The sequence below is a fragment of the Erpetoichthys calabaricus genome, chromosome 4, assembly GCF_900747795.2.
Source record: "Erpetoichthys calabaricus chromosome 4, fErpCal1.3, whole genome shotgun sequence".
NCBI classification, from domain to species: Eukaryota; Metazoa; Chordata; class Cladistia; order Polypteriformes; family Polypteridae; genus Erpetoichthys; species Erpetoichthys calabaricus.
The window spans coordinates 121,733,223-121,805,311 of NC_041397.2; the positions used below are offsets into that span (position 1 = coordinate 121,733,223).

The 72,089-nt window shown below is 39.8% G+C and overlaps 2 protein-coding genes across 4 annotated transcripts in view; one reads left to right on the plus strand and one right to left on the minus strand.

Moving 5' to 3' along the window:
* Positions 1 to 28,083: 28,083 nt before the first annotated feature.
* On the minus strand, positions 28,084 to 49,295 carry mpc2b (mitochondrial pyruvate carrier 2b). The gene is made up of 5 exons (XM_028799733.2): positions 48,958 to 49,295; positions 45,634 to 45,674; positions 36,012 to 36,096; positions 31,935 to 32,046; positions 28,084 to 28,616 (listed from the first exon to the last, which is right to left on the minus strand). The coding sequence occupies exons 1-5, from the start codon at positions 49,055 to 49,057 to the stop codon at positions 28,556 to 28,558; spliced, it is 399 nt and encodes a 132-aa protein (XP_028655566.1). The 5' UTR covers positions 49,058 to 49,295; the 3' UTR covers positions 28,084 to 28,555.
* Positions 49,296 to 70,495: 21,200 nt separating this feature from the next.
* Positions 70,496 to 72,089, plus strand: part of dcaf6 (ddb1 and cul4 associated factor 6) — a 235,989-nt gene continuing 234,395 nt past the window's right edge. For all 3 annotated transcript variants that reach the window (XM_028799737.2, XM_051926116.1, XM_051926115.1), the window contains exon 1: positions 70,496 to 70,839. In XM_028799737.2, coding sequence (XP_028655570.1) covers positions 70,752 to 70,839 — 88 coding nt within the window. In that variant the 5' untranslated portion in view covers positions 70,496 to 70,751. The remainder of the gene's footprint in view (positions 70,840 to 72,089) is intronic.

The following is a 72,089-nucleotide window of genomic DNA, read 5'->3' on the forward strand; positions in this document are numbered from 1 at the left end:
ATCCCTGCCAAGCATTGGAAGCCCTGCCCCCTACATGAGCAGAAAGATATAAATGGGGTGATTACAGATCATGGTTGTCAATTGGACTTAAGAAAGAGAGAGACGGAGCTCTTCTTGTAGAAACTAATTATACTGTACAAAGAGCAGTGTCATTTATGTTCTGTTGTGCCACAAAGTCCTTTCTTGATCTGTTTATAATTAAACAGGGAACTGCAAGGTTGGCACCCCAACAATTCTTATGTCTCAGCCATTGTTTGGATCATAATAAATTTATGATGGTAGGTGATATATTCACGTTTATTTTATAAATATCTAAATACAGTATTCAGCTTCATTTCGACCTGGTATTTACTGCATTAATAAGTTTATTAAGCACATTCATAGTAGTTTTAGTAGTTTTTTATAACAGTAGTAATAGAGGTTGTAGTAATACAGTATTTATTATTATTATAAATATTATAATTTGTAGTAGGGCGGCATGGTGGCACAGTGCTAGCGCTGCTGCCTCGCAGTAAAGAGACCTGGGTTCACTTCCTGGGTCCTCCCTGCGTGGAGTTTGCATGTTCTCCGTGTCTATGTGGGGTTCCTCTGGGTGCTCTGGTTTCCTCCCACAGTCCAGAGACATGCAGGTTAGGTGCATTGGTGATCCTAAATTGTGCCTAGTGTGTGCTTGGTGCGTGGGTGTGTGTTTGTGTGTGTGTGCCCTGCGGTGGGCTGGCTATCTGCCCGAGGTTTGTTTCCTGCCTTACACCCTATGTTGGCTGGGATTGGCTCCAGCAGACCCCCGTGACCCTGTAGTTAGGATATAGTGGGTTGGATAATGGATGGATGGATGGATAATTTGTTGTAGTAGTAGCAGTAATATTTTTGATTATTATTAGTAGTAGTAATAGTAGTAGTAGTGGTAAAATTGTTTTATTGTTGTTTGTTGTATCATGTCACAAGTTATACTGTTGGCTATATCAAGTAACAGCAGCACATTCATACCCTGGGACATTATTATTATTATTATTATTGCTAAAAATTGATGCCTTTATTTATAAAGGAAACAAATCAAAAAGTTATAATTAAGTTTGTGATGTGTGCGTCTTTCTTTCTTTCTTTCTTTCTTTCTTTCTTTCTTTCTTTCTTTCTTTCTTTCTTTCTTTCTTTCTTTACTGTTTAAATTAAAGCTGTTATAAGAAGTTGTAGGTGTTGGGAGCCTAAGAAGAAGGTTCCGCTTAGGGCCCCAGTTTATCTGGGGGGAGCACCATGTGCATCTCACTGAGGCCATGAATCAACAACAGAGTCTCTGCTCCACTTGTTGGAATGCTGGAAACATTATAGGCAAGCAGTCTTTTCTCTCATCTCTTAGACAAGACCAACAGATGACTCTGCCTTATGCTGATCAAAGACTAATTATGACTAGCATTTCACCAATTCACCAATTTGTTGGTACAGTATATGCAATATGTTAGTAATTTACTAATGAGATTACTATGTTGAGAAAATCATGAAATCTTTTCTGCTCATGGCTGGTGCCCATTTGAGGTTTGTTCCTGCCCCCACTGCCCCTGAGATAGACTCTATTTCTTTGCAAATCTGAATATGTGTGTGTGAGAATGTTAAGCAATCATTTTATTGACTGCTTTTGGGTACCACTCACTTGTTCTGAAGTATTAAGTAACCTAATACTTTGAAAACCAATCACTGGCCACTGTGTTTAGGTTCCTTAGCATAATCTTGGGGTGGCATTGTGAAAATAGCCCATTGCCCCAATAAATGTGCCTTGCATTTCCACTTGATTTCTTTCAAGGAAATGAATGCCATCTTATTGTGTTACACACTTCACAAATTATAACACTTAATTTAAATGTACTTACACTCTAAAATTAGTTTGTGAACCAGTTTCAACAGTATTTTTATTCATCCATTCATCAAAATGCAGGGTTTCAGGTAGTCAGTGGCTATCTGGTCCCACTTAGAACAAAACAGAAAGAAAACAATCACAGATCATGCACTAATAATAATAGTAATTACTTACATTTATATAGCACGTTTCTCACTACTCAAAGTGCTTTGCACAGTGAGTGGGGAGCAACATCAACAACCATTAAGGTACAGCATCCACCTGCATGATGCGACGGAAGCCATTTTGCACCAGCATGCTCACCACACATTAGCTGTTAGGTGGTGAAGGGGTGAGAGATAGTTAGCCAATTAGAGACAGAGGGTGATTAGGAGGACAGAATGACAGGGCCATGGTGGGCAATTTAACCAGGACATCAGGATACACTCTACTCTTTATGAAGGATGTCCAGGGATCTTTTATCCTCACATAGAGTCAGGACCTTGATTTTACATCTCATTCAAAAGTAGGTGCCATTTTACAGCACAGTGTCCTTGTCACTGCAATGGGGCACTGGGTTCCACATTCAGACCACAGGGTAATTGTCTCCTGCTTAGCCTCGCCAGAACCTCTTCCAGCAGCAACCCAAGCTTTTCCTGGTTGCTCTCCCATCCAAGTACTCACTGGGCCTGAACATACTTAGCTTCAGGTGGAGGTGTTATGGCTGCTGGCATAGTCACATTTGAATCTTTATGTTTTATAAAATACTATTTGCTTAACTTTCTGGTGATATGAATCGCAACAGTGATATACTGAGGATTACTGAGGATTACAATTTATTTTCTTAGCTGTGTTATTGGTAACATAGATTAAAGAACAGTTTATGACTTTGCTAAATCTGAATGCATGAAAGTTTTAAGCCATATGAGCTCCCATCCATGCATTACTGAACCTGCTTATTCCAGTTCAGGGCATGGACCTGGATCCTATCTCAACAATATTGGTACAAGGAGGGAACCAACCCTGGACAGGGTGCTAACCGATCACTGGGAACACTCCATACCTGCCCAGTTTAGAGTGCCGATTGAAATAACTTACACATTATTTGGGTAAGGGAAGAACCTGGAATATTGGGAGAATATGTAAAGTCAGCACCGAGAGCAGAAGGGGAAAGAATTGAACCCAGGATGCTGAGAAAGTGAACTACTCTTACCTTGTCACTGTAAAACATCCATAAACAAAGTAATTATTTGTTCAATTTCAGCTCTCTCATTTCAGCACTTGAGGGTTGTGCTTCATTAGACTGTGATGAATTGTGCACTATGTGCTAAAGATGTTATTTATTACAGCCATTTCCTTATGCTGCTACCTGTTGTTAATTCACATTAGTGGTATTTTGTCAAGATGAATTCTCAAGAATCTCAAGGCTTTGTTTCTTCTGTTACAAGTACGAATAGGGGAAAATGTGCTTGGTATAAGAGACATTCACATCACTCCTTCATTTTCAAAGCTCCAAAACTCAAAGGGACATTGGTTTGTTGGAAAATAAATACAAGAATAAGATGAGTCAGTAAGTGCTCAAATCTAGTTTGTGCTTGTGTACTGTTCTGGCCATTTTCAGTCATTTCCTACTCTTCTGGGGCCTTCGAACAATAAATCTGTCCAAAAAGGGTAATAGTTATATTTTGCCATAAGATGGATTTGGCAGGGTGGCACGGTGGCGCAGGGGGTAGCGCTGCTGCCTCGCAGTTAGGAGACCCGGGTTCACTTCCCGGGTCCTCCCTGCATGGAGTTTGCATGTTCTCCCCATGTCTGTGTGGGTTTCGTCCGGGCGCTCCAGTTTCCTCCCACAGTCCAAAGACATGCAGGTTAGGTGCATTAGTGATCCTAAATTGGCGCTTGGTGTGTGTGTGTGTGTGCGTGTGTGTGTGTGTGTGCCCTGCGGTGGGCTGGTGCCCTGCCTGGGATTTGTTCCCTGCCTTGCACCCTGGGATTGGAAACCCCGTGACCCTGTAGTTAGGATATAGCGGGTTGGATAATGGGTGGATGGATTTAGCAGGCCATGAAGGCAGTTGGAATTATATCAGGAGATTAAACAAGGTCAGAGAATGTAGCGAAAACCAAAAAATATCAGACAAGTCTTGAATCAAGCCAAAACAAAATCAAACTCAAAGTGAGAAGTAGTTAGGCAATCAAATCTAATACTGAGAATTCAAAAGACAGAGCATATGCAATAGACTTTTTAGGATTTATCCACAATCTTAGATGTTCATTACAGTGCAACGCTAGATTTTATATTGTTGTGATGACACCACCTGTTGTAACTGTCTTCCTAGCAATGGATGGTTGCGTCCTGGTAGCTACAAAATGGTGGGACATATGCAAACACAAAACATAATGTTAAATAAAAATAAAAATAAACCTTCCAAACTAACTGAAAATCATCAAATAAGGTAACAGCAATAATCTACAGGTTTTTGAGGAAATAAGAAAAAATATGAGAAGGGAATTTTTTTAAAATTTATTCTGTTTGATTAGCAAAGCAAACTGAAAATCATAACAACTGTGACCCAAAAGTTGTCAAAAGAATTTACTTCAAATGCTTATCTGTTTAAAAATGAGCTTAAATATATATGAATGAAATTTATGCAAGATATTTCTTTCGTGTCTTGTTGGATTTCCTTGTGTATAAAAGGTATAACATAGTTACAGCGTTAAAGTGAAAATGTTAGTGCATTAGGATTTGTAGAGATATTCTTTACATTTACTAGAAAAAACATGGACTGTCAGTCCTCCCAAGGTCAAGGTTCCAGCCCCAGTAGTTTGTGAGTACCAGCAGGTTGCACACAGCAGATGCCGGAGAAGTCATTCTTCCCCTTATGACATAATTTGCACTTTTCTTCACGCTCAGCATATGTCGCTTCTCTTCTTTTTCTCTCTGCCACGTCACCTTCACTTTGCCTATGCAGTTTACTGTAAGAAAGACATGAAGCCCAATAACTTTGCAGGGGTTGCCACTAGCCACATCTTTAGCGTCACCAGCATGTATCACATCATAAACTTTCAATTAAGAAAAAGATCAACTGCATGACAGACAGACACAACTCTTAGCATTTTATGCATATACTGTATACTGTATATAGATGGTCGGTCACGCTTACACTGATCTAACTCTCAGATGTTGGGGAGATAAAATAGGGTAAGAAAATGGATGGTTGAGTAAAGGTAATTCAATGTTAGATACTCTTGAGTGTATGTGGCTACATAAACAGGAACATAATTATATGATGCATTCCACCAAAACCTGGAACCACTAAAAGTGAAAACCAAGTTGACAAGGTAATTTTTCTGTTCTAAGTGATTTCCTTTAAAGGCAAGAAAGAGAAAGGTGTTACTTGTAGACTGAAAACAGTGGCTTTAATAATACAAGATCTGGAAGAAATTGCTGTGTTGTTAATTGCTGCTTCTACTGTGAAGTTATTTATTTATTTAATACTGGTTTTTTTGGTACTGTGTTTTGCTTTTGCAAAACATTTCCAACTTTTTTGATATTTGTCTGCTGATATGTTTGTATTGGAATAGAAGTGAAGGCCAATCAGACAGAATTTTACTTAAAGCAAGAATTCAGCTGTTTTCTTAAGAATATATTTTCATAAGAATTGTCTGGGAAAAACAAGAGTTCAGTACTTGAATTGTTGTAAGGTTTTTAATCCAAACTAAAATACTAATCAGAACTGAAAGTCAAAAAGGTGCAGAATTTTTCAAAGCCAAAACGTTTTCTCTAGAACAGGGATACTCAGTTACTGTCCACAGTGGCTGCACGGTTTTCTCTTTAACCATTTCCTTAATTTGGACATGTTTATTTACTAATAAATCAATATTATCAGGGGGTTTAGTTTTAGTTAACTCAGTTATCCTCTGCCTTTCATGCTACATTCCCAAGCTACCTTAGTGTGTTTCTTCTTAGCACGACACCTACTGACTTCACAACAGGTCTATTTCATAACTTGGTATTCATCTTCCACTAACTGTGCGACACTCCTGACATCCACCTGATCATTCTCATCTCAGTTCTATCCAGTTTTGCTTCATGTTCCACTTTCACTCACTCCCATAGAGCATACTGCACCTCACACAGCTATCATGAACATGGGAGGCTCTTTTAGAAGTAAGACTCTCGCTATTACTGCAACACATGCATGTCTGTCTGCACTCCATGTGTCATCTAAGTTAAGTAGGAGAATGCTCCTACTTTCTCCAAAACAACTTATTTACCAATATCTAAATCTGCAATTAATATATTAGCATTTTTCATCCCTCTCATACACTTAAAATTCTCACTTGCTACCTGCGGACTGCCCTTCACATCCCTGCATCTTTTATGCACCCATTTCAAACAAACCATATATTGGATTGAGTTTCTTCTAACACCTCTACTATACAAGCCACACAACCATACAACCACCTCATCCATGTCTCCTGCCCCTACACCTCCACTTTGGTCACATACATTGAGGCCTGACACTTCTAAACTTGTCTTCCATTTCAGGATTTTCTTCTTCAATTCTACTCAATGTTTTTGCATTAAAACAAGATTATTGGAATACAACAGCTCCCAAGGCAATCCTTCACACACTTCTGTGGTTACTGAATGCGTCACTACCAGGAAAAGTAACAGATCCAGTGCTCGGATCCCTGGTGCATTCACCTCAAAACTTTTGCTATACCCAACTGCTGTCCAGACCACCATTTGTGCTCCCTTATATTTTGGGTTCAATTCAGGCACTAACCATTTCTTATTAGCTAACTTTCTGTATGTCCACCTCACCACCAGTCTGTAAAAAATACCTTCTTTACATTTATAAATACAAATGTATTTATAAATACTCGCTTCGCTCGCCCACCCCCGGGTTTGGTTTACCGGATATACAATTTAAAGAGATTGTTATTTCATGGGAATTGTTACATATGCATTTTCTTCACTTTTACTTTAAAACCTTTGTAAAAACAATATTTGGAATTAATTTTTCTTCAAGGTCACATTGAATTTTGATTCCATGTTTGGACTTACATCGTGACAACGCAACGTATATATATGCCTGTGAGTGAATATCATTTCTTTCTCTCTAATATATAAAATGACTTTCTCGAATATTTGTCCATGCTCTTTTTTCTTCGCTTTGTCATTGACGTGTCATCTACAACGTATAAAATTATTGTCCTGATAAAATTTATAAGAGCTGAGTGCTCAGGAAGTGTGTCTGACAAACAATGTATTTGGCATCTTTTAATTCTCCCTGGCAACACGAATTAGACGATCTACAAGTCTCTGACTTAAAGTTTAAATCCGAACAATATATTCGATCTCTTTTCACTGTTCCATTATTTCACTGAGTAATAATTTCCATATGTTTGCCTCTAATGCGATCTTTCCTATCCTTTTTTTGAGACTTTGGAATTTTCGTACTTCCATTATCTCTAACCTGCTGTGCATATGTACCAACATTTTTGAATTCTTTACGACGTTCTACTTTGTCATCTACTGTTTGTCTTTTATTTACGGCCCCAGACATGGTTAAATCTCTTTTTTGCGGGACGTGTAACGCTGTGGATTAGCATTGTGAAGGGGGTGGGGGGCTGCTAAGGAGATGTGGTCAGATCAGCTGCTGTCTTGCTGTTGCTGCTGACGAGCTGCTTGTTCTGCTTGTTGCAATGTGCGACGATCATTTAAAAGCCTGTACAGCAGCTGTCCTTTTGCCACTTCATGTCTCTGCCGCTAGCGTTGTGAAAGGTTGGGGGGGGGGGGGGCGGTAGCTGCGTGTTCTACTTGTCGCGCTACGCGTTGATCATTTAAAGGCCTGTAAATCAGCTGTCCTTTTGTCTCACTGCCTTGTCTCGCGTGACATCAAAGTATCTTCCGAGAAGATCACGTCTCGTCTCCCTCCCAAGATTTTTTTTTATAATAGAGAGACATAATAAATGCTTAATCTAGGGGATGGAATGCCAGAATGAACTTGTCAGGAAAGGCTGCACCATCGTAGGATGAACTCTGCACACACTTGTAGAAAACAGGGTGGTGTCAAAATTGGATGCCATCATGAAAAATACCCTCCATCCCCTCCAGAAGGTGCTCTCTTGGAACACTTTTGGCTACAGGCTCATTCCACCATGGTGTGCTATGAAGCACTTCTGGGGGTCTTTTCTGCCCACTGCTATCAGGCATTTCAATGGTTTTTTCTGGGGTATTCATTAATTTATTTTGAAATACTGTTTTGAAATATCTGAACAAAATGTATTTTTGTATTGTTTGTTTGTTTGTTTGTTTACATATTGATTGATTGACAGCATTATTTGTCCTCTGAGTCTGTATCCTTGTTTTTGCTTGTGCAGCTGTATGCATGTGAATTTCCCTTTGGGATTAAAAAAGTTTATCTAATTTAATCTCATAATCTAATAATACATCTTCCGTCCGTTTGCCTGATGTTTTTCTACATTTCAATGACAATGAAGATCACATCCATTGTTCTTTTCCTATGCACCAAACCGAACTGCATTTTGTTAATGTTCACCTGATCTCTGACTTTTTTTTCTGGCATTCTTTCAACTACCTGTATTACCTGCACCAGAACCCGACTTGCTTGTTATGAATGACACTTTAATGGATCATAATTTTCTTTGTATGCTGGAAAAAACACACTTCTTTTCCAGTTTTCTGGAAAATCATGATGTACTAGTCTGTAAAAAAATCCAACTCCAAGACCTGTTTCTACCTGTCCCTCATTTTTATTTATTTATTTATTTTTTAATTTTATTGTTTTACAAAATATAATAATAAAAAATGTTTCTAAACAAATCAACCCCCACCCCATGTCACTCATTTTTAAAGTGTAGCGGCTTCCTTGCTATGTAAATCTGCTAGCAACCTCCACGCTTGCTAGAAATCGGGGGTGCACTACACAATTACAATATAAAAGTCCAGGTTTCATGTATGGAGAACTATTACAGTATAATATACAAAATATTTTTTTTGCAAGCATCCATCCAATGATACATTACTAAACCCACGTAATCCACTTTAGGGCCACAGGGAGAGAATCATGGCAGCACAATACTGGAAATCATTCTTGAAAATGCACAGAAAGTTCAGACTCTCCAATTAACCTAATATATACGCCTTTAGAATATGGTAAGAAAACTGGAAAAAAACACTTAACAATTAACACAAAATGAGAGATGTTATAAATACAGAGCAACAAAGTAAAACAGCAGCAGAGGAACATTAGGAAAGAAAGTTCCAGAATATAAATGCATACATCTTTCATATAGGTAACCTATTTTATAGAGCATTTTTCAAAAATTAAATAGTATTAAAGTCAGAGCATTTAAACAGTGCATATATGGACCCATCCATTCAATCAAAAAACAAGACAGATGAACATATGCATAGGCATGAGCTGTATGGTTCCCTCTGAGTTCTTATATACGTTCTTAGTCAACTCCTCACCTCCTGTATTTGACCAATGAGCCATCATCAAACAAAAAAATAATTTACAGGAATTACAGGAATGTCAGAAGAATAAAAAGTAATGACAGACATAGCTCTGGACAGCTTGGATTACAATTCTAAGTGGAATGAGTTTTCATAAATCAAAAGCACCAGGCATTTGTTTTGCTCCCAGAAGATCAGATATTGTTCAGCATATTTTGAAATGCAGAATGACAGATGGAAACTTTTAAACAACATAAAAGTAACTGGAACATTGGTGGTCCTCACATTTTTCATACTTTTAACACCAAGCAGATAACAAAGTCACTGGGATACCATTGCCCCCACAGTTTCTTTCCATTCTTTAAACTGAATGAAACAGGGAAAAGCCAGTCTGCATGATCAATAATGAAGGAGGTTTATCTAATTCAGACATTGAAACATGGTTTAGCTAAACTTTCAGACTAAGAAATGAGTGATCACAAGAGGCTGATAAGTTCCTTTGGCAGATGCCTGAAAGATTAATAGTGCCTCCACTAAAAATCGTACTTTGGGGATTCAATTAGTTCCTGTAAACACTCCTTCTTGGTAGATTTGACAAAGGCTGTCTGCCAAATTGCTGCATAATGACTGTAACAATCTGTACAGTAAATAGATATTTCGGTGGGGCAATACATAAATCAAGGCAGAGTGAGTGAGCAAGCTTCTCCAAGAAAAATGTACTCCTATATAGATTCTACACACTGACTACAGATAGTGTTTTTAGTCCCATAAAAGAGGGAAGAGTCAGTTCCCAAGTAACGAATTAGATTTCTTTATAAAGTGTCCTTCTGTGAGAGGAGCCTTTAGTATGTAATATGCAGTACCTGTTGTCTACAGCTGAAATCACAGAAATGAGCTGACAAGAGTTAAAGATGCGGTGGCTGCACAGGGGGTTAGTGCTTTGCCTTATAGATTTAGTGACCAAAGTTCAAATTATGTCTGTGTGGAGTCTGCATGTTCTTCCCATGTCTTCCTGGGTTTTTCTTTCAGGTACTCTAATTTTCCACTAGTATGTGTTAGTTTAATCAGTAATCCTAAATTAGCTCTGTAGGTTATTGTGAGTTGGCCCTGTCCCAAGGTGGTTCCAACCATGTATCCAGTGATACCATGATAGGTGACCCTGCATTAAGCAGGTTTGAGAATATAATGTTATGATATGTCAAATGAGTAGACCCTGAGCTCAAATAAAGCCAAAGAGAGCAAAGATATACTGAAAAAAAATTGTAAAAGGTATTGGAGACATGAGCACAAAAGCAAAAGAAAACATAATAAACCTACACCCAGAATTGGTGAGGCCTATGCTATGGGAAATGGTGGAGGCCATATTTTTTAACTTTTGAAAGAGAATAAGGCTGTGTATACAACTGAGCTTGGCAAGAATGGCACCAAGATGAATACTAAACCCATGCAAAGTTGGAGAAAGGCACACTCCAGTAGCACTTTGCCAAAAAAGAATTCTGAATTTTTGACATGTCTCATGAGGCAGTGCATCCCTAAGACCTTAGACCTAAATCTGGGTCTATTTACACCCCTGAGGCACAACTAAAGAGAAGTTAACCCCTATCTCACTCCAGTAGGGTGGCCAGCCCAACTGCCCACCTTATTGTACCTCTTTTTGTCTCTTCTGCTACTTACTCCTTCCACCTTTGTCCCTTCTGCCCCAGGGTCACTTTTGATCTCATTGTAATGACTTCCTTCTAACAGAAAGGAGTCTAAAATGCACTTCTGGCCACAAGGCTGGTGAACTTCAAGGTTGGAGAGTTAGGTTTGTCAACAGTTCACCAGGCTGAAGGGAGGAAGAAAGAAAGTCAGAATTAAATGGAGGAAGTCAGAGGTCTTAGATGACTAAGGTAAATATTGACCTCTTTTATCTTCCTTCTCTTCTGCCACTACCAAAACTAAAATACATTTCTTTTTTGGTCTTAAAGAAGATAACATCTGACACATCATCAATGGATGCATTTGTAACAATACACTGCAATGAGAAATTGTCCCTGGTGTGACCTGTAGGGGGCACACCTGCGCCCCAAACAACCAAATACAACCAAACCACACATTCACAAATTCAAGGAAAGAAACATTTATTAAAACAAACTACTTTTTACAGGTTTTTATCACATGATAAATCAGACATAATTCCATTTTGTTTCTAGACTGCTGGATGAGGTGGAAAGGTTGCTTTTCAATATGAACTCTGGACTACTTCCTTTGCAAAAGTATTGCCACCTGGATCTGGTGGAACCTCACTGTACTAGGAGAGCTTGCTCCCAATAGCTCCCTCTAGCAGCACCCGAGAATCCCAACAGGGCTGCTCAGGAAAACTACAACTCACATGCAGCCCTGTGGGTGTCCAAATGGGAGCCATACTAATGGGCATACTGGGGGAGTATAAAGCCTTGGGAGGTAGTCGCCCTCTGTTCGAGAAAGGTTCAGCTGTGGACCTCTGCATCTCTGTGATTCAGCAACTCTGCTGGGCAGCCAAGCAGATTGCATCTTTATGTCACATGATTTGAAGCAGAGCTCCACTGGAAAACCAATCAGATTGCATCATTATGTCACATGGTTAGGACCATGGAGCGCCACTTGACAGCAAATCAGATTGCGGCTTTATGTCACATGGTTGGACAGCAGAGGAAAAAGGCTTTTTCTACAAACTTATCTTTGTTGTGTTAAACTTTCTATACTTAAAGGTTGAGTTATTTCTCAATGGCAAACGTACATAGGCTTCGCTTAGTACATTCTGTACATACGGTTTGAAATGGCTAGCCCTCCATGCTTTACTAACTGATAGGCAGATCATAAATGAACTAGTCTGTAGTCAGAATGGCAAGTAATAATTAGAATATTCCATTCTCAATTTAGCTTGTGGGGGTTATAATAGAACCTCCCATAGACTATGCACTAATATATAGGCAAACATTTTAGCATAACTAAGAAAATACTTTTATCAAATTAACATAACTTAACTTACAATCCTTGTAAAATGAAGGAAAACATTGAAACTGATTTTATTTTTGTGCATTTTAACCACGATTGTCTCCACATTTATTTTAGAAATATACCTTTAAAAATAATAATAATTATTATTATTATTATTATTATTACTATAATTATAATTATTATTAATATTACTAGGGGGCTCCACCCCCTGCTCGCTTTGCTCGCCCACCCCTGGGTTTGGTTAACCGGATATACAATTTAAAGAGATTGTTATTTTCATGGGAATTGTTGCATACTCTTTCGATTCTATGTGGCATTGCTTCTCCGTGATCATAAAAATATACATGACTGAATTGTGGTTTCTTCGAAATTCAACTTGTCGTAGCTTTAATTGTTATGGGACCACAGATTCTCGTAGTGTATGGTCCATTACTGTGTAAATCTACGTTTTGAGCACTGAATGATGCGAACGCGAAAAGATTATTGTAGACTCAGATATTTTGCCTGTAGTGTTTGTGGATTTCACTTTCACCAAACAAGAAATCTTTTAATTCTCATGGATACGCCTCTTCATTGGAAGGCAACACTACTTTTCCCTGGTGGCAACATGAATTAGCCGATCTACAAGTCTCCAGCTTAAACTTTAATGCTGAACAATATCTACATACTTCTGACATATCACCTATGTCCATAAATTCAATCTCTTTTTGCTGTTCCATTATTTCACTGAGTAATAATTTCCGTCCGTTTGTGCTAATGCGACCTTTATTATCTTTTTTTTGATACTTTCAAATTTTCCAACTTTCATATTCTTTAACTTGCTCTGCATCTGTATCGCTTTTTTTTTGAGCCTTTCGAATTCCACTGCTTTCATAATCTCTAACCTGTTCTCCATGTGTATAACGCCGTTTTTGAACATCTTTATGAAGTCTTTTATTTCTGACCCCGTTTGGACCTGCGAGGTTTTCAATACCACTTGGTCTGGGCTGATTATTACTTACTAGACATTAAGCCCGTTACAATAACGGGCGCCAGAACAGTAGTGCATAAACATTAGTAGGAACAGTCTGTATTAAATGGCAAAGGACCTTGACCTCATTCTGTTTCTTGTCTTAATTTTTTTTGTCAAAAATATTTTTGCAAGAAGCCTTAAGTAAAATAATAATAAAAATAAAATAGAAACAGATATGACAACACAGAAAGTATAATTAATATTACATTTATCCTCTCCTCTGTGGCTGTTGATTGATAAGTTGTTTCCGTTTGAAGATCTCCTATCCTGCCTCTCTTTATTTTAGTTTGCTGTGGCGTCTCTCCAGCAAGGACTGTGCAGTTCCCCAGCAAGTATTTTAATCTGTGCTGGCGTGCAGCTGATTATTTTATGTGTGGCATCTCCTCAGCAACGGATTTTATGTGCACGAAAATAAATCTACTTTTAAAAGTCATCCTATTGTAATATCATGAAAATTCGTATATTTATTTTTATTTTTATATTTTTATTTTATTAATTTTCATTGTAGTCATTCCATACAAACAGATCAATTTATAACCCAACAAATTTGAAGACAAATCAAACCCCACCCCTGAGAAGGAGAGCTTAGCTAAAGGAAAATTGCTTAAGGCTTTTTAATAAGGCAACATTAAACAAAAGAAAGGGAGAAGTAAATATCTATATAAATAAGAGATGGAGAAGGGAGTTAAATGCAATAATAGTTAATTCTCTTATTCTAAAATAATATTGATTAAATCCTGCCAAGTTTTAAAAAAATTTTGTACAGATCCTCTAACTGAAAATTTGATTTTTTCCAATTTCAAATAATATAAAACATCAGTTTCCCACTGACTTATAAGAGGAGAATTAGGATTCTTCCAATTTAACAAAATAAGTCTGCGTGCCAAGAGTGTAGTGAATGCAATCACCGTTTGTTTGTCCTTCTCCAATTCAAGTCCATCTGGAAGGACACCAAACACAGCTGTTAGTGGGTTAGGAGGGATTGTGATACTAAGGCTGTCTGAGAGGCACTTAAAAATTTTTGTCCAAAATGATGTTAGTTTGGTGCAGGCCCAGAACATGTGGCCCAGTGAGGCAGGAGCTTGGTTGCAGCGCTCGCAGGTTGGATCCTGGCCTGGAAACATTTTGGACAGTTTTTAAGCGAGACAGATGAGCTCGATATATAATTTTTAGTTGAATAATTCTATGCTTTGCGCATATAGAACTCGAGTGAATTCTCTGCTTTGCTACCTTCCACTCCTTTTCTGATATATTGATTAAGAGATCTTCTTCCCAATGTCCTCTTGGATCTTTGAAAGGTAGGGACTCTAATAAGATTTTATATATTGCGGAAATAGTGTTTGTTTCCTCGGAATTGAGCAGTATTTTTTCCAGCATTGTGGAGGGTGCAAGGTGGGGGAAATCGGGCAATTTCTGTTTAACAAAATTTCTAATTTGAAGATAGTAAAAGAAATGTGTAGCTGGGAGGTTAAATTTTGAACGTAATTGTTCAAAAGATGTAAATATGTTGTCTATATAAAGATTTCTGAGCATTTTAATCCCAAAACTTTTCCAGGTATTAAAAACTGGATATACTTGCGAAGGTTGAAAGAGGTGGTTCTCTTGCAGAGGTGCCACTGATAAAAGATTTTCCATCTTAAAATGCTTTCTAATTTTTAGGAAAACCCCTTCAACAACTGACACTTTACACTTTACTGGGCCAAGCTTCTTAATCGCAAATCTGACAACCTCAGAGTGAACACTTGCACAACAACACACACTAATCCCACCTCTTTGGGGAAGCTGGTCTCCGCGTCTCAGTACCCGATTGGATTTTTCGTGCCTTATGTTTTAGGTGTTGCCTCATTTACCGAAATCCGATTGGATCGGCCACGCGATATTTTATAGGTCCCGCCCACTCTGTCTTGTGTGACGCATCAGGCGGCCTGAAGCATCTGCTTTGAAGCGATGCACCGCGCCCCACGCATGCGCACTTCACCAGAAGACACACACACACGGACACATGGACGCACACAGGGATTTTATTAAAGAGGATTACAACTGAGAGGTTAGATGTCCATGATCTTGTTTTAAATTGTTTGTAAGTAGGGCATGAAATGCAAAAGTCACCGTCTCATGGGTCTTGCTTCTAAAGGTTGTAAAGTCTAGTCTCGCGGGACGTCAAGGTTTCTTTCCGAGAAGGTCACATCTCAACCCAAGATTTTTTAATCATAATAGAGAGATTATTTATATAGTGCATTTCCCATTCCCAATGTGCTTTATACATTCAGTTTTATTAGGGGTTTTATCTTAAATGATTTTCTCTGTTCTTTTAAGATGTAGTGCTTAAAGAAATCTGCTCGTTTGACTTGCAAAATATCACAGTCCCAAATGTAAATAACAATAGAACTATTTATTTATTAAACAGGTCAAGCTATAAATCTGTTAAAATCATGAAACCTGTTTAATCAGATGTTATTTGCTTTGTTGTATTTATTTTAATTTGCTTTCTTTGTTTTACTTTGAGTTTTTGATCATAGTATTAATTAAAAATTTTTTTAAAAAATGGCCCAGTGGAACATATTTTTTCTGGATATTAGCCTAGCAACTTAGTTTGAGAGAAGGTCTTTTTATTTTGATATCTACTTCTTATTTCTTGAAGGAGCGTTAATTACAAGTGAAATAGAGATCAGAGAAGCAGAGCTGAGGAGATCCACAGCTACACTCTCTTGCTCTGTCCTTCCCTCATAATGGCTTCCCATCTGGGAAAGGTACCACAAACTAACCTGGTTGGGATGCCAGTCCATCCATATCCTTCCTTTATCACAGCTTCCTCGCCTGGTGAGGAACCATCCACCCCGGTCAGAGGTGCCAGTTAACCTGTGTCTTCTATGACACTTGATACAACGTGCAATATTAAAGATAAAATGGTGTCATCAGCGTAACAACAAAAAATTAAAATAAATAAAATAAACAAAATGTGGAACAATTTTTTAAGAACTAACATTAATGTTCCTACTTAAGATGCTGACAAGCTCCTTTCTTCCAGTGAGTATCAAAACTATAACTCCTAAGATTAATCAATAATGTACCAAATATCCTCAGGTTCATGAACATCACATTCCATAAAGCAAGTATAGCACTGAAGACCCTGTAGTTTCTCGCTGTTTTAATTCAAATCACATGCGTCTTTGTCATTCCAATTGTTTTATCTCACATACCGAAAGGGCTGAAGTGACTTTTACTGACATGATTGAATTAGCAGCGTGCCCACTGCTGAATACCAAATCAACCATTTTTATGCAGACAGAATGCTTAGAAATACAATTTGACTAGTATGTCAGCAACCATGAAGGTTTCCCAGCATCAAAATCCAAAGCGTTACTAAGGTTAATTCTGCACATCATTTTATGGAAAAATCAGTTATTTCTTACAGCTAAAGAGTTCTAAATATCTAAAGTCCTGCATGGCGGCAATCACATGGCGTCACTTCAGAGTGACAGAGAAACCACTCTTACATGGGTCCAGCTTTCACAATGGATAGTTTTCATTCTGAATTTTCCATAGTTAGTTTAACCCAGTTGAATTCCATCTGTTTACAACATTAATAGCTGGACAGACTGATGTGTAACAGAAGTTTAGAATGGAGCAGCTCCTACAAATAAGAGAAATGAGCACTAAATTATGCTGTTTTGGTGGCAACTGTATTGAAATGCTAAACTACTGTTAAACATTTGTACTAAAACTGGAACATAAAATTGCTACAATACAATACAAACTACAAATCTATCTACAAATCATCCAGTAATCACTATATCGAGTTACATATTTTAAAGTGGCAGTTTTTATTAATGCTTAATTTAAGATACAGAAAAAAATGTATCACTTACACCATACATAATAATGTTTTCCCATTTTCTAAATCTTTAATGACATGCAGAAACAGACAGAAATAAAAAATTGATCTTGGGTTCAAATTGTGTATAATAGACAGACTTTCGGACTAGTATTCATTTTTTAAATTCTATAAGGGTCTCTTTTCCTTGAACTTAACAACTGTAACATTAGGATTGTATTAATAATGATAAGGATAATGGTGCCGCCAACGTAAGTGAATTTCACCATTGTGCCATTTGATTTGTGTGCTTTTCTAAAAAATAAACTTCAGGTCTTCGTCTGGCCACTAGAGGGAAGCCCTCTGTCAAATTTGAAGTCCATGTGCATGCCTCCAATACAAAGGCTAAAAAATGTGACATGTTGTTAATCTAAATTGAGATAATCTGGTAGAATCTGCCCCACATTTGCTTTTATCCCTACTGGCATTGCACCCCACCCTCACCTCTAATTTTGCTATTGGAGATGTACCCTCCTCGAACCGCCACCTTATCGTGGTAGAGGGGTTTGCGTGTCCCAATGATCCTAGGAGCTCTGTTGTCCGGGGCTTTATACCCCTGGTAGGGCCACCCAAGGCAAACTGGTCCTAGGTGAGGGATGAGACAAAGTGCGGTTCAACAGACCTCCTATGACGAATAAAAAATTTGGACGGCGTTTTCCCTCGCCCGGACGCGGATCACCGGGGCCCCCCTCTGGAGCCAGGCCTGGAGGTGGGGCTCGTTGGCGAGTGCCTGGTTGCCGGGCTTGCACCCATGGGGCTCGGCCGGGCACAGCCCGAAGAGGCAACGTGGGTCCCCCTTCCCATGGGCTCACCACCTATGGGAGGGGCCAAGGAGGTCGGGTGCAGTATGAGTTGGGTGGTGGCCGAAGGCGGGGACCTTGGCGGTCCGATCCTCGGCTACAGAAGCTGGCTCTTGGGACGTGGAATGTCACCTCCCTGAAGGGGAAGGAGCCTAAGCTAGTGCGTGAGGTTGAGAGGTTCCGGCTAGATATAGTCGGGCTCACCTCAACGCACAGCTTGGACTCTGGAACCAATCTCCTTGAGAGGGGCTGGACTCTCTACCACTCTGGAGTTGCCCCCGGTGAGAGGTGCCGAGCGGTTGTGGGTATACTTATTGCCCCCCGACTTGGAGCCTGTACATTGGGGTTTACCCCGGTAGGCGAGAGGGTAGCCTCCCTCCGCCTTCGGGTGGGGGGACGGGTCCTAACTGTTGTTTGTGCGTATGCACCGAACAGTAGTTCGGAGTACCCACCCTTTTTGGAGTCCCTAGAGGGTGTGCTAGAGGGCATACCTTCTGGGGACTTCCTCGTACTGCTGGGGGACTTCAATGCTCACGTGGGCAATGACAGTGAGACCTGGAAGGGCGTGATTGGGAGGAATGGCCCCCCCGATCAGAACCCGAGTGGTGTTTTGTTATTGGACTTCTGTGCTCGTCACGGATTGTCCATAACAAACACCATGTTCAAGCATAGGGGTGTTCATATGTGCACTTGGCACCAGGACACCCTAGGCCTCAGTTCGATGATCGACTTTGTGGTCGTGTCGTCGGACTTGCGGCCACATGTCTTGGACACTCGGGTGAAGAGAGGGGTGGAGCTATCAACTGATCACCACCTGGTGGTGAGTTGGCTTCGATGGTGGGGGAGGATGCCAATCAGGCCTGGTAGGCCCAAACGTGTTGTGAGGGTCTGCTGGGAATGTCTGGCAGAGCCCCCTGTCAGAAGTAGCTTCAACTCCCACCTCCGGCAGAACTTCGACCATGTCCCGAGGGAGGTGGGGGACATTGAGTCCGAATGGGCCATGTTCCGTGCTTCTATTGTTGAGGCGGCTGACCGGAGCTGTGGCCGTAAGGTGGTCGGTGCCTGTCGTCGCGGCAATCCCCGAACCCGTTGGTGGACACCGGCGGTGAGGGATGCCGTCAAGCTGAAGAAGGAGTCCTACCAGTCCCTTTTGTCCTGTGGAACTCTGGAGGCAGCTAATAGGTACCGGCAGGCCAAGCGGAATGCAGCTTCGGTGGTTGCTGAGGCAAAAACTCGGGCATGGGAGGAGTTTGGGGAGGCCATGGAGAACGACTTTCGGATGGCTTCGAGGAGATTCTGGTCCACCGTCCGGCGTCTCAGGAGGGGGAAGCAGTGCAGTGTCAACACTGTATATGGTGGTGATGGTGCGCTGCTGACCTCGACTTGGGACGTTGTGGGTCGGTGGGGGGAGTACTTCGAAGACCTCCTCAATCCCAATAACATGCCTTCCAATGAGGAAGCAGAGCCTGGGGACTCGGAGGTGGGCTTCCCCATCTCTGGGACTGAGGTCACCGAGGTGGTCAAAAAACTCCTTGGTGGCAGGGTCCCGGGGGTGGATGAGATATGCCCGGAGTTCCTCAAGGCTCTGGATGTTGTAGGGCTGTCTTGGTTGACACGTCTCTACAACATCGCATGGACATCAGGGACAGTGCCTCTGGATTGGCAGACCGGGGTGGTGGTCCCCCTCTTTAAGAAGGGGAACCGAAGGGTGTGTTCCAACTACAGAGGGATCACACTCCTTAGCCTCCCTAGAAAAGTCTATTTGGGGGTTCTGGAGAGGAGGGTCCGTCGGATAGTCGAACCTCGGATTCAGGAGGAACAGTGTGGTTTTCGTCCTGGTCGCAGAACAGTGGACCAGCTCTACACCCTTAGCAGAGTCCTGGAGGGTGCATGGGAGTTCGCCCAACCAGTCTACATGTGTTTTGTGGACTTGGAAAAGGCGTTCGACCGTGTTCCTCGGGGGATCCTGTGGGGGGGTGCTCCGGGAGTATGGAGTACCGGACCCCCTGATAAGGGCGGTTCGGTCCCTGTACAACCGGTGTCAGAGCTTGGTCCGCATTGCCGGCAGTAAGTCGAACCCGTTTCCAGTGAGAGTTGGACTCCGCCAGGGCTGCCCTTTGTCACCGATTCTGTTCATAACTTTTATGGACAGAATTTCTAGGCGCAGCCAGGGTGTTGAGGGGGTCCGGTTTGGTGGACTCAGGATTGGGTCACTGCTTTTTGCAGATGATGTTGTCCTGTTTGCTTCATCAGGCCGTGATCTTCAGCTCTCTCTGGATCGGTTTGCAGCTGAGTGTGAAGCGGCTGGGATGGGAATCAGCACCTCCAAATCCGAGACCATGGTCCTCAGCCGGAAAAGGGTGGAGTGCCCTCTCAGGGTTGGGAGCGAGATCCTGCCTCAAGTGGAGGAGTTCAAGTATCTCGGGGTCTTGTTCACGAGTGAGGGAAGAATGGAGCATGAGATCGACAGGCAGATCGGTGCGGCGTCCGCAGTGATGCGGGCTCTGCATCGGTCTGTCGTGGTGAAAAAGGAGCTGAGCCATAAGGCAAAGCTCTCAATTTACCGGTCGATCTATGTTCCTACCCTCACCTATGGTCATGAGCTATGGGTAGTGACCGAAAGAACGAGATCGCGAATACAAGCGGATGAAATGAGTTTCCTCCGCAGGGTGTCTGGGCTCTCCCTTAAAGATAGGGTGAGAAGCTCAGTCATCTGGGAGGGGCTCAGAGTAGAGCCGCTGCTCCTCCGCATCAAGAGGAGTCAGATGAGGTGGCTTGGGCATCTGATCAGGATGCCTCCTGGACGCCTCCCTGGGGAGGTGTTCCGGGCACGTCCAACCGGGAGGAGGCCCCGGGGAAGACCCAGGACACGCTGGAGGGACTATGTCTCCCGGCTGGCCTGGGAACGCCTCGGGATTCTCCCGGAAGAGCTAGAAGAAGTGGCCGGGGAGAGGGAAGTCTGGGCATCTCTGCTCAAGCTGCTGCCCCCGCGACCCGACCTCGGATAAGCGGAAGAGAATGGATGGATGGATGGATGGATGGATGGAGGTGTACCAAGCAAAGCCCACTGAGAGAAGATAGACGAACACACCCAGGAGACGTTGTAGGAATTATGTGCCTTGACTGGCCTGGAAGGATCTGGGAATTCCACAGAAAAACCTGGAAAAAAATGCTGAGGATAAATTGGGCTGGTTAACCCAGCTCAGTACGTTGCCACCATGATACTTTCTAGGTAATGCAAAATGATGACAATTTGACAATAATTTGTATTATGTCATATTACTTTTACATATATTACTCGGATTTGCACATCATACAAAAGGTCTTAGACTCATCAAAAAATTTCTGAAAAGCAAAGGTGCTTTTAGAAATATTGAAATGAAAAGTTTCTAAATATCAAAAAATGATACTTCAAAGAGTCCTGCAGTGGGTTGGCATCCTGCCCAGGATTGGTTCCTGCCTTGTACCCTGTGTTGCCTGGAATTGGCTCCAGCAGACCCCCGTGACCCTGTGTTCGGATTCAGCGGGTTGGAAAATGGATGGATGAATGGATACTTCAAAGAGTAACAAACTAAATTCAATCAATATTTTAAGTGATTAAAACTACAATAGTTCTCTTAAGTCCGCTGTAAATCGACCTGTACTTTGTGCCATGTGTTGCGGTGAACTTGTTCCAGTTCTTCTGCAGACTTTGGCCGTCTTGCTTGGGACCCTCCAGATAATCCAAAACACGCCTGATGATGCTGAGTTCAGGGTCTCCTGTTGCAGAACTCCTTGTTCTTCTCTTCTGCTGAAGACAGTTCTTTATGTTCTTGGTCGTGTGTTTTGGGTCTTTGGTCTGCCTGACTGATAACATGCCTCCCTGATGATGCTTTATGATGGATGAGAATCTGCTTATACTTCCAGTAATTCTGACCAGCTCTCCAATTCCATTTCCAGAAATACAAACCCTAAAACTATAGGGAACCTTCTCCATGCTTCACAGTTAGCTGAAGATGCTAATATAGCACTCTCCAGATCTTCTATGGCCAAACTGCCTACTGTCTGAGCCAACAGTTTCAAATTTTGAATTTGTGTCATTTCTGTGCATTCATTGCTTTTTGTTCTATGTGTTTTTATGCGCAGGTGAACCTACGGCCTTTATTTCCACTTTGAAGGAATGGCTTTTTGGAAGCAACTCTTCAATGAAGACCACTTGTGACCTGTAGAGTAGTGTACTTGGGTTCCAGTGCTTCCTGTAAGTTTAGAGTTGACAGAATAATTGAACATTTGCTGATTTTGAAAGGACGTCAGTTTGCTGCGTCTCTTGTCTGATGCGCTCAGCCTCTGTTTCAGTTGTCTTGCTCTTACCCTTGCTTATTTCCCTGTTCTTCTTCTTGAAATTTGTGTCTGCTTGGGAGTGACCTTGCTGATGCAGAATGATGACATTGTATTTTTGCTAAAATCACTCTTGCCATGGTGTAAAGACTGATAATTTGTCACATCTGCCCCACCCTCACTTTCCAGCTTGATTGTCCTTTGCCCATTGTATTTCCTTCTACACCTGTATCTGTATCATTTAATCAGTTTGGTTCAAACATCTCATTATGTCATTGATCATTTGCTGGCCTATAGACCTACAAAGTACACAAGCTTATAGTATCTGAAAAGTGGTCTATTATTTGTATTACTTTTATGAAATATAAACATTTCTCAGTAACAGTTTTTAATGAAAGGTGCCTAAAACTCTCGCACAATATACAGTGGATTCAGAAAGTAGTCAGATCCCTTCACTTTTCTTACATATTGTTTTATTGCAACCCAATGGAGGCCATTAACTGTCACACAGAGGGAAGCATCCGATGGTCTGCTTGAAGGAAATCCAGTGGGTCCTTCTTATAACTGTCAATGGAATCAGTTACAGTGTTGTGAAAAAGTATTTGCCCCCTCCTTGATTTCCACGATTTTTGCTAATTCATAATGCCAATTGTTTCTGATCTCCAAACAAATCTTTATATAAATTTAGCTACTGTTGCTGTTCGTTTGTCTGTCCAGGATTTTAAATCACCTGTAGCTCGCAAACCGTTAGAACTATTGACTTGAAATTTGGTACTACTTGACATCTACTATTCACTTTCGGGGTGATGATTGACCTCCAAGGTTATTCCTCTTTTTATTTTTATTTTATTTTATTGTAGAATCAACTCTCGGCAGCAGCCAGCAGGACAGCCTTGCGGCACATGTGTACGTGCGCCGTTCTCATCCCTACCACCTTTGCCATCACTTCCCCTACCTCTTCATATCTTAAATCATTCTTGAGGCAGATTGAAGACTTAAGTGCCAGCTTAAATGAAAAATTAAAGAAAACGTACTAAGTAATTGCAACACAAACACTGACTTAATCAGTTTTAACGTGAAAAGATGCCAATGAAAGAAGAGAAGAAGTGGGCCGCTAGGGTGGAGAAAAGAAGAGCTGCTCAGGAAACAGCAAGCACATCAACCTCTGAGCAAATGAAAGCTAAACGTACAGAGAAAGAGTATAAAAACTAGGAATACTCAAGTCAAGTGTTTTCACTGCATGTTATCGTCCATCCATCCATCCATTTTCCAACCCGCTGAATCCGAACACAGGGTCACGGGGGTCTGCTGGAGCCAATCCCAGCCAACACAGGGCACAAGGCAGGAACCAATCCCAGGCAGGGTGCCAACCCACCGCAGGACACACACAAACACACCCACACACCAAGCACACACTAGGGCCAATTTAGAATCGCCAATCCAGCTGACCTGCATGTCTTTGGACTGTGGGAGGAAACCCACGCAGACACGGGGAGAACATGCAAACTCCACGCAGGGAGGACCCGGGAAGCGAACCCAGGTCCCCAGATCTCCCAACTGTGAGGCAGCAGCGCTACCCACTACGCCACCGTGCCGTCCGCATGTTACCGTGCAGTGCGCATTTACTGGTTTATTATACAGTAACACATGACAACCAGAGTAAACACAATACACAATTTTGAAATGATCATTTGATTTATTGAATGAAAAAACTTCACCAGCATGTATCTCACCCCAGGGAAAAAGTAATTGCTCCCCTAAAATTAATACTTAATTATACCACCTTTAACAGTAATAATGAAATGTTTCCTGTAACTCAAGTCTTTGGCATCACTGTGGAGAAATTTTGACCCACTCTCCTCGACAGAATTGTTTTTTGACTATGAACTGTCCATATAATGTCTTGCCACAACATTTCAATTGGTTCAAGTCAGAACTTTGATTAGGCCACTCCAAAACATTAATTTTCTTTTATCAGCCATTCATAGGTGTATTTGCTCTTGTGCTTTGGATTGTTGTCCTGATGCATAACCCAGCTTCAGATCATGATACTGACTAATGAACATTCTTCTTCAGTACTTTCTGGTAAAGAACTGAATTATACGAAAGTCACTCAGGCCATGAACCACCAAAACAATCCCCACACCATCAGAGGACTACCACCATGATTTTCTTATTGTGGAAAACCGTGTTAGCTTGACGCCAGATGTAATGGGACCCACGTAGTCCAAAACATTCCACTTTTGAATCACAATAAGTCCACACAATATTATCCAAAATGTTTTTGGGGTAATTTAGGTGTTTTTTGTCTGACAAACCTTTATGTTCCTTGTTTAGTTGTTGGTTTTGCCTTGCAACTCTCCTATGAACACCATTTTTGCCCAGTGTCTTTCTACGTTAACTGAGCTGAGACAGATCTGCAGTTTCTTAGATGTTCATCTGGGAGCTTCTGTGACTACATGGGTGAATTTTCTATGTGTTTGTAAGAGTAATTTTGCTTGGCCAGCCATTCTTGGGCAGATTTACCACTGTTCCAAGTTTTCTTCATTTGAAGACGACAGCTCACACAATGGTTCACTGGAGTCACAGGGTTTTAGAGATTGCTTTGTAAACCTTTCCCAACCAATATAATTCAGTAATTGTTTTTACTCTGGTCTTCTGGAATTTCATTTGATTGAGGCATGGTGTGCTACTTGTTGAGACCTTTCAGCTAACTTCTCCTGGCTGAAAAGGTTCTATCTAAGTGATGTTTAGATTCAATAGGGCTGATAGCAATCAAGTTTGGGTGTGTCTAGTTTACTTTAACTTGTGATCATTGAAATGTAATTAATTCATTGACTGAGTGACAAAGGGTGCAATTACTTTTTCACATCAGTGATGCAGGTGAACTTTTTTCCTTCAATAAATCAAATGATTATTTTAAAACTGTGTATTGTTTACATCTAGTTTGTCTTTTGTATTATACTAAATTTGAGGATCAGAAAATATAATCAAGAAGGGGGCAAATACTTTTTCCAGCAATTTATTTATTTACTCAATTTATCCATTGCCTCAATTATGTGGCATTTTGTGTAGGATGCTCAACAGCAGTGCTAATGTTTGTGATGCACCATCTGTTGGAATGAAAAATGCAATGCAATTTATTACAACATGGATTACAAAATGCGCTCCAAAATATGACTCATCACAAACATTTATGCTGAATACACCCAACAAAGTGTAACTGCCAGAATGACTGAAATGTAACTATGTATGCATCCATCTATATAGAGTGGCACAGTGGTAAGGAGACCTACGGGAAGTTTGCATGCTTTCTCCGTATTTGCATGGGTTTCCTCTCACAGTCCAAAGACATGCGGGTCAGATGGAGTGGCAGTATTAAATTGGCCCCAGAGCGTGGTTGGGGGTTGTGTGTGTGTGTTCACCCTGCGATAAGACTGTGGGTTAGAAAATGACTGACTATCTATGTATACATATACTGTATAGACATACTAGCAACAGTTGGATCTCTGGTCCTCAATGAAAGTTAGTTTATGCACCTCTCACAAAACAAAAGCACCCCACAATGGTAAACAATCATTCGGCTAGTCCAATAAGGCTCTGACCTGTTGACAGTGTGAACCACTTTGCTTTTCCAATGTCCTGCGCCCAAGTCCTTTACCCATGCATTGTCTGTGTGGAGTTTGGTGTTTGTCCCAGGTATTTCTGTAGCTACCCAGGTTTTAAATTCAAAAATTGTATATGATAAGTCAGTTTGTGATTTTAATAAATCCCAAGTTTGGGCAAGTGTGGGAGTGTGTGCAAATGGACCCTGCGATGGACTAGTCTTATCCAGGGCTGCTTTCCGCCAAAAATCCAGTATTGTTATGAAGGTGCCAAGCCTGTTGGGGCTTGAATTAACCAAGCTTGAGAAGATTATTTTAGGAGCAGTCAAACACTGTACCAAAACAGGATAATACACATAAAACAGTCTCTCCAAAGGGCAAGGACAAATGGAAGCTAAGATAATGTAGTTATACATATGAACCGTTACATTTACACTTATTCTTAACCTGTAACAGTTAAGTATTGAACTTGGATTTGAACAAAATGAGTGACTACAAAAATATAGGAACGTATTTGTGTTAAAATAGTTTTTAAAAACAAGCAGTTCAACCAGAAGGCATTCAGTTTTCCAATATTCTCAATTCACATGTTCACTATCTTGTTAATAAAAGCATTTCATATCCACTATCAAATCACAGCAGCATTTGTGTATGTTCAGCCTAATTCCTGAGCCCAGCTAGAGGGTGGGGTGGCTATCCAGGCAGCATCACACACAAAGCTGGCACCAACCCTGGGCATAGTATCAGGTCACACTAAAGCTTTCATCTACACAACTTCATTTAATGTCAACGTAGATTTGCAATCAGCCTACTGTAGGAGGAAAACTGGAGTACCCATAAAATATCCAAGTAATATCTTATAGAGAACTAGGGGAAACTTTTTCGAATGTTTGGCTCTGAGATTTGTTGTCTTTGCAAAAGCTATTCTAACAGGAAACTGTTAACATTTTAATATGAATGGCATATCAAAGTCACCTTTGGTGTCTAATGTTATCTGCAGGAAATGTACTACATTACCTTTCTTGGACACATCCTTCTTTCTACAGTAATTCGGCCAGTGGGAGACCGGACAGTGTTAATGGTTGTAGATATTGTAAGTTGATGTTTTTCATCTTCCGCACAATCACCACCAACTGTTACAGCATAGTTTCAGCAATTTAACGAATTTCCCACGTAACAGTTCGACATTTTTGGCGTTAATTCGTTTGACTTCATCGTTTCTCTGTGCTAGGATTGCCCGTGTACTCATTTTTTCTGTTGATAACCCTTCAGGATGAAATTCTTCAATAAGATTTGGACATAATACATCTTCTTTAATTGGGAACTTAAAGTGAGGAAAACGTTAAAATATATAAGAGCCAAGAGTGCAGGAAGTGTGTCTGACAAAAGCATTCACAAGACAGAGACGAGAGTACCGTGGTCTTGTTTGAAAGTGGTTGCTAGGAGGATGTGACTTTTAAAAATATCATGGCAATGTTCTCGTCTCGCGGGACTTGAAGAAATCTTTTCCAAAAAGTCACGTCTCATCTCTTAAAAAGTCTTTTTGCATCAAAAGACTTTTTTTTATATGAATAGAGAGATATCTGAAAATTCCTCACAGGCAGTGACTGGACTGGGACTATCACTGGAAGCTTAGGATCAATAACATACACACATACATACATGCACACTCATATACATATATACACACATACATACATACACACACACACACACACACACACACACACATACATACATACATATACATATATATATATACATATATATATATATATATATATATACATATACATATATATATATATACATATACATATATATACATATATATATATCCTTTATGTCTTAACCAGTGACACTTTCCTTTCTGACTATATGGTAGCAAAATTATCTGCAGACAAAATGTAATACAGCAATTTAGATAAACTTTTCATATACCATAACAGTTATAAACATTTTAGTTATGATATATGTTTACGATCTTTGTGAAATGAACTCAATTAAAACTAATTAATGAGTGTGTCCTATGAGCAACAAAAGAAAATACATTCTGTAAAACAAAATAAACTCTAAAAATGTTATGCTAATTGCCTAATTTACATATAAATGTCACTGGAAACCTTCAGCATTTCACCTCTAAACAAACACTTAATTAGAAAATGACCACTCATAATGCTTACAGAAGTAGAATTCCCTTTATTTTGCTCCTCATGAGAGGTGCTAACTGGATTTAAAAATTTATTATGAGACGATCTTTATTACACTGTTCAAGCTAAAATCAGATTTTACAAGCTTCAATGAATGGCACCATCTTTACAGTTCTAATAAATTCTTTATTCAGTATGGTTTACACTAAAATGAGTAATTGTTCATGGTTTGTCTATAGAACAGAAATGGATTTTTATATGATTACATTGTATTCAATACTAAAAGTCATTTTAAAGTGTTCAGAATTTTAGCTTGAACAATACTCAATTGACACTGACAAGTAACACTACCTCCATTAAATCAGAGACTGTAAAATCCTAATCCAGACCCCCTTTCTTTAACAAGAAAGGCACATGACAGTTTATTCAAAGATATTAAATATGTTTTTACGATTTAGCTCCTTTCAGTCCTTGATTGGATTTTACTTGTTTGATCTATATTCATGACTTTACAGCTTCTTGTTTTTTATCTTTTTCTAATTCTTTAAGTTCTTGGTTATACCTGAAAAAGAAAATAATATGAGATAAATTAACAGTAAATACTGAGGATGTCACTTAGAGTGGTTAAGTTGCAAGAAGTAAATAGAATCCATTCATTTGCCAAACCTATCTATTTCAATGCAGGTTTGTGAAGGGTCAGAGCAACTCTGGAAAACATCTGGCCCAAGGCACAAATCAGTCCACTGCAGAGTACATTTCTGAACACATCCGTGCTAACTGATACCAAGTGACTTTAGGATTGCCAATTAATCTAACACATATATTATGTGGGCACATTTATGGTCATATAAAACAAAAATATTCACTACTGGTGGAATATGCTAAGATTAGAATAAATGGGCAAAAGAAGAAAATGTAAAGAATGATGAATGTGTTTCATTATTAAGAGATGCACTCACAAAAATAACTGCAATGAATAGTCCAATGAAAAGTTAGATTGAATATTAAAATGAAAAAATTGAAAATGTGTACAAAAGTATAATGCAACAATAAAAATGCATCATAATAAATATTTTGCAAATATATATGTGATTAAGGAGAATATGTTGCTTTATTTACAGACTTGTACACAAAATATTGGTGCTAGTGGAAGACTTGCAATACCCATGTATAATTTTTTTTTATTTTACCATTTGCTTATTAAAAATTCTGGTTGCTGTTATTACACATGCACATTTGGAAGACAAACTGAAAGCTTATCTGATGGTAATTCCACACATAGTCGAGGATTGGTGCTGTTGCCTAATGCTTCTCCTCCTTTCTCTCCTATTGATCAGATGACCGCCAGGCCCAGCGATGTCACTTCTGGGCTCATGGACCCACCCCTTCCGGTCTCGCTACTTCTTAAGTGGTGCTGCCACCCTCTTTGAATCAGTCACTATCTTGACTCCATTCTGAAAAGACTGATTGTGATTTTGCGGTTTGATTACTTGAAGTGCCACTCAAATCTTTATCTTGTTTTCTTTCATATTTTTACACTCTTAAAGGAGCCTTGAAGCACTTTTTATATATAACCTGAGAATGGGTGTCTAGCTGGTGAGAGCCTGCCAACATTAAAGACACCACCAGTGTGACAGAGGGCAAGGCTGAATCCCACAGCTTCCAGGGTAATAAATAAAAGACAGATGGGCTTGGATGGAGACAGATGTTTCAAAATGGTATTAGGCCTGGGTGAGAAGCATGAGTGAGGCACAGTCCTGGTTGGAAACTTGAAATGTCCCCACTGGGCACCTTAACCTATACCACAATCCCCTCTTTTTACATCTGTAGTGTAATTGATGTGGTTTGGTGGACATGGGTTATATTGTGGCCACCATAACTGGCAGCATCACTTTCAAATGCACGCCTGACTATAATGCACACTGTATCATGTATTTACTGTTTCGTCCACAACTAGAATTTTAACAAAGTCAAAACAAGGATATTAAAACATAAACTGAACAGCCAAGCCCAGAAAATGAAGCATACAATTTCACATTTTATGAAGGCAAATCACAAAATATTTGAGTTAAAACATAGTTGTTGAACTTGTCTATCCATAACTAAGTGCAGGGGAATTCAACATTTGAATGCTACAACGTATGACTTTTATGATTTTTAAAAGTTAATTTTTGCAGTTCCTGGGGGCTGAACAAGTTAACAGACGTGAATTGTTTTTTCTTTATAAATATCCCCTCTTTAAATTTTTACATTTTCTTTTGCCTGTCACTTTTGGTCCAAAGTAGTGATTGCCGGATAACACAAGGTGCATAGGTAAATAATCATTTTTGAGTCCACCTTTTTCACATGGACCGCAGTCCCCTTTGGCTAATTTATGATCTCATGTACCATATATCTTTTCATTTTTAGATTTTACAGCAGCTGTTCAATGGCTTACAATTGTAAGTTTATACCTCAGCAGTGTTAATTTGGCTTCCAACATTCTGGGACAGCATTGCAGCACCCTCTTTGTTTCAGGGACAAAACTGTGATTGATTTAACCGACCACTTTTTAAAATCTGAATCATATTAGATGCCTCCATGCATTTGGTAAAAGCCCAGTAACAGAAAAAGAGCCAATTAAGTTTCAGTTTATCAGAGAGCACCCAGTGGTTGGCTGTAGCAGTAATGGAACATGCTCAGTTAGGTTTCAGTTGAATGTGAAACAAAAGGCAGATCAATCAATAATTTATGTTAGACATACAAGCAAGGTGAGTTGACTGATCTAACCAAACACCTAATAAATGCTGTAATGTTATACAGTTTTAAACCTCTTATAATATCCTAATAGTTTATCAACCTGTGTGCAAATTGAGGTAGCTATTTGTTTTGGTAGGTTATACTGCACTCTGATGCTAATCCATTACCATAGACTATGTAAACTAACGTTGAGATGAGCTTATACACTCTATGATGAAAGAAAACTTGTCATCTGACTATCACTTACTGTATGATTGACTTGTCTAACATGAAGAAGGAAAAAAAACAGCAACAAAAAGGTGCACACACTGTACAACTATCAAATTAAAAACTTAATCAGTATAGGGAATTAACAATGAATTTGTGATTGACTCCTATCATATTACAAACTCAATAATATAACATAACTTTCTAATAAAGTAATTCTAGGATTTAAAATTATTAATTATGAGGTAAGACTGAAGCAAGTGAAGCTTTTCATCTGAAGCAAGAAACATTTACAGTAAGCAAGTGAGGGGTGGCATGTCTGAAGAGTTTTAATAGAAAGAATAGGCAAGATAGAGGATAGCTCTTAAACAAGATTATATTAAGTTATGGAAGTTTGTTATGGGAAAATTTTACAAACATTTTGGGGAGTATTTTATCACAAGAAGAACTTCACATTACATTACTTTGCATTAACAGTTTGGGAACCAGCAAATCTCTAGTTAACAGTCATGTAAACAGAAGTAAATTTTTGATTTAAATGGCACTTTCTTATCCAAATATGCATGTTTTATGTGAAAGGATGTTTGAATAATGCATTTATGATTTTGGTAAACTGCAGTGCAGTACAATTTAAAAATAATCTATTGTGGTCCGTTCTTTATAGATGTAGCCAGATGATTTTTACAATGGTAAAATCGTGCCTAAGCTATAGAAGATCACAAAGGTTTACAAAAAGAGATGTCATTCACATTTTTAGTGTTTTTACATCTGACTAGCCTGCTTATGATTAGGAAGTTAAAGTCATTTCCATATGATTAAATGTGTGGTCTGTATAGAGGGCCATGTCATAAATGAATAGAATAGCAGTTGAGCATCTTCAGTTTATAATTTGTGACCTGTTATACAAGACTGTGAGAGGGAAATTCAAACCTACCTCCAAATACGGAAGAGCTGAGATCCACCAGCACATCCTACAAAAAAATTAACTGCAAACAGACTCCAGTTTTTGGGAATGATGACCAATGAATACCGGGACCAAATTAATCCTGTTGGAAGAAAAAAAAAGAAAAAAAAAAAGAAAAAGACAAATCATGAACCAGTATACATCACTCATACACTGCCAAAATATACTCTGCCAGTTATCATTAGCAATGCACTGCTCATATCAATTGCCTAAATGTACAATAATTACTCCCAGCCTCAAATCTACACTTCTCCAAAAAACTAAGGGAACACTTAATCATCACAGTCTAACACCAAGTCAATTAAGCTTCAGGGATATCAATCTGTCCAGTTAGAAATCATAAGCAAATGTGAATCAACCTGCACTGGTGCAAATGAATTTGACAATAGGTGCACTGGAGAGGCAACAGGTGAGACAACCCCCAAAAAGGGAATACAGTAATCCCCCGCTCTATCACGGTTCAGCTATCGTGCCCCCACTATATCGCGGAAAAATTCAATAAGTACATCCTACCTGTAGTGCACTTTGCAGCCAATTCATAGCAAAGCATACGGTTTTCAGCAGACAAAGAGTTTTGCGTTACAGCACCCAGATGATTTCTTACAAAGCCCGTTATTGGCTGAAAAAGGAGACTCAGCCAATCAGAGCAGATTTTATTCTCTTGGGCTCTGATTAGCTGCTGCTAATGTGGTGTAATCTCGCAAGAACAGCGAGCATGGGTCCCCGACAAATCACATATATCGCGTACCTTGCTTGTGGTCTGACTTTTGTGAGTAAACTTTTGTGAGCTTTTCGTTTGTTTTAAGCCCTACGATGGCTCCCAAGCGTCCTGCATCTTGTAAGCCTTCTGGTAGCAGTGAGCCTAAGCGCCAGAGGAAGTCCTTGACCATACAGGAGAAGGTAAAACTGATGGTGATGATTATTATGTTACTCATATCTTTAGCCCGACATCTGTGTATCATGTGTATCCAAAGTGTGTTTTAATAAGTTTACATGTGTTTAAAGCGTGTGGGAGGGGTATTTTAAGGCTTAAACTATAAAAAAAATGTGGTCTTTCTATATCGCGGATTTTCACCTATCACGGATGGGTCTGGAATGTAACTTCTGCGATAGGCGGGGATCACTGTAGTTTTACAGGTGGTGGCCACAGACAATTGCCCTCTCCTTATCCTTCCTGACTGATTTTTCTCTAGTTTTGCATTTTGCTAGTGTCCTTGTCACTACTGGTAGCATGAGGCAGTACCTGCAGCTGATTCAGGTTGCAGAATTAGTCCAGCTCCACCAGGATGGCACATCCTTATGTGCTGTTGCAAGGTTTGCTGTGTCTCTCAGCACAGTCTTAAGAGCATGGAAGAGATACCAGGAGACGGGCCGTTACACAAGGAAAGCTGGACAGGGCCATAGAACGGCATCAACCCAGCAGTAGGACCGGTTATCTACTCCTTTGTGCAAGGAGGAACAGTAGGCGCACTGCCAGTGCCCTACAGAATGACTTCCAGCTAACTACTGGTGTGCATGTTTCTGAACAAACTGTCACAATCAGACTCCATGAGGGTGGCATGAGGGCCCAATGTTCTCTAGTTGGACCTATGCTCATGGCCCATTACCATGCAGCTCAATTGGCATTCTGCAAATACCACAATTAGCAGATCCACCATTTGTGCCCCATTCTCCTCTTTACAGATGAGTGCTGGTTCACACTGAGCACATGTGACAGACATGAAAGAGTCTGGAGACGGCAAGGTAAACGTTATGTAGCCTGCAACATCATTCAGCATGACTGGTTTGGCGGTGGGTTAGTGATGGTCTGAGGAGGCATACCTTGGAGGGTCGCATAATCCTTCACATGCTATGCACCGGTATCCTGACAACTTTTAGACACCAAGATGAAATCCATATAGCCACTGCCGGGGTAATGCACAGGATAATGCCTGTCCTCATGTGGCCAAAGTGGGTAGGCAGTTCCTGGGTGATGATGGTACTGATGCCACTAACTAGCCCACACATTCTCCAGACCTGAATCCAATTGAGAACCTCTGGGACATTTTTTATCAGTGCATCCAATGTCACCAAGTAGCGCCACAGACTGTGCAGGAGCTCACTGATACTCTGGTCCGGGTCTGGGAGGAGATACCCCAGGAAACCATCTGCTGTCTCATCAGAAGCATGCCCAGACATTGTCAGGAGTGCACATAGGCACATGGAGGCCATACACATCACTGATTCACAGTATTAATTGCCATGATGAAATTCACACAAGTTGGATGAGCCTGTCATTTCAATTTTTAACTTTGATTTTCGGTTTGATGTTAGATAGATAGATACTTTATTAATCCCAAGGGGAAATTCACATACTCCAGCAGCAGCATACTAATAAAAAACAATATTAAATTAAAGAGTGATAACAATGCAGGTTTACAGACAGACAATAACTTTGAATAATGTTAATGTTTACCCCCCCGGGTTGAATTGAAGAGTCGCATAGTGTGGGGGAGGAACGATCTCCTCAGTCTGTCAGTGGAGCAGGAAAGTGACAGCAGTCTGTCGCTGAAGCAGCTCCTCTGTCTGGAGATGATACTGTTTAGTGGATGCAGTGGATTCTCCATAATTGATAGGAGCCTGCTCGGCGCCCGTCGGTCTGCCACGGATGTCAAACTGTCCAGCTCCATACCTACTGTAGAGCCTGCCTTCCTCACCAGTTTGTCCAGTCGTGAGGCGTCCTTTATTCTGCCTCCCCAGCACACCACCACGTAAAAGAGGGCACTCACCACAACCGTCTGATAGAACATCTGCAGCATCTTATTGCAGATGTTGAAGGACACCAGCCTTCTAAGGAAGTATAGTCGGCTCTGTCCTTTTTTACACAGAGCATCAGTATTGGCAGTCCAGTCCAATTTATCATCCAGCTGCACTCCCAGGTATTTATAGGTCTGCACCCTCTGCACACAGTCACCTCTGATAATCACGGGGTCAATGAGGGGCCTGGGCCTCCTAAAATCCACTAGCTCCTTGGTTTTGCTGGTGTTCAGGTGTAGGTGGTTTGAGTCGCACCATTTAACAAAGTCCTTGATTAGGTCCCTATACTCCTCCTCCTGCCCATTCCTGATGCAGCCCACAATAGCAGTGATGTCAGCGAACTTTTGCACATTTTAGGATTCCGAGTTGTATTGGAAGTCCGAGGTATATAGGCTGAACAGGACCGGAGAAAGTACAGTCCCCTGCAGCGCTCCTGTGTTGCTGACCACAATGTCAGACCTGCAGTTCCCGAGCCGCACATACTGAGGTCTGTCTTTAAGATAGTCCACGATCCATGCTACCAGGTATGAATCTACTCCCATCTCTGCCAGCTTGTCCCTGAGGAGCAGAGGTTGGATGGTGTTGAAGGCGCTAGAGAAGTCCAGAAACATAATTCTTACAGCACCATTGCCTCTGTCCAAGTGGGAGAGAGATCGGTGTAGCATGTAGATGATGGCATCCTCCGCTACCACCTTCTCCTGGTATGCGAACTGCAGAGGGTCAAGGGTGTGGCGGACCTGTGGCCTCAGTTGAATCCAGTCATCAACTGGTTGATGATTTTGGTTCTCAAAGAATTACACAGTATTACTCAGTAAAGATTTTCCACTTGAATATTTCATTCATTGAGATCCAATGTGAGATCCTTAATTTTTTTGATCAATGTACTTTGGAAGTTATCCCACCTTCAGCCATTCACCAAATGTAAATATAATTTATACATGATATACTTATATGAAACTGATGGTCAAAGTAAAATTTAACTAATACCTTGTGCTTTCAAGCTTAGCAGCACAAAACTATCATAGCTTAAAAAATATAAATTAGCCAAATAAATCACCTATTTCAAACTATCTTTTTTCTCTATTGAAAGTGTTTTAAAAATGTTTACATAAGCATTATATGCATATTGATGTGTCTTGGCAGTTTATTGGGTCAGTAATACTGTCATGGAAGATCAGTGATGCAATGGTGTAATGCTTAGTGTTGCTATCCAGTTCCCAGTTCATATGTGCATTTGACCCTTTGTGTTACCTGTTGCCATTAACACTGCAGACTGTGAAGTACTCAGTTTTTCAGCTGGACGAGTCATGTCAGCCATTCCTGCAATTACCAATCCCTAAAATGAAAAGCAAATTTAAAACCAAAAGATTTAGATTAAACTAATTTTAGTCAGTAAAAACAATGTCAAAGATGAATAAAATAAATACCAAAAATTGTCTTTGTAGACTAAACATAGAAACATGCTAAATAAGATCTTCTTGGACAAAAAAATGTTAGAAGCCTACTATCTAATTATTACGACAGTTTAAGAGACTAACGTAGATTCAAGAGTATTAATAGAGGCGTTACATTTTCAAGAAATCCTGAAAATGGCAGAAGAAAACTTTCAGGTAACATGTAAATCACCACAGCAGTGCTAGAAAATACAAATGGGCAAGTGCCACACATGAGAATTTGTTTTGTTTTTAACTATATGAACCAGGCCTGTTATGTTGTATAGGTCGAGTATTATTTACCCAAAATTCCAAAATCTGAAATGATCCAAAATCCAAAACTTTAAGTGCTGTCATGACACAACCTGTGTTCCCTCTAATTTATTTTCACTGCTGAGTGGATGTGAAAAACCTATGTGCCAACTCCAAACTGATTAATTCTGAGCCAGGACAAGCAGATTGTCCTCCTTGACATGCCACAAAGCTAGGGCACAAGACTGATAACCAGTATTGGCTTTGCATGTAAAGCAGCTATTGCCATGAAGCACCATTACTCTTAGGATACCCCATGAAAAGCACTGCAAAACTGAATAGATGCTATGAGGCAGTTTAAATATGCAGCGCAGGGGTTTTGGGAGCAAATTGATAACATCTACGCTATGCATCATCTACGCTATGCATCAATGGAATGTCACTACTTATGGTTAGCAAAAACAGTTTCATTCTTGCTAAGTGCCCTTATTTCTTTAAAGTGCAACAAATTGCTTCACTTATATTAGGTAAACCAGACACTGCTGCAAATTGCCTTTTTAGGTTGGTAAAAACATGTTATTGTTTATGTATGTATGCCCACACCAAACAAAAACTGAATGTAGCATCTTGTCAGTCAGTTAACGGCTTACAGTACAGTGGGAATGATGGAGCTGAAACTTGGTTGAGATATTCTTGACCTGTCAGCCAATTCCCCAAGAAGTGACAACAGGTAGCCTATATAATCTGATTAAAAAAAAAGTTCTTCAAAGAAATACGCAGAATTATCCTCTATAGTCTGTACATCATATCATCATTTTTGAGGTTTAATATGTTTGTCATGTCAATGCACATTATAGTAACTGCTCAGTGAGATGAATTATTGTACGTGTGAGTCATCATTTAGCTGGATTTATTTTGGATTTTAAATATTTGCATATACATAACAAGTATAAATCTGGTCCCAGGCATTTCAGATTATGGATACTCAACCTCCCCTCCTCAAACCACCACCTTATCGTGGTAGAGGGGTTTGCATGCCCCAATGATCCTAGGAGCTCTGTTGTCACCCAAGGCAAACTGATCCTAGGTGAGGGATGAGACAAAGTGTGGTTCAAAAGACCTTTTATGATGAACAAAAAATTTGGACAGCGTTTTCCCTCGCCCGGACACGGGTCACCGGGGCCCCCCTCTAGAGCCAGGCGTGGAGGTGGGGCTCGATGGCGAGTGCCTGGTGGCCAGGCTTGCACCCATGGGGCTCAGCCCGAAGAGGCAACGTGGGTCCCCCTTCCCATGGGCTCACCACCTATGGGAGGGGCCAAGGAGGTCGGGTGCAGTGTGAGTTGGGTAGTGGCTGAAGGCGGGACCTTGGCTACAGAAGCTGGCTCTTGGGACATGGAATGTCACCTCTCTGAAGGGGAAGGAGCCCGAGCTAGTGCGCGAGGTTGAGAGGTTCCGGCTAGATATAGTCGGACTCACCTCGACGCACAGCTTGGACTCTGGAACCAATCTCCCTGAGAGGGGCTGTACTCTCTACCACTCTGGAGTTGCCCCCGGTGAGAGGCTCCGAGCAGGTGTGGGCATACTTATTGCCCCCCGACTTGGAGCCTGTACATTGGGGTTTACCCCGGTGGACGAGAGGGTAGCCTGCCTCCGCCTTTGGGTGGGGGGACGGGTCCTAACTGTTGTTTGTGCGTATGCACCGAACAGTAGTTCGGAGTACCCACCCTTTTTGGAGTCCCTGGAGGGGGTGTTAGAGGGCATACCTTCTGGGGACTCCCTCGTCTGCTGGGAGACTTCAATGCTCACGTGGGCAATGACAGTGAGACCTGGAAGGGTGTGATTGGGAGGAATGGCCCCCCCCCAATCTGAACCCGAGTGGCGTTTTGTTATTGGAGTTCTGTGCTTGTCACGGATTGTCCATAACGAACACCATGTTCAAGCATAAGGGTGTTCATATGTGCACTTGGCACCAAGACACCCTATGCCTTTTTTGATGATCGACTTTGTGGTCGTGTCGTCGGACTTGCGGCCACATGTCTTGGACACTCAGGTGAAGAGAGGGGCGGAGCTGTCAACTAATCACCACCTGGTGGCGAGTTGGCTTCGATGGTGGGGGAGGATTCCGGTCAGGCCTGGTAGGCAAAACGTGTTGTGAGGGTCTGCTGGGAACGTCTGGCAGAGCCCCCTGTCAGAAGCAGCTTCAACTCCCACCTCCGGCAGAACTTCGACCACGTCCCGAGGGAGGTGGGGGACATTGAGTCCGAAAGGGCTATGTTCCGTGCCTCCATTGTTGAGGCGCTTGACCAGAGCTGTGGCCGTAAGGTGGTCGGTGCCTGTCGTAGCAGCAATCCCCAAACCCGTTGGTGGACACCGGCGGTGAGGGATACTGTCAAGCTGAAGAAGGAGTCCTACCGGTCCCTTTTCTCCTGTGGGACTCAGGAGGCAGCTGATAGGTACCGGCAGGCCAAGCGGAATGCGGCTTCAGTAGTTGCTGAGGCAAAAACTCTGGCATGGGAGGAGTTTGGGGAGGCCATGGAGAACGACTTTCGGACGGCTTCAAGGAGATTCTGGTCCACCGTCCGGCGTCTCAGGAGGGGGAAGCAGTGCAGTGTCAACACTATAAATGGTGGGGATGGTGCGCTGCTGACCTCGACTCGGGTCACTGTGGTTCGGTGGGGGGAGTACTTCGAAGACCTCCTCAATCCCACTAACATGCCTTCCAATAAGGAAGCAGAGCCTGGGGACTCGGAGGTGGGCTCCCCCATCTCTGGGACTGAGGTCACCGAGGTGGTCAAAAAACTCCTTGGTAGCAGGGCCCCGAGGGTGGATGAGATACGGCCGGAGTTCCTCAAGGCTCTGGATGTTGTAGGGCTGTCTTGGTTGACACGTCTCTGCAACATCGCATGGACATCAAGGACAGTGCCTCTGGATTGGCAGACCGGGGTGGTGGTCCCCCTCTTTAAGAAGGGGGACTGGAGGGTGTGTTCCAACTACAGAGGGATCACACTCCTCAGCCTCCCTGGAAAAGTCTATTCGGGGGTTCTGGAGAGGAGGGTCCGTCGGATAGTCGAACCTCGGATTCAGGAGGAACACTGTGGTTTTCGTCCTGGTCGCGGAACAGGATCAGGATGCCTCCTGGACGCCTCCCTGGTGAGGTGTTCCGGGCACGTCCAACCGGGAGGAGGCCCCGGGGAAGACCCAGGACACTCTGGAGGGACTATGTCTCCCGCCTTGGGATTCTCCTGGAAGAGCTAGAAGAAGTGGCCGGAGAGAGGGAAGTCTGGGCATCTCTGCTCAAGCTGCTGCCCCCGCGACCCGACCTCGAAAAAGCGGAAGAGGATGGATGGATACTCAACCTATACTAAGGTGGTAACCTTGAATGAATTTAGCTCTGACTAAAGTGCCACATTGTATGTTAGTAGGTTTTAAATAACATGGAGTTCTGTACACTTAATTACATAATAATTGATGATGTGATTATGTCCTTCATTAAATGTATCATACAAAAAGGCTGGTCACTAATGCATTCCACTTAATAGAACTGCATCCACAGCATTCCTTGTAATAAACTGCTATGCTCCTGAAGAGCAAAAATAAAAGTACTCTAAAAATGAAGAATATTTAAAAAAAATACAAAGGTGAACACCAAGCCAATAATAGTTGCCAATAAAACCAATCCACATGTCTTTGATATGTGGGAAGAAACTACTTACAGAAAACCAACATTAAAATAGGGGGGTGGCAAGTTAGGTTCTTTATGGTCTGGTCTGTCTGAAGTTCACCTATGTCTTTAAAGCTGCAAGGCAGCAATACTAATTACTGTGCCACCAAACTACTATTATGATAGATAAAAAAAGAAGAAGTAAAGAAGGTTTCACTACAATTTCTATCTGCCATTATTATACAAAGCTGAACATCTATTTTATTAATATTCTGTTAATCACTTGGGTCCTCTGCAGAGATACTGCCATTAAAAACTGGGATATTATTATGAAGATTTTTTCAATGCTTTGTTCATTATAACTAAAATGCAAGATGTACTGCTATAATCCGATTACTAATATTTCATCTAATAGCTTAGCATTACTGTGACCAAATCCAGTTTCTCTAATTTGTCACACTGTTAACAAACCTGCTTATAATGAATTAATATTTCTTTTAGCTGCAGTGAAGAGCTCTGTTTACAACACCGGATACATGACTATGGTGAAACTAAATCTTTTAAACTTTGCACAGCTTGTTGGCAGTTGTTATGCAATCCGACACTAGTAAACTTATTTTGGCAAAACTAGTTACTCCCTGTATTTCTGACTCTGTGTACGAAAAGTAGTAACATTTTTTTACCTGCTTTTCTGGGGTTGTGGGGAACTAGTCCCTATCCCTACAGCACTAAGTTCAACATGAGAACCAACCCAGGAAGAGACACCAGTCCACTGCAGAACACACACATCCATTTATAGAAGGCCAATTTAGAGTCACAAAACATACACGTGTTTGGATGTGGTAGTATAGCTGTAATACTTAGGAGAACTCGACTTGTTTCTATACCCTGGGGTTATGCTTCTCCTTCCCAGCATCTAAGACATGGATCCTGTTAGTATTCCCACCCTTCCTGGGTTTCAATGTGCACAGTCTTCCATAGACTACACAAGTATGTTTGATGAATGCATACTGAAGCCAATGAAAATGGCTTTCAGTGACCTCAACTGAGGTATTTCAATCTATCCATCAATTTTATAAGGATAATTGGAGTGTTAGCAAAGGTATTCTCAGGAAGGCTAGGGAGACATTGACTTGTGTAAATAAATGAGATTTGAAAGGAGCACCTTAAAGAAATTTTTAACCTTAGTGGATATAACCTTCTCAGAACAAGCAGTGTGAGAAGTATCTAATGGGACTTGAGTCAATTTCTGTGGTTGAGGTGGCTGGCATGTTTAAGAAAGACACTGCAAAAAGGCAAGGGTGCAAGAATTCTATCCAGAAATGCTAAATGGTAAAGATTATTATAGTAATGTCTAGATTAGTTGGGGCAGTCTCTAAAGACTGCCAGGACAGAGGTAACAGTACATATTTTGAAAAACAGGGACTGGAAGGTGTGTTACATTTATTGATGGACCATGTTTGTCAGCATCCTCTGCTTGGATACATGAACCAAGACTAGGCTATCAGCTGAACAGCACATCCAGGAAGAGTAATGTGGAATCTGCACCTTTGTAAAAAAGTGTGCAAGCTTTTAGTCATTATATGGATATTTTGGTGGAATCTTATGGGTGGAGCTACAAGATACTGGGAATTACCACCTGGTCTCTGCATTTGCACTGCAAGGCTTTAGATAGTATATACTGCTTTAAGTTAAATCAGTTTAAAGAAGGAATGGAACTCAGTAAGTATATGTCTCTTCTCTCCTGCTGACAGTTTTTAGGGACAGGACATTAAATTGTTCTAAGGCTCTGAGAGAATCCAGATAGGGAATTTGTCTAGAGGCAGAGGAACTTGACAATCTATGAAGTACCTTGGAGTACAGCTACTGCCCATTGAGAGAGAGAGAGGAGCTATCTGTGTTGTATGATCAGGGACCCTGGGCCTCCTATTGAGGTTGAATCAAGAATTGCTCATTAGGAAGACACCTACAAACAAACCATGTGAAGCAAAAAATGCACTGAAAGGACTTCACTTTGGTCTGGAAATGTCTTGTAATACTGTGAGAAGGAGCTAAAGAAGGTTGCATTTATGTCTCATTTGACCAGGCGTGTCTATTGTCACAGAAATTTTCACTGTATCAATAAGTTGTCCCAAAGATAATAATGATATCAAAAACAAAACTGAGCTCCTGCTATGAAAATTACATTTTGACAGTCATCAGTTTTCTGAAAACACATTAATGATTATAAAGTTGCAATTTTGGACGCAAGGCAGGAATCAACACCGGATGCCACTCCATTATTTGATACACTGATTCATCCATAGTGAGCCGAATTACAGTGGTTAACTAATCTAATATTCATGAATTTAAAACCTGGAACAACAAGGAAAAAAGAGCAGACTGTGCAAATTCTAAATAGATAGTAAGTTGGCTGGTGCTGACAAATTCCTGAAGCTTTAAGTCTCCAGAAGTAAACATATCAATAAAGTTTCAACACTGTCCTCAATGTCTTACTGCAATGCACAGTCCTTTTCTTTCTTTTTTTTTTTTTTTTTAATTTAGTCTTTCACTTCTTATGATGAACTTGTAGTCTGGCTCAAATAGAGCTTCCTTTGATATTGTTTTTCTCAAAACAAAATGTTTCCTTGACACAGACGACCCAGATGACTCTGCTAAGCCATTTTATCCTGCAACTGGCTTGTTAACTAACTAGATGTTTGCAAAAATCAAGATTTTGAGGTGTTTATGCACATTTGACTCTTTCCTTGTTGCTATATATATATATATATATATATATATATATATATATATATATATATATATATATATATATATATATATATATATGCAAGTATGCATTTATTCATGTATTAACCCCTTACTATTCTACCATCTTGCAAAATACAAGGATTTGTCTTAATAGGTGAGTCTAACTTCCTCAGGTTTTGGTTGTTCCCCTTAACATCATCAAAGTTTTCATTCCAAGGGCAGTCATTCACTTTCCACCTATCAGCTTTAAATGTAGCCTCTGAAATCATAAAGCAGGGATTGCACACAATGGAATGTAAATGGCATGTTTGGACAGTGAAGAAACAAGAACAATTTGTTTTTTGCAAGAATGCAAGGAAACAAGAAAACTCCCTCTAAGCTTGGAAGAAAAAAATTACCACATCATTTAAATCTCCACAATAAGTAGATTATTTTATAGGGTTAGTAAAGGCTGTGAAATGTTATTCCTTTCTGCACATAGTTCTTTCATTTTTAATGTCAAAGACTAATTTAAAAACTGAACGGTAGTTCTAGGAAAACAGAAACTTTAGAAAATCAGATCTACTCTTTTAATGTCCATTTGAAGTCTTTAGTGTCACTGTATGTTGATAGTTGATGCTAAAAAATTCCAAATACTGTCTGGTTTGTTCACATTTTTCTTGGCTGTCACAAAAGAGTTTAATGGTGGAAAGGAGCAGGTTTTTACTTCATAGAAATACCAACAAAATAACAGATGGTTCACAAAATGGAATGCTTGCTGCTGTGTTACTACCTGAAAATTTCACATGCAGCACTCCCACATGTTTGTTAAAATGGTTTGAAGTTTAGCTGTTCATATATTATATATTTATATATTATAAACATTGTGCCAGTAATTTCTTGCTGTGTAATTTATTGTTTTTTCCTTCGATATACAGGCAATATGAAAACCAACTAAATGTAAAATTATAATAAAATGCACATTGCATCTTATTTTTTCTTCAATAAATGTTTATTTGCATGCACAAATTATGATATACGTATTCTTACAAAAATCTACACAAGACAAAATATAAATGTAATTGTTAAATATTTTTTAAAAAGTCATAATCCATTGTTCAGTGTACTGGACTAACAGGATCTTACTTATCTCAATGCCCCACAGAACAAGTAAGCATAGTTTGTGGCAGAGCTGAAGTACCACCACTTTCAGATGGGTGAATAACAAATATGTTCACACATAAGTGTTTTAAGCATCTTATCAGTAGGATGTTGTCCTCTTCATTTTATATTTTATATAAGCATTGCACAGTAACAGTAAATTTATTTATTTAAAACAAGCCAACTAATGGCACAGCACTCAAATGGTGCTATTATAACTATAATAACTATTAATTAATGTGTACCCAAGAGAGTCACAGTACTTCCAAGTACAGTGCACATCATCAGCTTATTAAATAACACTCTTCCTTACAGATACAACAACTAGTGGAATACTTATCACATCACAGTTGCATTAGTGAAATCAGGTTTGTCTTTAGTATTCCCAATAGTTCACCTAGCACCTGGGACTAAACACCAGCTCTCCAGAGAAACAGAAGCAAGCTAAATGGCTAAGCAAAAGATAAATTGTTTAAACCCAGACAGCTAGTATTCCCGTCAACTGTAGGAACAAGCTCGTTTGCATGTTAAATACAGTAACAATGTTAAAAAGCTGCAGGATAGTCATTTTACAGAGAAAATATTTGCATTTTGGTGGCACGGTGGTGCAGTGGGTAGCGCTGCTGCCTCGTAGTTAGGAGACCTGGGTTCGCTTCCTGGGTCCTCCCTGTGTGGAGTTTGCATGGTCTCCCCGTATCTGCGTGGTTTTCCTCCAGGTACTCCGGTTTCCTCCCACAGTCCAAAGACATGCAGGTTAGGTGCATTGGCGATTCTAAATTGTCCCTAGTGTGTGGTTGGTGTGTGTGTGCGTGCACTGCCTGGGGTTTGTTACCTGCCTTGCGCCCTGTGTTGGCTGGGATTGGCTCCAGCATACCCCCATGACCCTGTAGTTAGGATATAGCGGGTTGGATGATGGATGGATGGAATATTTGCATTTTAAGCACTGTTGCAATGTTAAAATGCAGGCATACATAACAATAGTATCACATTTGGACAAACCAGGCAAATAACTAATTCAGTTATAATAACGCCTGACTTTCGACCACAAAATCCTCACCTCCTCAAAGTTATATAAATTAGAGCTGTTGTGTTTGCCTTTACTTTTTAAATTCTTATTTTAGCTCTAATAAAACTAAAAGCAGTTTGGTTCACAGCAGAGGAATATTTGGGGAATTCTGAAAGCTCAGAAGGTTTGAATGACTTTAAATATGTCAGTTTGTGAATTTTGGATGTGCTGTCCTTTCCTGGTCATGCTCACATGCATACACACGCTTATGCACATGAGCAAAATTTAAAGTTGTTAATCAACATAAATGAATATGTTTTTTAAAATGTGGGCAAAAACTAGAGTTCTCAGAAAAAACTCACACTAAGAAGATATGGTAAGCACTATTACTGTACTTAAGCTGTAGTGCCAACTTCTTTGCCACCATGCTGTCCTTGGCTGAACCATCAGAGAATGTAAAACAATCACTGGTATAAGTGTATTGTTTTTAAAATTTACATTTTCATAACTTATACAACAAACATTGAACTTTTATCACATTTTTACAATACGGGCCATGTAATCTTGTGAACTTCTTAATATGTTCTGAAAACTTGCAATTTTCTAGTTATGAATTTTAAAAATGCTTACCCATTTCATTATTGGGGACCAGAAAAACACTGTTTTAGGACCTACAAAGACGAAAAAAAAATTAAATTAGTTTCATTTTAAAAAACACAGTGCTGATACAACAAATTTCCATGTGATTTTTGTCCAGTAAATTCTGTTTGTTCACAATGTAAAATATTTCTTGCAATATTGTGAAAGCAGTTATCACTATCTAAATTTAGGAAATTTAACTCCTTCAAAAAAATGCAAACTGCATGAATACATAGCCACATGATTTATGATGCAAACTTTTATATTATCAAAACTTTAATTCTTATTCACGCACTGTTAAAAATGAAAGCAGTTTGGTTCATAGTTCATTTTAGTTGACCTGATTACATGAGGCATTTGAAAAAGCATTGTTTTCTCTGAAAGACTGGATCTGACTAGTACCAAGTCAAAATATATATTTAGAGCTCACAAATTAACAAAAAATAAAAGTAACATGTTCTTAGATAGTCTAGATTTGAAAACCACATTTGACCAGAAAACACAACATATATTCATGTATACTTTGCCTGTGAACTAATGTACTGCATATAATTAAGATTAACTATGGTAGTCAGGTTTACGGTGATATAATAATAATGTTAATAAAGTGTCAGTGAATACCAAAGGATTATAAAAAAAATCCACACAAACAACCACCCCAAAAATTGCAAATAATAATCCCAAGTTTATTATATATATATATATATATATATATATATATATATTACACACACACACACACACACAGATAAAGTACATCAAGCATAGAAAAGGCCCCACATATCATATCTAGGTAAGAGGTTGTGTTTGACTCTGTGATTGCTTAAAGAGTGTTTGCAATGTGTATTGGTTAACCTTCAATTGTTACATATTAAAACACACTAGAAGCTTTTTACTTTTGAAGATCTTAAATGTGACCTTTGATGATTTTAAATGTTTAACTATGTCATGAAAGAAAACCTAAGTTTTGTTCAAAAATTGTACTAGCTAAAAAACCTAAAGAATTAAATTACATATACATAATAATAACAAAATGTACTAGTTATTATTTGGTAAAGTATTTCTATAGAACTGTATAAATCGAGGTCAATAATGGATCTTGTCAACCAACGGATCATTCATCTAAAAACATGAAATGACTGCTAAATCGAGGTGAATAATGGATCCTGTTAACCAACGGATCATTCATCTAAAAACATGAAATGACTGTAACAAACACTTCAAAATGTAAAACAGCTTAAAGAAGTATGTTGCTTTAATTGTGAAGTAAACATTCCTCTACTGACTTTAACAATGGCAAGTGGTTTAGTGAGGATTGTAGCCTATAATTAAGGACAGTAAATCACAGGGTCAGAAGATGAACCCCTTTACTGATGACATTCTGTGTCACCCTGAAAAATATATTTACAGTTTTATTTCAGTTCAATTGGATACAATTGTCAACTACGGAGGTAAAACTATAGAAATAGCTTGTTTATCAATTGGTTGAAAAAATGCTTAAATGACAACTTTTATTTTAAATTCATTAAATGACGTCTGCAACTACTGGCTACACAGAAATAAATCTATTTTTTTATTTTGATACTTTACTAAAATCTAATGATTTAATTCATTATTGTAATTGACTTAAACTCAGTAAATGCAGAATCTTTTGATTTGCACACTGCACTCCAGTAATACAGTAATTGTATTTTTATTTTATTGATACCTAAAATTAAAAGGAATCCAGTTTCTGTTTTAACATGTAGGGGTTGGATCTGCAGTTTTTTAATGCAAACATTAATAACAACTGTAAATTGATTTGGTTTACCTGTCAAAACAAATTTCCCAGTTTGATTTACTCGCATACATTATATTGCAAGTTATTTTGCAAAGCATCGTTGGGAAATACGGTTAGTGCAAAACTATCTTTTCTCCATGGCGCATTTGAATTAGTTTTAGAAGCAGTCAATGTAAAGTATTAAACAGAAATCTGACTGCAACCTTTCCTTAGTGAAAATACTGAGAAAAGCGCTATATAAATGTAATGAATTATTACTATTATTATTATTATTATAATTATAAACACTGAATTGTAAAAAATATTTCACTGCACTAGTACTTGTTTATTTTTTCCACAATAACTTATGTACAACACAATGACGAAATATTCTAACATCAGATTTTAACACTTGCATCCAAAGCAACTTGCAAATTCAGTGACACATATGTTTTCATACTAATACCACTGTAACAACTGGCGAGCTGGAGTTTGGAGGTTTGTTTTAAGTAAAACACAGTAATCCAGTGGTGGAGAGTGAAGTGACATGTTTGTGATTTGTGTGTCACACTATCCAGTTGGAGCACATTCAGCAGGGAAAAGATTTATGTCATGTGATATGATCAGATGGAAGCATTTGCCTATGCCTCCTTCAGTTCCACAAGTACCTATGATCTTGTAATACGCTGTTCATTTTATCTTCTTATGGTATTATAATGTTCATTGCTCAATATTTTTCAAGTGTTTTTAAACGAGTGTATTAAAAAGCAGTCTTAAAATACAATATATTGATAGAAAGTTACCAACCCAGGTGGTGCTCTATACTGCAGCCCTAACATTAGGACCCGGGAAGTGAAATCAGGTCTCCTTACTGCGAGGTCCACCCTGTGTGGAGTTGGCAGGTTCTCCCCGTATCTGAGTGGGTTTCCTCCCAGAGTCCAACTCCCTGCCTGGGGTTTGTTCCTGCCTTACACCCTGTGCTGGCTGGGATTGGCTCCAGCAGATCCCCGTGACCCTGTGTTAGGATATAGCGGGTTGGAAAATGACTGACTGACACTACACTACACTAGACATAAACAGTGCCACGAGAATTTCATCCTTGTAGCAGGGTTTTTGAACCCCATTCTTACACAGATCTACAAACCTCGGGCACATTAAAATGGATACCTCCTCTAACCCCCTCCTAATTTACTGAGTAGAACTTTGCTTTACCCTAAGAGCCTTCTCTGGACACAAAGGAGCTGTCGAACTGACTACGATCCGGTACTGATTGTATTGTCATAACGACAATCTCCGACTGACAACGCTTATGGTATTCGGCTTTGCTCTGCTGAAGATTACTTGAATGTAGAAGGAATAAACAAAAGCAAAGCCGCCCTTAAAATAAAATTTTACACAAATAGTTTTCTACACATTTTCTTGTCAAAACTCTATACGTCGCACAGACGTTTTAATGTACGGTAGTGCGATTTTCAAGGAGAACACAAAGTGGGACACACTCTGCCAGTCGAAATAACTGAAGTGCAATAACTCGTAATACCACTTTCTATTTTTACCTGCAGGATGGTTGTAGAGAGGTCTCAGTTTTGGTGGCAAAAGAAGTTCGATCCTATCCAGAAGCCGGTGATAAGAAGCACGCAAACCTGACACAGCCATTGTGTGCAACCCTTGACAACAAAGACGAACAATATACCGAAGCACACAAAACAGTGACTGCTCCTTCAGTCAAGGCCCGTCTGTTTCCACCGCCCGCTGAAGTCACGGAGTGTAACCAGAACGTCCGATCGTTTATTTCTTAAATGTTGCCCTACTTTCGACCTTCCCTTGCGTGCCCTCTACCGCTTCCGTTCTTCGCCGAGCCGCCTAGTCGCGTGATAGCAACAATAAGCCCCGAAAAGAGTGACTTCCTGTCCTCGTGGCTCAACTTGTGTCAGAATAAAAGTCTCTCGTCTCTTTTTTTCCCCAAGTAAAAGGCAAACCCCAGTTAGACTGTCATTTTTAAATAAATCCCTCCTCTCTAAATCTAAATATAAGGTGCAAATTTACGTTTTAATAAAACAAGGTACAGTATTTAATCGATCTTTTCTGCGTTCGAAAATGAATTCAGAAAATTGTGGGCTGCTTTATCTATTAGAAAATAAAGTTGCGCTGGAACTTATTTTCTATCTTTATGTTTCTAACCAAATACTTTGGAAAATCTTTTCAAATTCCTCTTAGAAAAAGCTAAATGTTTACACGTTGTCCCCACTATGTTTCGATTGAAAATTACATTAATCTATTAATCTATTAAACAGTTAGAAATAAAATGAAGTAGGCGTGGTCACAAGTATCTTTTTACTTTGGAAAGTCAATACTACAATTGACGCAAATCAACGGAGCCGAAATATTCAGGACCACCCCTTCTCCTAATCCCACGTTAAGAAGGCGGAATTTGGACAGGGTTGTTCATTTCTAATAAATGATTGGCTAATTTGAAACGCCAGTCTAATCATCATCAACCAATTGGCTCGAAGTATTTTGGATTGACCCCCTTTTCTGGTCGCTTTCCCCTCATAGCTACATAATTACCAAAACCTTTGTGTTTTTCCTTTGTACAGATTTTATATGAGACACTACAAGATTAAATGAAACATTTTGCCTTGTATAGCAAATTGGAGACTTTATGAACGATGTGTTTTACTGCTTAAGTTTTCGTTGGGGATGTTTTTTTTTCTCATACCTCTACGCGCGAAAGAACTTTTTGTTCAAATACACAAATAATTTTAGCATGATTATTATCGCTCAGATGGCGGATGGAAATGAGTTTGAGAATACAGCGTTTTTGTAAACTTTACTTCACAAAATGCGTACTGAAACAAAGACTTGATACTAATAGAAAAGACAATTCATTTATTTTTTCTAGAGATTTCATAACACGACGCCAACACAGTAGAAGAAATGCAGCACCATCAACAATTATTCTTTATACCTTCTAAGGCGTGTGCTTCTATAACCAACCAGACCACGTTCTCTCAAAATTCTCAGTTTATGAGCAGGGCCTTCCTTAGCAATTACAGGACACAATTTTAATACTCTTGGTGGAATCCGATTATTTGAAATTTAAGAATAAGGAAATCATACTATTACGATGTAATAAAAGCAAGTAATTTTATCTGTTAGCTTCCTCTGTTGAAGGAAGACTATAATAATCAGCAAGCACAGAAAGACTTAGGGAGTTTCATATTTTAGAGAAATGTAAAGCAAGGAGCTGCAGAGAGAGGGGGCTTGATCGAGAAACAGGCAGGTGGCCAGGAAAATTAACCATCCAGTGCATAATTGTCATTATTGCACAATCTGTGTATTGCGTTAAAGTGTATCACTTTTATGAAAACAAACAACTAATGTTTATGATAGACCACATAAAACTAAAAAATTAATCAAGTAAGATGCAGTGGTTCTGCTTCATCGTCCCTATGTTGTCTGTAATTATTTATTATTTGTTGCTCATGTGTTAATCTAATTTCATGTGGAAATGGAGGTTACATTAAACTGTTACACACACACAGTGGATTACTGAAAAGTTTTTGCTTTTTGGAAATTATCATTTTTTTAATCAAACATGTTCATTACTTTACACTGAAAAAATATATGCCTTGATCCAGGACACTAAAATTACCCTACTTTTTGGGGAAAGTTGGGAAGAAGGCTCACTGGCCAAGACTGAGAGAAAGAGAGAGATGGAGGGAGTGTTACATTTTAGCCAGGATTCCATGTCTTGCTGTTGTGTGTTTTTATTTTATTTGATAATTTTGTAAATGTTGCTATTTTGCAGTCTTTGATTTTGTTCTTTATGTATATCTTTGTGAATGTTGTTCTATTTATTAATTTTATATTGCTGTTTTATATTGACTGTGAATATATTTGTTCCATTGTTATGCATCTTCTCCCTTTTAACTTGAGCCTAAAAGGGGTGGGTCCAGTTGTACCCTTTTTTAGACCAAATGACATTTCTTCAATGCACTTCTTAATTAGTTCTGTCAGTGAGTTAAAGGAGTGGATGAACGAGTACTACTTGTCTCTGAATACAGAAAAAACAGAAAAGCTTTATATTGGACAGAATAATGCTGAACAAAACAACATTCTGTCACTCTTTAACTTAGTTGGAATCATCACTAGTTTTACTGAATCAATTCAAAATTAAGGTGTCAACTTTGACACTAGTATGTCGTTTAAAACAGACGTTAGAAAACTATCCAAAACATGTTTTTATCTTAAATAAATACTGGAAAATTAAGACTTTTTCTAAATATGCAAGAGGAATTAATTCATGCATATTTGTTGTAGCTGTATTTATCCCAAATTACCAAAGTTCTGCAGCTTTAAGTTTGTTTCATAGGATGGTTCTGGCAATAGTGTGATGCGTGTTCAAATAATTCCATAGACAAAAGATCTTCATTTAAAAAGTTTTAGTAAAAATTCAGGGTAAAACAATTCATACAAAAACACAGAAAAAATTGATAGTAAAGAGAAGAAAAGTACTTGTTTGAGAAACATTCTGTTTAAGGCTTATATATAACTAGCAAAATACCCGCGCTTCACAGCGGCGAAGTACTGTTTTAAAATTTTTATTAAGAAGAAAAGTAAACCTTTTTAAACTGAGGGAAATATACCAATAATTATTTGTTAAGGATCTCTTTGTATACCACGTTGTCAGTTCAGCCCTCCGGTTGTAATATGACCAAGCTGTACGCTGAGCTTACTCTTGAGCATGCAATGTATAGTTGGCCATGTGAAAAGCAATCTTGCCTCAAATCAATGCCAACCTTTTGTAGGGTCTGTCCCTGAGACTTATTAATTGTCATTGCGAAGCAGAGCCTTACTGGAAATTACAGGCGTTTGAATTGAAATGGGTTTCATCGATAACTTCGCATCCAGCTTTTGAGAGTTTAAACATTCATAAACATCAAAGTGTCCACTACTCAAATTGTCACCTGTGAATCTAAGATGTTTAAGAGGCATTGGCGGTTGTCCAAAGGTGTAAAATATTTGGCCATTTCGGTACACTTGAAGCGACAACCGAACAATTCTGCGGCAGCCATCAACTCACATGCAGAACCATAGGTGAAGGGCTTAAGCACTCTTATAGTGCTCCTGTGTAGTATAATTATCTCCTGTACCGTCATCAGTCCACATCTTGAACCTGTCCCAGTCATTCAATACATAAGACACAATGTTCCTCCGGATAACAAGAGTGAGTCTGATATGGCCGTGCAATATGTAACACAGAGAATGGAAAAGGCAGTTGCCATCTCCGGGCATGGAAACCACTCGGTAAGTGACAGTTCATTGATCGATGGTGATCACCTCGATAGACATGTTAATGGGGGTACGGTTGGAACGATAAAGGAAATGGGTACCTGAACAATGTAAATTAAGTCTAAAATACCTACACAATAACTATAATCGTAATAAACGAACAATAAAACAGCGGAGAAGCCATGGATTAAATAAAAAGGCTGCAGTTATCAGCAGGGAGACGTGAATACCGTGGCGAAGCAAGGAAGGGAATGAAGAGACCGGAGCAAAGGACGACCTTATATAGGCAGACAGCCAACTACGTGGGAGGCGTGGGGATGGGGGACTCAACGGCGCCTCACACAGCGGCCGAGCTGCAGGCTATGGACATATATATGTACGTAAGTAGGATTCAGTTAGCGGTGGGAACCCGCATACCAAATTTCTTGAAGATGGGCCCATAAGTAACAAAGACTGTTGGAAAGTTCAATATGGCGGCCGACAGTGGAGTCATACCACCGAAATAAGTACGTACATCGGTTTCGGTTAGCGCAGGGAAGCCGCCTACCAAATTTTGTGAAGATGGGGCCATAAATAAGAAAGTTTAACATGGCAGACATTGTCGACCGTTATGACCGTTACGCGTAGAATTTTGAAATGAAACCTGCTTAACTTTTGTTATTAAGCTGTAAGGAACGAGCCTGCCAAATTTCAGCCTTCTACCTACATGGGAAGTTGGAGAATTAGTGATGAGTGAGTCAGTGAGGGCTTTATGATTTCAAGAATAACTATGGGAGGTTGAGCTTTTAGGTATAGTCCCACTAGCTGTTTAATGGTTAGCCTGCTAATGTAAGAAAAGCCTCTCCAGTCTCAACATTTAAATCCAGGCTTGAAGACTCACTACTTTAAACTAGCAAACCCTGATTTGAGTTGCTGACTAGCGTGCATACTGCATTTCTGTTTGTTAGACATTTTTATAAAAATTGATATAATACAATATTTATAAACCATTACTAATCCTCCTCTGTTCTATTTCTCTTCATAGTATCTTGATGTGGCACTTGGTGCCACTGCCGTACTGCTAAGCTACTCTCCTGCCTATGGAAGAGTCATCTCTTATAATTGGAATCAGCGGATGGAAAGATTCTCACATCAGATTGGATGGCCCATCATAGACTCTACTATAGAATGCCCAGGAGGGAGTTGCCTGAGGTCTCCAGGACTGTGACAGTTTCTGACTTTGTCTTTGACTTTGTCTTTTACAATTTTCATCTCCTCCTTTGTCAATTGACCATAGTTCAACAATTAATTAATGGGCAGATATTGCTTGTTTCTGTTTCTGTTAATTAGTTTCTACTTTGTTTTCTCTGCATATTAACAAATCTGTGTCTTTTTATGTACTAATTTTATATTTAGTAATTAGTATAATCTATATTTCCATTTTACATGAGAGTTTGTTTGCAGAACTCTGAGCCTGTACTTAATAAAGAGCACTATACAAAAATATTTTGTATTGTATTGTCCTGTATTGTATTACAAGGCCATATAAACCTGAATCAATTGGCTTTGTTTATGGTTAGAGAATTCTAGATTCAGGACTTGTTATGTAGCTGTTTTTGAACTGTCTTTTGGCACACCTTTCCAAACATGTTTTTTGATTTTGTTTTTGAATTTTGTGAAAAGAAATCTTAAAATATACAATGACTTACATTTTCATCATTGTGGGCTGGGGCTTTCTAACGGTTCTCTCCCTTTTTCTGTTTCTGAATATTAAAGTTTTGACCCCTTTTTGTGGGGCCTGTGTAGGGGAAAATATTTTGGGGCCAGGCTGGTTTTGTTTCTAGGCCTGATTGTTTAGAGAGAGACAGAGAGTGATTGAGAGAGAGAAGATGAAGAGATGCTATATTTTATTTCATAGGTGAGCCACTGGATGAAGCACATAACCTGATGGATAGGAATTCAAATTCATGTGAAGCTAGACTATAAGAGAGAAAATAAAATAAAAAAGTTTAATATGAAGTAATCTCTCAGTTCACCAAAGATGTTGAAATATCCAAAGGTTAGCAATGACTCAACACATTCAGTTTAAGAGAACATTAACAAATGCCTGCAGGATAACCCCTCCCTCATATTTTGAGAAACAGAAAATGGAAAAGATTTCATACAAAGTACTCACTTAAAGACAGTAAAATATCCGAAAGGTTAGCAATGTTTGGACATGCTCAGATTGCTGAAAAAAAAAACATTGCTAAATGCCTTCAAGATTCTGAACTACTCTACCACTGGCTGAAAAGGGGGCAGGCACTGAGCCAACAGAAAGGAGTCAATAGAAGAAAGCATGAGTCAAGAAACAGGTATACAGACAACCCAAAATGCAATAAAAATCAAAGTTAAAAATAATAAACAATAGGTCAGAATACTGAAGAACTTTTATGTAAAACATGAGGGATCCTTTTGGATAATTATGCAGAATCTTAGTCACAGACTTTTGCACAACAGCTTAAATTGTATTGTGCCAATTGAATTAACACGGATTGCACTCCAAAAGCAGGCAATCACAGGCAACCAACACTCAGACTGAAGGCTCCTCCCCCCCAAAAAAATAAATAAATAAAATGGTGTTGCACTAAACTCAGAATCTTCTTATATAATACGCAACTGTGGTTGTCCGTTTGTCTGTCCAGGACTTCAAATCACCCGTAGCTAGCAAACCGTTTGACCTATTGACCTGAAATTTTTTAGACATATACTACGTGATGTCTACTATCTGCTTCAAAGTGATGATTGACCTCCATTGTTATTCTTCTTTTTATTTTTATTTTATTTTAATGTAGAAGCAGCTCTCAGCAATGGCCAGCAGGGCGGCCATGCAGTGCATGTGTATGGGCGCCATTCTCATTCCCTACCACCTTCGCCGTTACTTCCTCTACCTCTTCATATCTTAAATCATTCTTGAGGCAGATTGAAGACTTAAGTGCCAGTTTAAGTGAAAAATTAAGGAAAAAGTACTAAATAATTGCAACAAAAACACTGACTTAATCAGTTTTAACGTGAAAAGATGCAGAAGAAAGAAGAGCAGAAGCAGGCTGCTAGGGTGGAGAAAAGAAGAGTTGCTCAGGAAGCAGCAAGTGCATCAACCTCTGAGCAAACAAATGCTAAACGTTCAGGGAAAGAGTATGAAAACTATGAATGCTCAAGTCAAATGTATTCACTACACATTATCGTGCAGTGCGCCGTTACTGGTAATATAATAAATGAAAACAATTCTCTAAATAAAAGTAAAAAAAATGAAAATGAAACTAAATTTTCTGTCACTCAAAACCCCCAAAAAAGATCAACAAGTGAAAAAGGAAACATTTTCTAAACCCAGAAAAAAATTTCATTATAGCTTTAATTCATAAAATAGTCCTCCTCCTCCTAAGCCTTGCTAGGATGATAAAGATGAAATGTACGTATAAGATTAGGTACATGCAAATCTCAATCAGGCTTCCAAGAATGATCCTCAATTCTATCCACATCAGTAAAAGAAATAATAAAAAACAGACCCACTCCTCAGTGAATCCAAAATTTCTTGCACCTTGAGTTAATTTTCCCTGTCAACAGGAGGGTGAGGAACAGAACTCCTAAAAGGAAAGGACATAAATAAACTGGTTTAATTATGACACATGAAGGGTAAGGGTGCAGAAGGCATCTCCAGTTGAGGAGGCTTAAAACTGTTAACATACTTAAATAGTGACATTTTAATGAAAGAGTTATACATATGTTGCAAACAAATTTGGCTAGCAAAAGTGATCTCCAGTTGGACTGAAATTAATTTACTTACAAAGGTTCCTTAAGATGTTGATTAACTCACTGTGTTTGACCATTAAACTCTGGATGGTGTCCAGAAGACAAATTCACTTTACACCCCACTCTGGTAAAAAAGAATTGCAAAATTTGCAAGATAAATTGTGGCTCCCTGTCCAAAGAACAGAGGAAGGGAAGACAAACAAACAAAATATTTCTTTGATAAAATAATCAAACCAATTTCTTACCAGGGAGTTTTCTTAAGAGAAATGAAATCAGCATATTTCAAACATCTGTGAATCACTAGTAGGACAGTGGTAAAACTCTGGGAAAAAGGTAAGTTGGTAATGAAATCCATAGTTAATTATTTCAATGAATAAGTAAGAGTAGGAATGGTTTAAAAAAGACCTACTAGAAGTCCTTAACTATGTTAAGCCTTACAGCAAGTATCATAAGCACATGCAGGGTCACTAACATCTGCATATCTGTTTTTCTACCATGAATAGCACTTAATGAGCTCAACAGTGCTATTCCTGGATGTCTATCAAAGGTGGAATTCTGAGCTCATTTAATACAGCCCAACCTAAATCAGAAAGTATAAATAAATTTCCTTCACATGCTTTCTCAAAATTCTCTTGCAAATTTATGGCTTGAATAGTTCTTGAAATTAATTCCTCTGGATAGTTTGTTGTAGCGAATGATAGGATTTTTTTTGGTGTTAAAATATTTTCTGTTTCCAAAATAGATTTATCATTGTCAAAGTGCCTAACTTCCAAACTAAATCTGCTGAATAGTTACCGATGGGATGACTTGCATTTAATCTTCTTGCAGTCTTAGGGTAGGTTAAGATTTTATGATTCATGTAGATTATGAGAAGATACTCTGCACCCTCCAGCCAGATACACCGCTAATTCCAAATTCCAAATTAATGGCCAAAAGATAATGGTTTTCTGATGTTACAGTTCTGTTTTGTAAGAGTTAGTTTTTTTTACAAAAAAGGAAAGGGATGTATATTTTTGTACCTCAAAATCATTGTGAAAGGATGATACCAACTCCAATACTGGATGCATCGATTTTCACTTTGAATTGTAAAGTAGTGTTCAGATGTCTGAATACAGGTGATGTATAAAATTAGGGTTTTGAGGATTCAAATACCATCTGAGCCTCCAGAGTCCCAACAATAGTTTGAGAAGATTTTTTTGTAATTGCTATAATGGATGAAATTATACAGCTAATATTATTCATAATTAGCAAAACATACAGAGCATTGAAATTATTTTATATTTTGTGCAGTTTTCTGATTTAATATGGAAGAAATGTTTGATAGGTCTATTTGTAAAGAGGTCGTGGAAATTTGTGATCCCCAATAGAGAATCAAAAATAAAAAAAAACATCATTTTCACAGCCACTGACCTTGAAATAGTTTAAAAGGATACCCCCACATGCTTATGTATGAAATTTGTCATTTATAACTTTCTGGAAGTAGCTCTTAGAGGGCTAGGATCAATAGTAGATGTCAAATATCAAAAATATCATATTTGGGATCAACGTCAAAACAGCATTAAACAGGAGTCTTTGTGCCTATATTACTGATTCCCATTTTTAAAAAAAAATTGTGAAAAGGAGTACATTTAACCCCTAATATCCCATGTCAGTTGATGTGGCATGCACAGATTAAAGTCCTTCTAATCATTTTTGCTAAAGACTCCTATTGGTTTAATGTTTATCATAAGGGTGTAATTTCCTGCATAAAACATGGCCTAAAAATGAGGGCAAAAACTACAGAAACCCTAAAAATCTTGATTTTTAAACAGAATAAAGTTTTCTACTGCACCACTATTGACTAGTGCAGAAAGAAATAATGTTAAAAAGTTCTTAGAATGGGTTGTTTCTGAGAGTTTAACCACCTCTGTTGTAAGCGTAAGTTCCTTTTTTGGTTTTATGTTTAAATTTGGACAATCTTGATTCTTGTAGTCAGAATTCCCCCCACAAAAAACACAAAACAAAACAAAAAAAAATAACTGTCCTCTCTTAAATTGTTTTCATGCTCAAAAAGACGAAATTCTCTGTGCCAAAACAGCAATTTATCATAGTTAGCCGATGTAGCTGAGTCTGATCATTTTATTTAATCCTTAATGTTTTCCTGCTCAAATCATATGCATTCAAATATTTCACTTTCAGGATCTATTTTTAAAAAGGTCCAGATTCATGTACTGCCACTGGATGGAAATGTTGCAGGAACACTTAATACAGGAAGGAATCAGGAGATGAAAATGCAAGTCAGGAAACAGGCACAGGTCATAAAAGGAAAATAAAAATGAATGTGCAGCCAAACCAGAATGCAATTAAATATCAAGGTTGAAAATAATTAGCAATAGTTCAGAATATCAAGAAACATTCCCTCAAAATATGTGACAGTCTTTGTACTAATTATCCAGAAACTTGGACACAGTCTTGCTTGCAATATGGGCTTAAATAGTAAAATGCCAACTATGTAATGCAATGCAACTGCCAGGACTTCCCTCCCAGACAACGAATAGCTGCATCATAGGAACCTTTGGTCAAAAAGGCAGCATCCATTAAAAAAAAAAAAAAAAAAATCACTTTGCAACAAATTCATAACAATATGATAAAAAACATTTTAAAAAATAAAAGTAAAAATGAAAGTTAATCTAAAATTCTTAGTAACTTAAAACTCCATAAAAAGGCCAACAAGGCCCTCCTAATCCACTAATAGCTGTGTTTGGGGTACTCCCAGATGGTCTTAAAGTGGAGAAGGACAATCAAATTGTAATTGCCTTTACTACACTATTGGTACGCAGACTTATCTTGGTCAACTGGAAGAGTCCTAACTCTTCTATTCTAAGTCAGAGGGTAACTGATGTTATATACTGTTTGAAACTGGAAAAAATCAAATTCGCACTCAGAGGATCTGTACAAAACTTTTTCAATACCTGGCAGGATCTAATCAATAACAAACTTTTTCAAAACCTGGCAGGATCTAATCAATAACATTTTAGAATAAGCATTTAAATTGAGGAAGTAGGTTCTCTCCCCTTTTTTTACTGCATTTATCTTTATTCATTTATCCATTTGCTTATTTTTACTAGCTTTAAGTTTCACTCTGCAGGCCTAGCTCTCTTTCTGAGGGGTGGGGGTTGATTTGTTTCAAACCTTTTTTTGTTAAACTTGAGATATTTGTATGGAATGCTATTTGTTTTTAATAAAATCAATAAAATCAAAAAAGAAAAAAAAAGGACAACAAGTGAAAAGGAAGTATTTTCTAAACTCAGAAAAATGTTCAAAGAGCTACCATTTTTGACATTTTTTTTTCAATTTTACATAAAAAAGGGTATAATTTTCCCATAAAATTAAGGTAAGTGGGTTACGAGAGCTGTTAGAGGAATAAGTATTATGTTCAATCCAAGAGTATATGATAAATAAACAATCATTTTGTTCCAAAACATGTGTCCCAGTGAAGCTTAATGGCAAGTAGTGTCATCAACTGGATGCATTTTAGTGCTGTGTGTGTGTGATGTACAATTTTGAGTTATACTTTGCACAAATTGACAAGAGTATGACTTGATTTCATTTCCTAATCATCTAATTGTATTGTTTTGTCTCCAGTGCTGTTTTACATTTTCTTTTGAATATATTGTTACAGTGTGGAAATACTATCTGTATCTTTAATGCAGCTAGAATGTGTAGATTCCAGCTGTAATAGGTAGTGAGAGAAATTGAGAAAGTTGGCCATGTTTCCTTTTGCAAAGTGTGTAACTTGTATGTAATAAAAGAAATGGTCAGGGACAAAAGAACATTATTTATTTTTCACCATTTACTGTATTTATTTAGATTTGGTATTGACATTGTTTAGTACCATGTTGATTACTATATTCTCATGTGTCACTTTGGGATGTTGCGCTGTGTATGCAAAATCATGGCAGCCATTCTTCAAGGCAGAACCACATGCCCTTCACTATGTAACTTTTGTTTGTGTCAAATAAAGGAAAGACCTCTTTTGCTTAACTTAGAAAACTTAAGTTTTCTTGGACATTTTTTATGGAGGCTTTTTTAAAATTTATTTTGTTTTCCAAATTTGTTTTGTCCCTGCATAAAACCTTATTTTGTCCTGGTGTTTTTGATAATGTTTGACATTGTTTCTGACATTGGTAATGATCCCTGAACAGAAATATTTTAGAATGTTAGCCGAACATTAGAACAATTATGACAATTAACAGGCCATTCAGCCCAACATGCTCATTCACCTTATTCACCTAGACTGTCCAAAATAACATCAAGTACAGATTTGAAGGTCAGTACAGTCCTACTCCCCACCATACTGTATCTTTTATCTGTTGTGTTTTTGTATTTTAAGGGAGCAAAGTTACAATTATACCTACATTTTAAAATATATTTGTTCATATAGATTGGAATGCACTGAAAATCTGAGTAAGATGAACACATGACTAGTTGATGAAGTCTTGTTTGACACATTTCACCAAGAGAAGGCTAAATTTGAATATGTCTTTAAATCCTTGTGCATTTTTGAGAATTCTATTTTCCTTTGTTATCACCTGGATGTGAATTATAGGTCAGTTAGTGAATCAGATTAGACACAGTAGGATGGGGTATACTGTATGCTCTTCAAGAGACAGGCATCTCATCTAGTGTTAGTTTCTGTCTTGGGCCCAGTGCTGCTGGGCTCCCCACTATTTCCTTGTGACAATGTAATGGGATAAACTTGTTATATTACTTGTCTCCTGATTACAGCAGAATGGTCTAAAGTTACAGAGTATTAAATGTTTAATGAATGTATAAAGGATCAGATAGGTTTTGTGATGGGAGAACCTCTGTGCGCCACTCGTACTTGGAAATGCCAAAACAACATTCTTTATCAGAAAACTAAGGGTTTATTAAGAAAAGAAATGTTAAATTGCATATTACTATATTACTAGGACTGTATTTTTTATATTTAGGGTAACATTGTAAAGGTTGGATCTCTTATAACATTGCAAGATGCTGAAAAATGTATTCACACTTTTATTATTAGTCGATTAGATTATTGAAATGTACTCCCAACTGGACTACATAAGAAAGACATTAATTGGTTGCAGTTGGTTCAAAATGAAAATCTGAGTACATCTCACCAGTTTTAGCATTGTTACATTGGTCACTTGTGGCCTTTAGAACTGACTTTAAGATGCTGCTAATAGTAAATAAACATTTAAATAATCTTGCTACTTCCTATATTTTGGTGTGACAGTCCCACTATGTTCCAAGTTATAACTTTAGATCTCCTAATAGCAACCTACTTATTATTCCAAGAGACAAACATGAAAGAATTAGTGAAGCAGGTTTTTCCTGTTAGGCACCAAAATCTGGAATACTTTACTAATAGAGATACACCAAGCTAACACTGTGGATCATTTTGCATTTTTGTAGCTGCATTTTTAGTTCTACTCTTAATAAACTTGATATGCATTATTCAATGAATCTGCAATCACTAGTAATATGTAATTTTTTCTATTTTCTTTTCTGATTGTTCTGTCCACCACCACCACCTAATCAAAGCACTGTGCAACTCCCTGTGATGTTTGCATGACAGTGGATACCCTAACTTCCATCAGACATACTGACTTGAATCCTCTTAAGACAAAGCATTAACAATGAATAAGAAACTACTTAAGAACATTTATGCTAGTGTAACAAAGGCGCTATATAAACCCCTGACCCGACACAGATGGACACGGGAGGCACGTATAAAATAAAAAGACTTATTGTTTTTCACTTGTGAGGTACGTCTTCCCCGTAAACCCCACAGGCACAACACAGTCGCCAGTGTACAAACACAAAAAGTAAGCACACCACACTCCTCTCTTCCAGCACCACCACCACCATCACCGCCACCACTCCTCCTCCTCCTCCTCCTCCAGGCAACCTCGTCCTCCTCCACCCAACTCTGGCCGCTGAGTGGTGGTTGCTGGCCCCTTTTATAGCCCACCCGGAAGTGCTCCAGGTGCTTGATCACCTGTTTCCGTTTGCACTTCTGGTTGGGGCTGAAGACTCGTCCAGCCAGGCTCAGGGATCCATGCAGCGCCCCCTAGTGGCCACCTCAGATCCCAACAGGGCTGTGGAGAACTCCATCTCCCATGGAGCCCTGTGGGAAGCTGAGGCACCACAGTCAGCCAGGGAGGCTGCCACCAAGCATCCCGTGGAAGGTATTGAGCAGCCCATGGTTGCTCATCTGGAAAGTATGTTGAAGGGGCATCCCGGCCAGGCATGGGACCTGGCTGTCCGCCACACTAGGTAGAATGCCCAGTGGGGGATGGCTGGTCTTTTGGCTTTGAAACCCCTGCAGGTTTTGTTTTTTCTCCAGCTTATCCTGAGTTTTTATTTTTTTATTTTTACGTCTTCCCTAGCCATCTCACTGTATCATCGGACTAATCTTTAGAGACTTAAAAACTGATTCTATATATAAGGACTCTACTTCTCTGTTATTAGTATATACAGCTTATGTGTTTATAATTTTTTGTATGTTATTTATTCATTAATATTGTTAATCTAATTTTATTTTGTTTTTCTTTGCTTATAATGATCTCTTTTACATCTTGTAAAGCAGTTTGAGATACATCCTGTGCATGATGATATGCTATAGAAATAAATGTTGTTGTTGTTATAAGCCACCTTATTGTGGTGGTTTGCGTGTCCCAATGATCCTAGGAGCTCTGTTGTCCGGGGCTTTATGCCCCTGGTAGGGCCACCCAAGGCAAACTGGTCCTAGGTGAGGGATGAGACAAAGTGCAGTTCAACACAACCTCCTATGATGAATAAAAAATTTGGATGGCGTTTTCCCTCACCCGGACGCGGGTCACCGGGGCCCCCCTCTGGAGCCAGGCCTGGAGGTGGGGCTCGATGGCAAGCGCCTGGTGGCCGGGCTTGCACCCATGGGGCTCGGCCGGGCACAGCCCGAAGAGGCAACGTGGGTCCCCCTTCCCATGGGCTCACCACCTATGGGAGGGGCCAAGGAGGTTGGGTGCAGTGTGAGTTGGGTGGTGGCCGAAGGCGGGGACCTTGGCGGTCTGATCCTTGGCTACAGAAGCTGGCTCTTGGGACGTGGAATGTCACCTCTCTGAAGGGGAAGGAGCCTGAGCTTGTGCGCGAGGTTGAGAGGTTCCGGCTAGATATAGTCGGGCTCACCTCAACGCACAGCTTGGACTCTGGAACCAATCTCCTTGAGAAGTGCTGGACTCTGTACCACTCTGGAGTTGCCCCCGGTGAGAGGCGCCGAGCGGGTGTGGGCATACTTATTGCCCCCCGACTTGGAGCCTGTACATTGGGGTTTACCCCGGTGGACGAGAGGGTAGCCTCCCTCAGCCTTCAGATGGGGGGACGGGTCCTAACTGTTGTTTGTGCGTATGCACCGAACAGCAGTTCGGAGTGCCCACCATATTTGGAGTCCCTGGAGGGGGTGCTAGAGGGCATACCTTCTGGGGACTCCCTCGTACTGCTGGGAGACTTCAATGCTCACTTGGGCAATGACAGTGAGACCTGGAAGGGCATGATTGGGAGGAATGGCCCCCCCGATCTGAACCCGAGTGGTGTTTTGTTATTGGACTTCTGTGCTCATCACGGATTGTCCATAATGAACACCATGTTCAAGCATAGGGGTGTTCATATGTGCACTTGGCACCAGGACACCCTAGGCCTTAGTTCGATGATCGACTTTGTGGTCGTGTCGTCGGACTTGCGGACACATGTCTTGGACACTCGGGTGAAGAGAGGGGCGAAGCTGTCAACTGATCACCACCTGGTGGTGAGTTGGCTTCGATGGTGGGGGAGGATGCCGGTCAGGCCTGGTAGGCCCAAACGTGTTGTGAGGGTCTGCTGGGAATGTCTGGCAGAGCCCCCTGTCAGAAGCAGCTTCAACTCCCACTTCCGGCAGAACTTCGACCACGTCCCGAGGGAGGTGGGGGACATTGAGTCCGAATGGGCCATGTTCCGTGCCTCTATTGTTGAGGCGGCTGACCGGAGCTGTGGCCGTAAGGTGGTCGGTGCCTGTCATGGCGGCAATCCACGAACCCGTTGGTGGACACCGGCGGTGAGGGATGCTGTCAAGTGAAGAAGGAATCCTACCGGTTCCTTTTGTCCTGTGGGACTCTGGAGGCAGCTAATAGGTACTGGCAGGCCAAGCAGAATGCGGCTTCAGTGGTTGCTGAGGCAAAAACTCGGGCGTGGAAGGAGTTTGGGGTGGCCTTGGAGAACGACTTTCGGATGGCTTCGAGGAGATTCTGGTCCACTGTCCGGCATCTCAGGAGGTGGAAGAGGTGCAGTGTCAACACTGTATATGGTGGGGATGGTGCGCTGCTGACCTCGACTTGGGACATTGTGGGTTGGTGGGGGGAGTATTTCGAAGACCTCCTCAATCCCACTAACATGCCTTCCAATGAGGAAGCAGAGCCTGGTGACTCGGAGGTGGGCTCCCCCATCTCTGGGACTGAGGTCACCGAGGTGGTCAAAAAACTCCTTGGTGGCAGGGCCCCGGGGGTGGATGAGATACGCCTGGAGTTCCTCAACACTCTGGATGTTGTAGGGCTGTCTTGGTTGACACATCTCTGCAACATTGCATGGACATCAGGGACAGTGCCTCTGGATTGGCAGACCGGGGTGGTGGTCCCCCTCTTTAAGAAGGGGGACCGGAGGGTGTGTTCCAACTACAGAGGGATCACACTCCTCAGCCTCCCTGAAAAAGTCTATTCGGGGGTTCTGGAGAGGAGGGTCCATCAGACAGTCGAACCTCGGATTCAGGAGGAACAGTGTGGTTTTAGTCCTGGTCGCGGAACAGTGGACCAGCTCTACACCCTTAGCAGAGTCCTGGAGGGTGCATTGGAGTTCGCCCAACCAGTCTACATGTGTTTTGTGGACTTGGAAAAGGCATTCGACCGTGTCCCTCGGGGAATCCTGTGGGGGGTGCCCCGGGAGTATGGGGTACCGGACCCCCTGATAAGAGCTGTTCGGTCCCTGTACAACCGGTGTCAGAGCTTGGACTGCATTGCCGACAGTAAGTCAAACCCATTTCCAGTGAGAGTTGGACTCCGCCAGGGCTGCCCTTTGTCACCGATTCTGTTCATAACTTTGGACAGAATTTCTAGGCGCAGCCAGGGCGTTGAGGGAGTCCGGTTTGGTGGACTCAGGATTGGGTCACTGCTTTTTGCAGATGATGTTGTCCTGTTTGCTTCATCAGGCCGTGATCTTCAGCTCTCTCTGGATCAGTTCGTAGCTGAGTGTGAAGCGGCTGGGATGGGAATCAGCACCTCCAAATCCGAGACCATGGTCCTCAGCCGGAAAAGGGTGGAGTGCCCTCTCAGGGTTGGGAATGAGATCCTGCCTCAAGTGGAGGAGTTCAAGTATCTCAGGGTCTTGTTCACGAGTGAGGGAAGAATGGAGCATGAGATCGACAGGCGGATCGGTGCGGCGTCTGCAGTGATGCGGGCTCTGCATCGGTCTGTCGTGGTGAAAAAGGAGCTGAGCCATAAGGCAAAGCTCTCAATTTACCAGTCGATCTATGTTCCTACCCTCACCTATGGTCATGAGCTATGGGTAGTGACCAAAAGAACAAGACCGCGAATACAAGCGGCTGAAATGAGTTTCCTCCACAGGGTGTCTGGGCTCTCCCTTAAAGATAGGGTGAGAAGCTCAGTCATCCAGGAGGGGCTCAGAGTAGAACCGCTGCTCCTCCGCATCGAGAGGAGTCAGATGAGGTGGCTTGGGCATCTGATCAGGATGCCTCCTGGACGCCTCCCTGGTGAGGTGTTCCGGGCACGTCCAACCGGGAGGAGGCCCCGGGGAAGACCCAGGACATGCTAGAGGGACTATGTCTCCCGGCTGGCCTGGGAATGCCTTGGGATTCTCCCGGAAGAGCTAGAAGTGGCCGGGGAGAGGGAAGTCTGGGTATCTCTGCTCAAGCTGGTGCCCCCGCGACCCGACCTCAGATAAGCGGAAGAGGATGGATGTTGTTATAAGAGAGGGTTAAACAGTAGGCGAAATCAAAGTGACAAATAAATAAACAGAAGTGAAACCTCTTTGCTACACTGGGTCTAACTTCATATATCTGGACTCTGTCTACTAGGTGTGGCGACTTGTTCATGTTCCTACTGTCTAAAGCATGGTGTAAACACACCTTGTTCAAAAAACTGCCTCTCATTCACCTCCAGATTCCTCTACCTGGCTATTATATCTCTGCCAGTTTGAAGCCTTGTCTAGCTTTTCCTTTCATCTCTAAGCTTAACAGCCCTAAGGTCAAGAGGCGACTTCATGCTCAAATTTAGAACTACTTCTGAGGGAATCCCTGAAACCACTTCTGGGATCAGGAAAAGCCCCCAAACAGTCCTGAGGCCTTCTCCCTAGAGCTCCCTCTGATAACCTCATTTTTCCTTGCATCCCTGAGTCCCAGTACTTATTTTAAAGGACCAGGAACCCTTAGATAGATAGATAGATAGATAGATAGATAGATAGATAGATAGATAGATAGATAGATAGATAGATAGATAGATAGATAGATAGATAGATAGATAGATAGATAGATAGATAGATAGATAGATAGATACTTTATTAATCCCAAGGGGAAATTCACAATTTAGTATTCCTGGTATCTTCATTATAGAGTATTACACCTGGAGTAATAAATTCTGGGCCATTTAAATTTTAAATATATTGTGCCCTCTAACTGTGGAAGTCCATGTTTCGAGTAAGATAGCACTGTAGTTGTTGCCAGTCCATCCCACTAACACCACGGATCCTTCTCTTAAACATATAGGGCACATTGTCACCTATGTGAATTTCCCCTTGGGATTAATAAAGTATCTATCTATCGATCTATTCTAAAGGTAGACATTTCCTCTAACCACTCAGGAATTACACAGAGTCTATGTATTTTGTTTCCTGCCTGTTTTACCCCTGGCACAACCTTATTAGCATAATGCACAATTTACTGGTTTAACATCAGCCATGGGTTATGGCTCATTATCATCATGTTTTGTAAATTTAAGATGCTCATTGTTGCCATGGGATGAAAGGTGTAGATGTAGGGGAAAGGTTTATGGAGCATTGCATTATATTTCTTGTGGTGTTATCATTTATACACTTAGAACAAGTATTGGATTGACTTTTGCAATTTTTGAGCCATATATGGGTAAGGAATTTTTTTCTGCAGCATAAAAGTTTGTGGGGCACCATCGTTTGAGATATAGAATCAATTGGACTCTTATTACATTTACATAACAAAATGAATTGGTTGTATATTTCCCATAAAACGATCACTGCTGATGCCAGCACTGCTACAGAGATCATGATGCAAAATACTCTGTCCACATTAAGGTCACATGTTTGGGTTCACAATATTACAAAAAAAAAGTATAATATGAAACACTCCAAGTGCAAGCATTTTCATATTAACATCAAATACGCCAGGATTTTATGAAGTAGGACTGTCTCTCCAGGTGCAGCTGACAGGAATACCTAAAGGCTGATTTATGCTGACTAAAAAATGCTTCATTCACACCAACTGATGAAATTAAAGAGAAGTAGAGAAGCTAGAATCTCATCTGAAATTCTTCATCACATTTAGGAGCAGCATTTAGAAACTCCTGCAGATGCTTTGTTTATGTCCATCTTGACTGTCCAAAGGTAATCTCTACTTTCAGTGTAAATTTAACCTGAACTACTATAAAGATCAGGTAGCCAAAGAATAGCAAGCAAATCTAATCTTCTTAAAATAAAAAGGATGCAAAGCATCTTTTCCCTTTGTTTAACTAACATGGAAAATTTATCAATATTTAAAAACTAAACTGTGCTCAACATGTTTGTCTTGTATATGAAAGTTCAACAAAATTTTGAGAAAACATAACATGAACCTTATAGCAACATACATTGTGCTCTGGTCCTTTTATTAGGACACAGTGAATTTATACAAAGGAAGAGCACTTTCAAGATGTTGAGCACACAAAACAGCAAATATATTAAACATTCCATTCTCCTTCCCCCTCTTTCCTGGTGAGTGTTGTCCTCCTCTGTTCCTGACTTTAACTTGCCTTACTGACGCAGAAGGGGACTCCTTTTCAAGCTGGACCCAGGTGTACTTTTGAACGTTAGCACTGTATCCAGGAAGCACTTCCAAGTAGTTCTCTCTAGTGGCAACGAAGAATCCAAATAGGGCTGTGCATTGGAACTATAACTCCCATGTGGCCCTTTGGGTGTCCAAATAAAACCAGAGATGCTGCCATCTGGTCATTTGGGAAAACACATTGTCCCTAGAGGCAATTTTCCTGTTTTTCCAATGTATAGTCTCCCACAACCACCTATCCATGCTATCGTTCACAACATTTATGCAGCTCCAAGAATTTTAAGTGAACATTTGCACATATATATATACATATACTGTATATATATATATATATTTATATATATACACACACACAGTATTTAAAAACTAAAACATGCTAATTAACTTGACAACTAATCTCTCAAGGACCCACCAGGACCTGAATTTATGTACAAAGGCATATGTGATGTACCATAACTTACTACTCCAGTTGCTACTAAGATAATTGCTAAGAAATTCAAAATATTTGAAATACTTGAGTTAAATAGAAATAACATGGGTTGGACCAAACCCAAGATTATGTGGTGTGATAGTTTGATACAATTGTGCCTAAAGGTGAAAAAGTGAATCATAAAACACTATAACGAAACACGCAGAATTGCAAAACTTGAATATAAAAATTACAAAACTATCATGCGTTGGCCTAAATACCAGGATAATAATTTGTCATGGGATCCCTTGACATATCCTACACTTTGAGAAGAGAAAATGTGACCAAATATCTTACCTTATTGCTTTAAAAGATGTTTGTTCACTGCAGTACAAATATTTATTCATTATTTTTTCTTGTACTGTCATTATTTTTTTCAGATAATCATGAAATATCAATACATTCACATTACTGTTAATTTTAAAAATGTCATCAAATCAATTGAATATCAGCACCACACATAATGTAACACTTAACATTTGCTGGTAGCTAGAAGGTAACTTGGCTTATTATATAAAAAATAAAATAAGGTGTTGGAAATCTGCACAGTGCTTTACATTGCTGTCATAATTGCTTAGGGTAACAAAGTAGGCAACAGAGCTCTGTGAAAGAAAAATATTTAAACTTTATTATACATACCATCAGCAAGTACTTAAAATACACCATGATCAGATAATGCTTGAATTACAGAAACATCTGCGTGATTAAAAAGACAAAAAAAACAAATAGTAGTTACTTTCAATTCTCCTAACAAAAGAATTACGCCATAAATGAAAACTGGGGATTTAAATACCATTTGACATGTTCATCTATCATTCCATTTTGTTGGAGGATGTTTATTCTGTCCACCCATTTCTATATATAATTAATGTATGGTTGCAGCATAGTACATCACTGCTTCTTAAAGACTGATAATGCTGTTTACAGTAAACTATCCATTTGAACATGATTCTACCTTTGTATATTTAGAAATTGCTTAAGAGTGCAGCCAGGTAAATTATTATGTTTTACAACAAAACATGAACAGAAATAAAACTGCAACTTAATACATGTTGTAAACTAAAGTTGGAGCCAAAGGAATATTTCACTTTGATACAATTATCGCCATAAAATAATCAGCGTATTTAATACGTTCTTACACTGAAAACCACCTTGCTACAGATACAACACTCAGACTGCAAGGCAGTAAGACAAATACGCCATTGTGGCTCATTAGCTGGGTCTACATTAGCTGCAGATGGACTACCAAGAGCCAAGATGTCGTATACAAACGCACAGTTTCATTTTGCTATGACTTCGTGAGATGCTCGCGCTACAGGTTTAGCTCCGGTCAAGAGAAAAACCCGAACACCTCAGACCTCGCGAGTAACCTCTCGCGTTGTCAACTGTAAGAACTCTATTGGCGGAGAGGCTTACATGGGCGGGAGCACGAGGAGAAGTAAATAACAAACCCCGTTAAAAAAAAGGAGCGAGAGAGGGAGGGGAGTTGTTGTTGGTGGCGAGGGGTTAGCGAAGTATCTTTGGGTTAATTACAGCAACACGCGCACAGCAAGGAATTTAAACGGAAAAAGAGAAGTGAACTGCAGAAAAAGTGAATGAGAACGTAAATAAACTTGGGTAAAACGAAGAAACGGCCACAAGGAATTAAGTGGACTTCGAGTTCTTTCAATGCTTGTATTTAGAAGCAAAGGTGGTTGAACACCATGTCCTACCCCAGTAACCTGCTGTGGGATGTGAGGAAGCGCGCAGTGGGGCTGGATGATCCTAAAACCATCAGGATTAACTATTTAGGTAAGAGACGTTAATGGGGTTAGGTGGTGGAGGGTGGGCGGAAACTTGAGTGTGCAGCACTGACAGCTGTTTGAGTAAACGACACTGTCCAGAACCTCCCCCCTTCCACACCATTCCGTGTACTACATGTACATAATTTGCTTTGGTTGATTGGTGTTTAAACTGATGTTAATGGCTGCTTACATTGGTTGTAGATTAAAGTTAATGGCTGCCTTACTTGACGTACAAAGAAAAAGTCAATACAGGTTACTATTCTTACTTCACCAGGATTCGGTTGATTTATGTAGCGGCCGTTATCAAGTGATCTGTGAAGGGTACGTCTTTTGGTGCGTCCTCCAAATCTGCCTTCAAAAACTTTTAAGGTCTGTGTTAGGGTGCGGACATGTACAGCCAATGCAGAATAGCTGCTCCTGTCAGTCATCAGCTGCAATCCTTGAAAAGTTTTCATTCTGCACAGATAGAGTGAGAGTCCATAGCTTTGCTTCGATTCTTTTTGACACTTAAATAAGACGAGGACCCAATTGACGGGAGCCAATAAAAGCGACCAGCATGAGGTCTTGTCGTGCTAATATGGAGAAGTTCTTGACACACCAATCAGGCCAGTGTGGGAATTTGGGATCAATCAATCTGAATAGCTCTTTTCTGCTATTATTGTTCTTAATATTGACTTTCATCAAGTAATTTAGTTGTGTTACACAATGACAATAAAGTGCTTGAATAAAACCCAGCACTTACGACCTGGCCGAAATTTGCACTTAATACAGCTGTCAAACAGATAATTACTTGTTACCGATAACCGGGCTCGGGTCCAGTAAATCACGTTTCCCCTTTGTGGTACCCCTCTATGGTCGTGGCAACTGAAGGCAATTCTCACGAAGACCTTGTAAAAAGTTTATTTAAAATGATGGAATTGTTTTAAAGAGTTCTATTATTGTGCTTCCATTTAAACCACTGATGTACACATTTTAGATCCTTTCTCAACGTACGTTTTTATCAATCATGTGGAATAGGTGTGTTTATAGAGTTGATTCAGTTTACCATTTTAGTTAATGCCTTTCACAGATTGCAGGCTGCAGATTGTGCAGTCAATCAAATGCAAAGCAGCAAGAAGAGTTAAGTAATACCTCTTGTTATTTTCTGTTGATTTGTTTGCTTTCTTGTGTGCTTTGTGTAATAGTAGTAATAGTAATGGCTGTCTTTTTAAAATATGTTGTAATAAATAATTGTAGTTTGATTATTCAAAAAAAGCA

Bases quoted from the DNA above. Each gene is read 5' to 3' on its own strand.
- mpc2b (XM_028799733.2), bottom strand. From the start codon at position 49,057: ATGGCTGTGTCAGGTTTGCGTGCTTCTTATCACCGGCTTCTGGATAGG. The intron at 45,675-48,957 runs GTAAAAATAGAA...TCGTCTTTGTAG, and splicing joins TCTCTACAACCATCCTGCAG to GTCCTAAAACAGTGTTTTTC. The intron at 28,617-31,934 runs GTAGGTTTGAAT...TTTCTTTTTCAG, and splicing joins CAGCTCTTCCGTATTTGGAG to GTATAACCAAGAACTTAAAG.